The following is a 71,894-nucleotide window of genomic DNA, read 5'->3' on the forward strand; positions in this document are numbered from 1 at the left end:
GGAAAAAAAGGAGTTAATGTGTCACCTACATTCTCAATGAAAATCTCAGATTCCTTTGGAGTCTAATGTTGCAGGTAGGAGACATGGCCCAATAAAGAAAGAAAAGAAAGTACACATCTCATGAGGAGATACATGCAGAAGTACACTTTTCTTGAGTTTGTTTAAATACAAAGGGAAAGGCATGTGTTTTCCCCTTTGTAGAGAAGTGGCTGCATCTCTGCCTGAGATTTCCTTACTTTATGGCTCACACTTCCCATCTTGGGACTCAATGCAACTCTAAGTACTTGCTCTCTCCACTCTGGAGAAGCCCACACTCTCTTGAGTGTATAACTCTCCTTTTGCCTCATTTCCCAAATAAAATTATTTCTATTCACTATTTGTCTCCTTCCTGAAATTTCTGTAAGAGGAAAGTGACATTCCTGGAAAACCTGGGCAGAGTTTAGTACTGCCTTTCCTTCCCTGCAAAGAGTAATTCCTTACTCCATCCTGAGTCATGGCTCCTCCAAGAAATCAAGTGGTGGGGTCCAGTACCCACATAGAGAAGATCAAATGAACTTCAGGTACAACATTACAACTATCTCATGGGGCTGATGGGACACTGGCTCATAGCAGACTCTCATCAATCCTAAACTTTCTCAGGTACTTCCACAGCTCTCTGAATGACCAGGGTTGGCAGAGAAAGCTGACTCCCTTCTAGAGGCCACCACTTCCACCCATTTCACATAAGTCCCTGAAGCAATTTTTGTTTTGTTCTGTTTTTTTTTTTGTTTGTTTGTTTTTGGGTCACACCCGGCGGTGCTCAGGTTACTCCTGGCTCTATGCTCAGAAATCACTCCTAGCAGGCTTGGGGGACCATATGGGATGGTGGGATTCAAACCACCATCCTTCTGCATGCAAGGCAAATCTTCTACTTCCATGCTATCTCTCCGGCCCCAAACATTGATTTTTTTTTTTTTTGATTTTTGGGTCACACCCAGAAATGCTCAGGGGGTATTCCTGCTCTACACTCAGAAATTGCTCCTGGCAGGCTTGGGGGACCATATGGGATGCCGGTATTCGAACCACCAACCTTCTGCATGCACAGCAAACACCTTAACTCCATGCTATCTCTCCGGCCCCCCTGTAGCAATTTTTTTTTTTTTTTTTTTTGGTTTTTGGGCCACACGCGGCAGTGCTCAGGGGTTACTCCTGGCTATCTGTTCAGAAATAGCTCCTGGCAGGCACGGGGGACCATATGGGACACCGGGTTTGAACCAACCACCTTAGGTCGTGGATCGGCTGATTGCAAGGCAAACGCCGCTGTGCTATCTCTCTGGGCCCAGCAATTTTTTTTTTTTTTGGTTTTTTTTGGGCCACACCCGGCGTTGCTCAGGGGTTACACTTACACCTGGCTGTCTGCTCAGAAATAGCTCCTGGCAGGCACGGGGGACCATATGGGACACCGGGATTCGAACCAACCACCTTTGGTCCTGGATCGGCTGCTTGCAAGGCAAACGCCGCTGTGCTATCTCTCCGGGCCCAGCAATTTTTAATGTAACTGTTCACTCAAAAAATGGCAATCTTTAGAGCCAGAGAGATAGCATGGAGGTAAAGCGTTTGCCTTGCATGCAGAAGGTCAGTGGTTCAAATCTCAGCATCCCATATGGTCCCCTGAGCCTGCCAGGAGCAATTTCTGAGCATAGAGCCAGGAGTAACCCCTGAGCATGGCCAGGTGTGACCCCCCCCCAAAAAAAAAATCTGTAAAAAATGGCAATCTTCTATGAGGCTGGAGATAATACAATTCTTAAGGCACTTTGCCTTTCAAGCTGCTGACCCAAGTTTGAGCCCCAGCACCCCATATGGTCCCCCATATCTCACCAGGAGTGATTTTTGAGAGCAAATCCAGAAGTAACCCCTAAGAATCTCCATGTGCCCCTCAAAAAAAAAAAGCCAAAAATCTCAATTTTCTAGAATGTGCTAATTTCCCAACAGCTAACAGAAACACTCCAGTGAAATAGCCAAATAATGTCCCTCCTCTTAGGAAAATTGTATTCTGGTATAAAATTTTCATTTTATTATGGGACATGCTGACAAAATATAATCAAGGAATGTTCACTCGATAAGCACTTTGCCAAGAATTACAATAGGGCAATATATTGGGGAGTGTCTGTGGGACTTTAGATTATGGAGTAAGGGATGACATATCTGAGGAGGAAATACTGCAGCTGAGAAGTGAATATCAAGGACCCAGACGTGCACATTAAAGAACCAAGAAGTACAGAAAGAAACAAGAGCTCTTATGCACAGACCCTCTAATTTCAGCTGGTTTTATCCCTAGAATTTATTTATAGAGCAGCCATCACCTAGCTGGTCATCAATTGAGTTAAAAACCAAGTGTTTGGAGCCAACCGATAATATAATGGGTAGATACTTGCTTTGCACGCAGCTGACCCAAGTTCAATTCTGGGCATCCCAAATGGTTCCTGAGTGCAAAGTCAGGAGTAAGCCCTGAGCATCACTAACTGTGGCCCCAAAACAAATCAACCAACCAACCAACCAACCAATCAACCAAACAAACCGAAAACAAGTATTGGGGCCGGGAAGGTGGCACTAGAAGTAAAGTATCTGCCTTGCAAGCGCTAGCGTAGGATGGACCGTGGTTCGATCCCCTGGTGTCCCATATGGTCTCCCCCCAAGCCAGGGGCAATTTCTGAGCACATAGCCAGGAGTAACTCCTGAGCATCAAATGGGTGTGCCTCCCCCCCAAAAAAAAGAAAACAAAAAACAAGTATTTATGGGCCAGGGAGATGACTAAACAAGTAAAGTAAATGTTATGTATGTGGGAGTCCCAGGTTTGATCCCCAGCACCACATGGTCTCCAAATCATTACCAGGTAAGGCCGAAAATAGAAACAAAAACAAACTCAAAAATGTACCTACTCTATACTAAACCAGTACCTGTCCTGGGCTGTACAGGTGAGAAAAAATAAGAGGGGGGGACTCTAGGCCCTGCTTTCAGAGAGCTTCTAATCTAGCAAGAAAAAAGAGTTTCATACCCAAGTGTGTTCAAGAGGATAGAGCCCGCTTGAGAAATGTCTAAGAATTCCTCCTATTATCAAGGCCATAGGGATTCTGTATCAAAATTATCATATGTTCCTCATATTTCATAGAAAAAGCTTTTGTTTTTCAAGTTCAAGAATAGAAGAGCATTTGGGATTCTCTTTTTTGTCAAAATCAAATTTACAAAAATGACCAGTTGTAGCTGAGGCTATCTGAATCTAGCTTTCATTCTTTAAACAGAGACAGAAGAAAGCTGCTTTGCCCCCATGTCGTATATCGGGAAAACGTGGGGATTACCATCTGAAGTAGCTCCCCACTAATATTGATTCAGGACTTAAATTAGTATCTCAGCTCTCTCACCCCTGCATAGTGACAATTCTTAGCAACATAGGTTGCCAGAGTTTCTAAGGGAAATTAAGCCTCCTCCTCCACCCACTGTGTAAACTGGTTCAACAGCACCCACTTTATTGACTATCTTCTTTGTTTTCTTTCCCATTATTTGAATGAAGTTTCTGGGGACCATTTCCAAAATAATCAGTTTGCATGCAAATCATTGTCTCAAAATCTTCTGAGGGAAACTTAAACAGGATTATACCAATTGCTTAATGCATACCCTTTGCAGGTAGACTTGGATGACCTGACTCAGTTAATATTCCGGCCATCAGCACTAGCCAGATGAAAAGAAATTTTTTGATACTAAAAATAATTTTTGCCACTTGCAAAAAATATCCACTACTATCTAAAAAATCAGGAATGTATTTCTGCACAAATGGAAGGTACTGGGGATCAAATTCCTGCTTGCAAGACAGACTCTTTTTTTTTGTTTGTTTGTTTCAATCTTTGTCTTTTTATTTTTAAACTTTTTTTATAAATTATTTTTATTTAAACACCATGATTACAAATATAATTGTAGTTGTATGATTACAGTCATGTAAAGAACACCCCCCTTCACCAGTGCAGGATTCCCACCACCAATTTCCCAGATCTATCTAATCCCCACCCCACCCACACCTGTACTCGAGACAGGCTTTCTTTTTCCCTCATTCATTCACATTGTTATGATAGTTTTCAGTGTAGTTATTTCTCTAACTGCACTTATCACTCTATGTGGTGAGTTTCATGTCATGAGCCTCACCTACATGGGAAGATGGGGGAAGGGTTGGGACTGAGACAGTAAATTAGAAATGAGATTTGTAGGGCAGTATCAAGGTCTCAATACAAGATGAATGTTATGGATATATAAAATATATGCATACAATACTATCAATAGGAAAACAAGGAGAAAAGAATTCCAGTGACTGTCCCAACATAAACCGGTGCTAGAACGGCCCGCCCTCCTCCCAAAGCACATTCCCAATAGTGTAGGGAGAGGTGGGGGGAAGCCTGAGGACCAATAAGAGTCCACCTGAACCCACTTCTGGCCATCTGAGCTGGCACCCAGGGAAGGCCTGGAGTCAGGGGAAAAAGACAAGGATGGCTGGGGGCCTGCCAAGCCTCCCAGCACTCCCCAGGCTAGGGAGAAAGGTTCTGGTATGGGGCCTCCCCAAACCCCATACCTGGCAAGAGCTGGTCTCCAGAATCAAAGCAAGACAGACTCTTTGCCACTGAACTATGCCAGAGAACTACTCCTTACCCCTGCACACGCACACACCCTATTTCATTTTCTTTTCAAACTTGTAAACAATTACTGTCACATTGTAAACAAAATCAGACCCAAGAGCACTAGAACTTCTTTTTGTTTGTTTTTTTTTGTTTTCTGGTTTTTGGGGGTCACTTCCAGTGACACTCAGAAGTTACTCCTGGATATGCGCTCAGAAATCGCTCCTGGCTTGGGGGACCACATGGGACACTGGGGATCGAACAGAGGTCCGTCCTGGGTCAGCCACGTGCAAGGAAAACACCCTACCACTGTGTTACCACTCCGGTCCCTAGAACTTTTTCTGCTACACCCTGCAGTGCTTAGGAGTTATGCCTGACTCTGCACTTAGGAATTACTCTTGGTAGGCTCAGAATCCATATGGGATGCAGGAGATCTAACCTGGTTAAGCTGCGAGTGATATAAGCATCCTACCCCATTATACTATTGCTCCACATTGAACTAGACACTAGAACTTCTAGATTTCTATATACTGATATACAGTACTGATATGAAACTCAGGAGATTCTTGCTCTGAATAAGATACTCTACTTTTAGGGTTACAACTGGCCACCAATCATTAGCATGTCCCTCATAGCACAGAAACTTCCAGGGGTCTCAAACTCAATTTACCTGGGGGCTGCAGGAGGCAAAGTCGGGTGATCCTTGAGTGCAAAGTCAGTAGTAAGCCTTGAACATTGGGGGGTGTGACCCAAACAATTAAAACAAAACAAAAAAAGATTCCTCTAGGGCAGGGCCACAAAATGTTGTATGGAGGACCGTTTGCGGTTTGAGACCCCTGTAAGGTCATATTGCCTTTTACATATGTAGTTCAGCAGCACAAAGTCTAGAAACTAAGTGATCCTGGTTTTAAAATATAATATAAAACTTCAGGACCTAAAATGCTATGTAGTTTCATATACATTAGGATGATAGATTTTTTGTTTGTTTGTTTTTGGGTTACACCTGGCAGTGCTCAGGGGTTACTCCTGGCTCTAAGCTCAGAAATCGCTCCTGACGGGCTCGGGGGACCCCATGGGATACCGGGATTCATACCACCATCCTTCTGCTTGCAAGGCAAACACCCTACCTTCATGCTATCTCTCCGGCCCATCAAACCGAATAAATTCTAATGCTAAAAATATCATGATTATTTATAACAACACGTAATATACACTTACAATTCTGTTAAGCATATAGAGTTTATGTCTTAGTAAAATAAAATGATAATTCCAAAAGAACACAGACAGTGGTTTCTAGAGAAAGGGGTGAAGGGACATTGAAATTCGTCAATGGGTACATGATTTCAGTTTTAGAAGACGAAAATTCAAGTTTTGTTGATGGAGACAGTGGTGACTGCCCATCAGTATGCATACATTTAATATCGCTGAAGCATACACTTGGTTGATGTAGGGGCCGGTGAAACAGCACAGCGGGTTTGCTTTGCATTAGGCCAACTTGGGTTAGCTATTTGGCATAGCATATGGCCTCCTAACACCGGCCAGGAAAGATCCTAGAGTAAGCTCTGAGCACTACTGTGTGTGGTCCAAAACAAAAAAAGGGGGAAAAGACTAATACAGTAATTTATTTTTTCGTTTTTCCCTATTTTTTGGGACGGGGGGTGTCACAACTCTTGGTAATTAGGGACTCTTCTGTCCCTGCGCTCAAGAATTATTCCTGGCAGGCTCGGGATCGAACCCGGTTGGGGTTGAGTCGCCAAGCAAAGGAAAGGCCCTCCCAGTCTGTCGTGCAGCACTCCGGCTTAAGAATCTCGTCACAAATCCGCTGGCCTGCAGTGGAAGAGATACGTGGACTGATGGAATAAGACAGTTTGGAGACAGACAGAGGAGACCTGTAGAAAACCAAGGGAACTCCATAGATTAAAGGGCCTTTTGGGGTCACCACCCAAGAAGAGGCTCCCAGCAGCTCAGGAGCGAGCGAGCACAGAGCCTCAGAGCGCGCAGGCGCAAGTCCGTCCGGCTGTCGGGATCCCGCGGAGGTGGGCGGGGCCGGTGAGCCGGGTGGGTGGGGCCAGGGAGGCGAGGTGGGCGGAGCCGCGGAGGGGAGGTGGTGGGCGGGGCCAGGGAGGCGAGGCGTTCGTGTCTGGGGAGGCAAGGTGGGCGGGACCAGAAAAGGCAAGGTGGTGGGCGGGGCCAGAGCGGCGAGGTAGTGAAAGTGGGCGGGACTAGAGAGGCAAGGTGGGCGGGGCCAGGGGGAGCGGCTCAGGTGCGCGAGCGACCGGCGCCGGCGTAGCAGCTCCCGGCCACGCCCACGCGCGCGGGTCCCCACCCCTCTCTCCGGGTCCCCGCCTCCCGCCTCGGCCGCGTTCTCGCGATCTTTCGCGCCGCCTCTCGCGGGAGTTGGCGCGGCCCTCGGGAGCGCCGGCCGGACGCCGAGGGGCGAGCAGAGTCGCGGTGGTCCGTTAGCGGCGTCGGCTCCGGCCTCGGCCTCGGGGAGGGGCCGCGGCTTCTCGTCCGCTCTCCTCCGCCTGTCGAGGAGCAGCTCCGGCTGGAGCCCTGGCCAGGTGACGATCTCGCCCGCTGGTGTGGCGCGGCGTGGGGGCGGGGCGGGGCGGGGCGGGGGTCCCCGGGAGGGAGGCGGAGGCGGGGGCGGGGCGGGCCCCTGACCGGCAGGCTCCTCCGCCGCGGCCTCGGCTCGGGCGCGACCTTCCATCCGGGCACCGCCCCTCGCCCCGCCCCCTGACCAGCCCCGCCCCTTCCCTCCCCTGCCGCCCTTCCCGCCGGCCTCACGCTCGCCTCGCCCGCTCTCCCCCGCAGCTCGCCGCCTTCGCCCGGACGCCGGGGCCGCCATGGGGGCGCAGGACCGGCCGCAGTGCCACTTCGACATCGAGATCAACCGCGAGCCGGGTGAGCGAGCGAGCGGGAAGGGAAGCCGGGGGCGCGCGCGCAGCGGGGACCTGGGCCGGCCTGAGGAAGCCGCCCCCGACCCAGAGCCCGCGCCTCGCCCCTCGCCCCACGCCCACCCAGCCCGGACCCTCCCGTGGGCGACTCGGGCTCCGCTCCCGGCGCTCGCCGACTGGCGGACTAAGGGGAAAGTCCGCGACGCCACCCACCACCCACAGCGCGCCGTCGAGTCGCTGTCCACAGCGCTGCCTTCCCGTCGCGGAACCCTGCCAGCCAGCCCTCCGTTGCCGGGCGGCCTTCCGGGCCGGAGCGGTGGCACGGCGGTAGGGCGTCGCCGTGCGTGCGGAAGGAAGGAAGGAAGGAAGGAAGGACGGAAGGACGGTGGTTCGAAGCCCAGATGGCATCCCGTACGGGCCCCAGCCGAGCGCTGCCTGGTGTGACCCCCCCAAAAAAACAAAAAACAAAATTCTGGTGTTTCCTCTCGCTCGTTTCCTCCTCCTCCGAAACGCTTGGGGAGAAGCGACTCGGAGCCGGGCACAGGTGTGTGGGGCCTGTTGAGCCGCCGCACTTTAGCAGTAAACAGATGAGGGCATCGATGTCTCATCTCTCTGCCGTGGAATTGGTGTCTGGCGAGAGGAGACGTCTCGCACGACCACAAGCGAGGGAAAGAAGCTGCAGCTGTGGCGTGCTGGAGGAGAGGGGTGCAATTTCGTGGATCACGGGCAGGATACTTGGACCACAGACAGCGGGGGAATCAACTCCTGCTGTCGGGGTTTTGGACGACACCCAGACTCGAAGCCAGGAGGGCTATGTAGCACCTCAACTCTTTTCCTCTTGGGCTTTACGGGATACTATTTTATTTTTTGGTTTTTGGGTCGCACCCGACGGCGCTCAGGAGTTACTGCTGGCTTTGTGCTCAGAAATCGCTCCTGGCAGGCTCAGGGAACCCTATGGGATGCCAGGGATTGAACCCCCGTCCGTCCTGGGTCACCGTGTGCAAGGCCAACACCCTACCTCTGTGCTATCACTCAGACCCCAAGGGGTGGGGTACTGTTTTCATAGTGGGGTCAAAAGCGGTCACTTTGAGAACCATGTCAAGTCTGTGCTTGAAGGAGAAATGGTGAGAAGTTTAGATGTCTTTGAGAAGAACACTTTGTGATCTATTTTTGTTTTGGTGCCACACTCAGTAGTACTAGCTCAGGGCTCACTCCTGGCTCAGCACTCGGATAAAACTCCTGGCTGGCTCTGGGGACCGGGTATATGGTGCCAGGGATTGATTTTACATACGGTCATATGCGAGGTCTCTTCTGGTAGAAAGGGCTGTTGAGTTAAAGGCTCTGGGAATGGAGCATGACCTGCAGCGCTGGCTGCCTGGCTGCCTGGCTTCCCTTCCTTCCTTCCCTCCCTCTAAGTCAGGAAAAGGCCAGCAGACAATGGTTCATAGGCCTGCTAGAGACTTACGATTCAAGAATATCTTGAAGGATTTTGAGTAAAGTAATGATTTGTTCAAGCCTCAATAGCTTTAGTACCTAATGGATCATAATCATAGTATAGTCTACTGAATCCATCCTTCAGACCAGCCACTTATTATTACTGTCTTTTGTTTGGGCGCCCACACTTGGTAATGCTCAATGGTTATTTCTAGCGCTGTGCTCAGGAATTATTCCTGGTGGGGTTTGGGCATATGGAGCATATGGAGTACCTGGGATTGAACCTTGACTGGCTATGTGCAAGGCAAGTATCCTACTTGCTGTACTATCTCTCCTGCCCTATTATACAAAACATGTAAGGGCCATTGAAGGAAGGTGTGTCCTACTGTAAGATTTAATCTCTAGTCTGGTGAGTTTATAATCGAGAGTATATCATTGAATATATAATCAGGAAATACTCCTAACTTCATAGGTAGTTAATAATTCACTGGATTAAGTTAGAATGGTTATCTGTTATTTAGATGAGCAGGGGCTGACTGTTCTACATTAAGAACAATTAGAAGTATTGGTAAAAATTGAGATGAATAACACGATTGTTTTTCTTTTTGGTTTTTGGGCCCTAACCGACAGTGCTCAGGGATTACTCCTGGCTCTATGCTCAGGAATCACTCCTGGTGTTCTCTGGGGACCATATGGAATGCAGGATTGGCAAAGGCGCAACCCCCCCCCCCCCCCCCCCGCGTGCGCTATGTGCTCTTGTTATGGACCCAAAATTAGTATTTTGTTTATCTTTGGGTCTGGGACACACCAGACAGTGCACAGCACTTACTCCTGGCTCTGAGCTCAGTGGTCATTCCTATTGTGGATCTAGGGACCATGTATGCTGTGGGGATTGCACCTGGATTGTTAGTGTGCAAGGCAAACATCCTATCTGCACTAGCCCCATAGAAGCCTGATTGTTATAGGCACTAGAAAATAAACTTGACTCAATTGGAATATTCATTTTTTTTTGTTTTTTTTTGGGTGAATATTCATTTTTTCTTTTATAGTCAGTGGCCTTGACCTGCCCTATCATGTCTAAGACATACCTGTATATTAGTTTTTCTAGGTTTGGTAGGAAGGTTTCTATTTGAAATAATTCCAGAGTGTTACAAACTTTAGAAGGTTTTTGTTTGTTTGTTTTTTGCCGGGGTCACACCCAGCAGCGCTCAGGGGTTACTCTTGGCTATATGGTCAGAAATTGCTGGCAGGCTCAGAGGACCATATGGGATGCCAAGGTTCAACCACCATCCTTCCGCATGCAAGGCAAAAACACCCTACTTCCATGCTATTTCTCCAGCCCCCAAATTTTAGAAGTTTTTTATTTTTTTTTAATTTTTATTTAATAATTATAGGACTATTCACATCGTCATTTCTTCTTGGGTGAATTTGTGACTTAAAACACTAGGCACATTTTTCTTAATGGATTTTTTTTTAATTTTTTTTTTTTTTTTTTTTTTGGTTTTTGGGCCACACCCGGCAATGCTCAGGGGTTACTCCTGGCTGTCTGCTCAGAAATAGCTCCTGGTAGGCACGGGGGACCATATGGGACACCGGGATTCGAACCAACCACCTTTGGTCCTGGATCAGCTGCTTGCAAGGCAAACACCGCTGTGCTATCTCTCCGGGCCCTAGGCACATTTTTCTAATTGTCAAATTTATGAGCATTTGGTTGTATGTATCGTTTTCGTTCCTTCCCCTTTTTTTTGGTTTCTGGGCCACTCCTGGTGGTACACGAGGCTTACTCCTAATTTTGTGCTAAAGTATCACTCTTGGTGGGCTTAGATAGGTTGTCTGGGATCAAACCCAGGACAACCATGAGCAGTGCAAACTCCCTACCAGTTGTACTATCTTTCCCACCCAGTTTTTTTTTTTTTTTTTTTTTTTTTTTTTTTTTTTTTGGTTTTTGGGTCACACCCAGCAGTGCTCAGGGGTTACTCCTGGCTCCATGCTCAGAAATCAGTTATTTTTCTTAATGAATATTGACCCTTTTATAATGATGTAAGGACACTTTCTGCTCCTAGTAATTTTCTTAACGTGAAGACTACTTTGATAAGAATAAATAGCTCTGCCAGCTTGCTTTTTCCTAGTGTGTTCAGAGTTCTAACTAGTTCCTTTTGATTTTAATATGCTTATATCAGTATATAGATTAGACTTGTAGGTAGTGAATAAATGGGTCTTGCTTTTAATCCCTTCTCTTCATTAGTAAATTTGCATTATTTACATTTAATGTAACTAATACTACTTGGATTTGTACACGTGTTACTTGTTTTTACTTTTTATTCTAATTTCTGTTCCTGCTTTTGAATTTTTTTTTGGTTTTTTTTTTTGGGGGCCACACCTGACTGTACTTTGTTTTGCATGACTATAGTTAGCACCTGATAAATATGGTGTATCTAAATTGTTTTTATTTATTGTACTTTTTGATTTGAGGAGGCTATACCTGAAAAACAGCTTGCCATGAGAGAGCAAAAAAAAAAAAAAGTTTTAGGGGCTGGAGTGATAGCACAGCAGCTAGTGCATTTGCCTTGCATGTGGCCGACCCAGGATGGACGCAGGTTCGATCCCTAGCAACCCATATGGTCCTCTGCCTGCCAGGAGTGATTTCTGAGTGGAGAGCCATTTGTAGTCCCTGAGCGCTGCTGAGTGTTGCACCCCCTCCACACACACAAGTTTTCATTTTAAATCAAAGTAATGAGTTTTATTTATCTTTAAACATTTATTTATTTAGATTTTGGGGTCAGAAATTGCTGTGCTAACATTTTTGCCTGTAGCTTTTTATTTATTTTTTGGACCACCATCTGCTGGTGCTCAGGAATTGTTCTAGGTGTGCATGGGTAAGTACATTAATTCTTGTTCTATCTCTCTGACTCATTTTTTGTTTTTGTTTTTTGGGGCCACACCTGGGCACAACACGCAGTGCTCAGGGGTTACTCCTGGCACAGTGCACAGAAATCTTCCTGGCAGGCTCAGGAGACCATATGGGATGTCAGGAATCGAACCCAGGTCCATCCTACGTCATCTGCATGCAAGGCAAATGCCCTACCACTGTGCTTTCTCTCCGGCCCTATAGTTTCATTTCGTAAAGCCTCAGATTATTATTAATTTTTTTTTTTTTTTTTTTGGTTTTTGGGTCACACCCGGCAGCGCTCAGGGGTTACTCCTGGCTCCACGCTCAGAAATCCCTTCTGGCAGGCTGGGGGACCATATGGGATGCCAGGATTCGAACCAATGACCTTTTGCATGAAAGGCAAACACCTTACCAATGCTATCTCTCCGGCCCAGATTATATTGTTTTTAATTGAAACAATATATATATATAGAGAGAGATATAACTGAGAGGAAGAAAAATTTAGGTATCTGGCTTATACTCACCATTACCCAGACTGTTATGACAATTACAATGAAAGTGACAATAATCAGCAAGTGGTACCAAATTCTGCTTTGACTGAAGGCTTTATACGCAAAGACCATCTATCAAGTAAATTTTAAACTGCCCATGACAACTTTTAGAAAGTCCAATTGGGGGGCCGGGCGGTGGCGCTGGAGGTAAGGTGCCTGCCTTGCCTTCGCTAGCCTAGGACGGACCGCGGTTCGATCCCCCGGCGTCCCATATGGTCCCCCAAGAAGCCAGGAGCAACTTCTGAGCGCATAGCCAGGAGTAACCCCTGAGCGTCACAGGGTGTGGCCCAAAAACCAAAAAAAAAAAAAAAAAAAAAAAGAAAGTCCAATTGAAGTTTCAGTGAAACATTTCAAAATCTTCTCATTGATCATTGAGCATATCTAGCAGGTGAAGGAAAAGATAGGAAAAAGAAGCTAAAGGAGAAACAATAATACTTTAAGGGACATTTTAAAAAACAGCATTTTATAGATGGTTTATCAGTATAAATTTTTTCCACCAACGCTCACAAACCCCTGAAAAATGGAATGATTAGATGGAGGTTTAGTTAACTATTCTTAAAATCCCATAGATGAGAGAAACTATTCTGTATCTCTCTCCTGACTTACTTCACTCAGTATAATAGATTCCATGTTCATCCATGTATAGGACAATTCAAATTTCATGACCTTATCTCTTCTGACAGCTGCATAGTATTCCATTGTGTATATGTACCACAGTTTATTTAGTCATCTGTTGTCAGGCATCTGGGTTGTTGTCCAGATTCTAGCTATTGTAAATATGCTGCAATGAATATAGGTATGCAGAAGGCATTTTTGTGTTGTATTTTTGTGTTCCTAGAGTATATCCTTAGAAGTGGTATTGCAGGATTATATGGGAGCTTGATTTCCAGTTTTTTGAGGAATCTACATATTGTTTCCAGTAAAGGCTGAACAAGATGGCATTCCCACCAGCAGTGAATGGAGTTCCTTTCTCCCAACATCCCCACCAGCACTGATTTTCTTGTTCTTTGTGATGTGTGTCAGTCTCTGTGGCGTGAAAGGGTACCTCATTGTTGTTTTGATTTGCTCCTCCCTGATGAGTAGTGATGTGGAACATTTTTTCATGTGCCTTTTGGCCATTTGGATTTCTTCTTTGAGAAATTGTTCATTTTTTCTCCCTACTTTTTGATGGGGAGATGTTTTGTTTATTCTGTCAGTACCTTGTATATCTTAGATATATTAGCTCCATATTTGATTTGTATTGAATGACTAGTTTCTCACATTCTATGGGTGGCCTTTGTATCCTTGTCACTATTTTCTTTGAGGTGCAGAGCTTCTCAGCTTAATATAGTCCCATTTGTTTATCTCGGCTTCCACTTGTTTAGACTGTACTGTTTCGTCCTTGAAGATGCCCTTAGTCTCAATGTCATGGCGTGTTTTACCTATGTGTTCCTCTATATACCTTATGGTTCCGGGTCTAATCTATTTGGATTTGACCTTTGTGCATGGTGTTAGATGGAGGGTCCCAGTTTGCTTTTTTTTTTTTTTTTTTGGTTTTTGGGTCACACCCAGCAGTGCTCAGGGGTTACTCCTGGCTCTATGCTCAGAAATCGCTCCTGGCAGGCACAGAAGCTTTTTTACATATGTCTGACCAGTTGTCCCAGCACCACTTGCTTGAAGAGGCTTTCCTTGCTCCATTTTGCATTTTTGCCCTTTTATCAAAGATTAATTGGTTATATGTCTGGGGAACATTCTCTGAATACTCAAATCTGTCCATTGATCTGAGGGTTTGTCTTTATTCCAATACGTTGCTGTTTCAATGACTTGCTTTGTAGTACAATTTAAAGTTGGGGGAAGTGATCCCCAGCATCCCAGATGGTTCCCTGGAGCCTACCAGGAGTGATTTCTGAGCACAGAGCCAGCAGGAGAAACCCCTGAGCGCTGATATACATCTGACAGTGGATGGAATGTGTGCTTGTGGTTTTGAAATTTCTGAGTTTTAATTTTGTTTGCTTGTTTGTTTTTTGTTTTTGGGTCATACCCCGAAGTGCTCAGGGGTTACTCCTGGCTCTTACACTCAGAAATCGCTCCTGGCAGGCTCGGAGGACCATATGGGATGCTGGGATTCGAACCACTGTCCTTCTGCATGCAAGGCAAACACCCTATCTCCATGCTATTTCTCCAGCGAAATTTCTGAGTTTTAATTTATAATAAGGCACAGAATAGTAAATACCACTCACTTTTTTTCTGTGCTGTTTACTCCTGGCTCTGTTCAGGAATCACTCTTGTTGGGGCTTGGTACACTATGGAGTGTTGGTGTGTTCATGTTCTAACCCTGGTCTGTTATATGCAAGGCAAAATGCCCTAGCTGCTGTGCTGTTGCTCTCTGGCCCCACGGTTCACATTTTGTTTTGCTTTTGCTCCACACCCAGTGATGCTCAGGGGTTATTTTTGGCTCTGTATATTCAAGAATTATTCATGTTAGAGCTTGGGACCATATGGGATTCTGAGGATCAAACCTGAGTCGTCCACATACAAGGCAAGCACTCTATCCTCTGTACTCTGGGCCCCATCTCACAGTTCATATTTTAAGAACCGTAATTGTTAAAGAGTTTAAAGAGCTCTTCAGGCAGGGCCAGTAAAGATAGCATAGTGGTAGGACGATTGCCTTGCACGTGGTTGACCTGGGACAGACCCAGGCTCAATTCCCGGCATCCAATATGGTCCCCCGAGCCTGGCAAGAGCAATTTCTGAGCACAGAGCCGGGAGTGCCGCCAGGTGTGGTCAAAAAATAAAAGTCTTCAGGCAAAATGTTTGTGGAACCTTCTCTATGGTATAGTTATGTAGAATATCAGGCTTCTTTTTCATTTACTGTTTATTGTAGTGGAGGGTTGTTTGGGGATCATAACCTGGTTCTTTTCTGCTCTCGGGTAACATAATGTGTTTTGATCCTGGATGCCATAAAAGAGTATAATTGTTATTAGTTGTCCAGTTGGTACCTGGTTATGATCTTTTTGATATATTTTGCAAAATTTAAATGACTTATGAAAGTGAATTTTCCAATTGGTTGATTTTTCTGCTTCTTCCATATAAAATGTAGCATACTGAATCAACTTGTTTACCTTTTTGTTTTTCTTGTGCTTTATTTCAGTTGGTCGTATAATGTTTCAGCTCTTCTCAGATATATGCCCAAAAACATGCAAAAACTTCCTTTGCCTATGCTCAGGTAAATGAATAATTATTTCATTGAGAAGTTATATCATGACCTAGTCTTGTTAATTTTACTTATTAATAAAGTAAAGTTGCATTTATTTTCCTTAGAAAGAACTGTTCCTCAGGGGCTGGCAATGTAGCTTAGTGGTAGAACTTACATGTATGAGGCCCTGCATTCTGTTCTTAGCACAGCAGAAACAAAAAAAAAGCATTGACAGACTGTGAAATGAGTTTAGTAAATAAAATATTGTTTTCAGGGAAACATTCCTCCCACAAACACACTTTTTGTGTGAGTGTGAGGCATACCCAGAGTGCTCAGGAATTACTCCTGGTGGGTCCCAGGATCATATGCAGTGTCAGGTATTGAACCTGGGTTTGCTATAGGCTGGGCAAGTACCTTCTTCTCCAATGTGCTATCACTCTATCATTCCCCCCCCCCTTTTTTTTTTTTCGGGTTTTGGGTCACACCCGATGGTACCCAGGGGTTTCTTCTGGCTCTGCCCTCAGAAATCGCTTCTGGCAGACTCGGAGGACCTTATGGGATGCTGGGATTTGTATCACAATCTGTCCTGGATCTGCCACATGCAAGGTAAACGCTCTACCGCTGTGCTATCTCCCGGCCCTGTCCTTCCCCCTTTATAAAATAGGGACCATCCAGGCCGGAGCCATGGTGCAGTGGTAGGGTAGTTTGCCTTGCACGCAGCTGACCCAGGACAGACCACAGTTCAATTCCCCAGTGTCCCATATGGTCCCCCAATCCGGGAGCGATTTCTGGGCTCATGGCCAGGAGTAACACCTAAGCATCACCGGGTGTGGTCCAAAATTAAAAAAAAAAAAAAAAAAATAGGGGCCGGGAAGGTGGCGCTAGAGGTAAGGTGTCTGCCTTGCAAGCGCTAGCCAAGGAAGGACCGCGGTTTGATCCCCCAGCGTCCCATATGGTCCCCCCCAAGCCAGGGGTGATTTCTGAGCACATAGCCAGGAGTAATCCCTGAGCCTCAAGGGGCGATTTCTGAGCGCATAGCCAGGAGTCACCCCTGAGCGTCAAACGGGTGTGGCCCAAAAACCAAAAAAAAAAAAAAAATAGGGACCATCCCCCCAGCAATGCTCAGCCAGTGTGTTTGAGACCTAGAAGTGTTAGAAGTCTCCAGCAGTTCTCAACATTAGTCTCATCCTGTGGAAAGTATTTTCTTAAAATTGAGAAGAAAAAGTAATGTAAATGTGTCCAGTTAAAATAAAAGAAGCACTACTGTATGTGATGAGATCTTTTCTATCAGTGTAGTTTATATTTAATCTCTTGCACCATTTGGTTCCCTTGAGTAGAGCCCCCAAATCAAAACTATCTTTTCTATCAGTGTAGTTTATATTTAATCTCTTGCACCATTTGGTTCCCTTGAGTAGAGCCCCCAAATCAAAACTAAAAGTAGAAATACCAGGCTGGTGATGAGACTCACATGTTATAGCCCGTAAGTGTGAAATCCTGGGTTTTACTCCTAAAATAGCCTGGCTTCCCAAAAGCACCATTGGGTGTAGTTCCATAATGAAAAAGAAAACCTTAAATAATTTTAATTTACTTTATTAAAAGATCATGTATCACATACTTGACATAATTGATTGTTAATACATTTGTTTCCAGGTGAGAGCAAAATTGTTATAGAGGGGGGAAAAGAGGGAAAAAAGAAGTACAATGACAAGCAAATTTGTGAAAATTACAGTATGTTCAATGAAGTCATTGTCAGAAGGTTTAGTAAACTCTTGCTAGCTGACCATTCTGTTACTTCATTGGTTTGAACTTTAAGTGACTTCAGCTCTATATTGGCATCTAAACTGGTCTTAAGTAGAAGAAATTGTTATGTCGCCATATTTGTGGCTGTGAGTCCAAGAATTCAAATCACTATTACTGATACTGTGGCTGAAAACCTGTGTTTAAAAGTTTTAAGTATGTGGAAGGAGGATGGTACCTGGGAACCTTGTTGATGGTAGTGAAGAAGACGTGGTAATGGAATTGGTGCTAGATATAGTATCTCTAAAACTCAACCCTGAGTAACTTTGTAAACCATGGGACTTTAATAAAGTTGTTTTTTTTAATTTTAAGGATAAATAAAGAACAAATCAGAAATTTTAGATTTATTCTTAGATACATATGTACATATATAATCTTTACAACAACTTTAAATACACCTTTTCTGAAATGATATCCATTTCCTAATCTTTTATCTAATAGCATGTACAGTCAATAACACACAATTTGACATTTATATGGCACTTTGTACTTTGGGGGGTATTCTGGGGGGTTGTTAGGATATAAATGTGTAAGGAAATTTGATATGGAATTTTGGATGGTAGTTCTTACAGAAGGAAGTGATTATGGTCAAACTTTTCTTTTCCCCCTAGGAGAGAAAGGCCTTGGGAAAACAACTGGGAAGAAGTTATGTTATAAAGGTTCTACATTCCATCGTGTGGTTAAAAACTTTATGATCCAGGGTGGGGACTTCAGTGAAGGTAGAGAAAAATTTTAATAACTATTAGATCCTGAAGTGTCTCATTTTCTTTCATTGTAAATATATCCCTTATAGTATAATGTGAATATTAGGTAGTAATGAATCATTGCTGGTTAAATGGACTTGTAGAAATGAATTTTATAAAGCATTTTTATTTTGTTTTGGGGGAGGGTCACACCCAGTGGTGCTTAGGGGTTACTCCTGGCTCTGTGCTCAGAATTACTCCTGATGGGGTCCAGGGGACCACATGAATGCTGGGGAATGAACTCAGGCTGGCTACATGTAAGGCAAATGCCCTGTACAATTTACTATTGCTTTGTCCCCTCCCCCCCCTTTTTTAAATTTTATCTCATTTATTTTATTGGGGTGGGGGCACACAGCTGTACCCAGGGCTTACTTGTGTTTCTGTGCTTAGGAATTACTCTTGGCAGAGCACAGGGGAATCATGCAGTGTTGAGGATTGAATTGGGTTCAACTATAGGTGACACAAATGCCTTATCCTTGTATCATTTCTCTGACCTCTGTTTTGTTTTTATATAACTTTTATACTAGTTATGTGGTGAATTTCCATGTAATGAATACCAAAGCACTGATTATTTTTATTCTTACAGAATTTTGTTGGTTGCTTACTATTTGAAATAAATGGGTTACAGGAGATCATTTTGAAGATAGTATTTATTTCTCATGATAAGTTTTGCTAAAATGGAGATTAGGGCTGGAGAAATAGTACAGGGGTAAGTCCTTGCATGCAGGTGACTCCAGTCAGTCCCCTTGGGGTGGCTCCCCAGAACTGCAGGCCTGTGTAGTACCACATCGTCGGGCCCTGTTGACCGAAATTTATCTGGGAAGTACCTCTGAAACTCCTTAGTACTACATTGAAGGACCCCCTCACAAATAAATATAAAATGAGATTAAATTCCTCAAATTTTGGTTCCAGAAATTAAAAAGGTTTTCTTATAATATAAATTATGTTTATAATATAAACCAAACATAATTTGTATTTATTAATATTATTAATTTTATTATAGTTTAACGTAGTACATTGTTTGCAGGGAATGGAAAAGGTGGAGAATCTATTTATGGTGGATATTTTAAAGGTAAGATTTAATCTTTTGTGGTCTCTTCAGTTCTGATAGTAAAGCAAGAATGGTCATACTTTTAATGAGAAGAGGTTACTTATAGTTCACTTTTTGCATGAAACTAATGCTGCATGAAAATACTTTATTTGCATGAACTTGGGGATAAACTATATTGTAATATAACTTAATTTACAAGATTAATTAAGGCTAACTTTATGGTTAAACATGACTTTCAGCATGGAGGTTAGGCAACTATATACATGAAAACTCCTATCTTCCTGCCTAAAACTGTCAACATATTCTTTTGTTTATAGAGAATGTGGTCTTTTGCAAAATGAAAAGGTAAGAGAACAAAGCTCAGTAACACAAACTCCAATTCTGTTCCCTTGCACCCTTTCTAATAAATTTATAGACAGTCTGGGTCAGGTTTGTGGCTGGATTTCTATATTGCTTGAAGACTTGGAAAATTCTATATACTACTTCATGTTTCTGTATCTTTTTCTTTTCTCAATGGGTTATTAGTTCCATGTTAGAGAAAAAGAATCTGTTGTGGTTTTTCCCCCCTAAACCGAGCAATTTCTTTGAATAAAAGTTGGTATTTCCTTTTTTCTCAAAGGTTTGTATGTTTTCTTTTGCATAATAGAACTATATATTGTGTTTTATTTCTATGTTGGTAGTATTTGCATAAACCTAACTATTGCACTTGCCCCAAAAACGCCTTAGAAAAGTCAGTTGCAGAGATTTATAATGGGATCCAATATCACTAGGTTTTACCGCTATGATAGCTTCAGTGTTATAATAGTCTTTTATATTTCTTTTGGGGAAAATGGATTACTACTGTTTTACAGAAGCCTGTTCCCAAGGTAATCATTTAAAAATTTTGTTGTATGTTTCTGTTTGTTCTGCAGAAAGATTTGTTTGTATCAGTGTTAAAAGAAAACAAATTGTTTTTTTTGAAGATATATCTACTGGAATGTAAATCATCTCTGAGTGAGATTTATGGCAGTTTTTGCTTTGAAGTAGTAAGAAGCAGCTTTTTAGCTGTTAATAATTTGAAAGTATGGGCACTGGAGAGATAGCACAGCATTAGGGTGTTTGCCTTGCACATGGTCAACCCTGGTCAGATCCAGGTTCGATATGGTCCCAAGCCTACCAGGAGTGATTTCTAGTGCAGGTTATCCCTGAGCACTGCCAGGGGTGGCCTGAAAAGCCAAAAAAAAAAAAAAATTGTAAGTAGTAGTGTAGCACACTTTAATGTGGTTGTTTCCTGTGGCAGATACTTGTTTCCTGTGGCATACTTATGTTACTTAAAATTGATTTTGTCATTGGAATTTTTGTTTTTACAGGATACTTTAGATAAATAATTTTATTATAATATTAAGTCTACTTCATTTAATATTTTTATAGTTTATCTTTAATTGAGTAATTTGCCACATAAAATTAAGCATACAGGGGATTATTAAACTTTTTCATATATTCTCTTAGGCAAGATAATTGGAGAAATTTAGAGAAAATGAGTTTTGCTATAGGGTTTTTCTAAAACTTGTTTTTCCTGAAAGTTTACTAGTTAGCCAAGTATGTTGCTTCTAAAAGTGACTGTTCTAAGGCTGTTTGTATAAAGTATTAAAATATATGCTCTTTTCCTCAAGGCTTTAAGTAGTATTTTGGTCTTTTTTTTTTTTTAATACTTTCGTTAATTTGATTAGTTTAAAATATTCTAAACATTCAGTCAAGTATCTGTACTGACCAGAAGAGGAATTTCATCATTTACTTTCTGTTTATTACTGTAAACATTACACTTTAAAATTAACTTATATTGGAGACTGACGAATTTGTGTTTTCTTCAAACAGATGAGAACTTTATTCTCAAACATGACAGAGCGTTCCTTTTGTCAATGGCAAATCGAGGGAAACATACCAATGGTTCCCAGTTTTTCATGTGAGTAGGCATAATTCAGAGACGTGCTTTTCTTAAACAGAGAAGCGCTGTTCATGAAAAAGATGGTGTAGTTAAACTTGGTTTAATACTAGAATTTCATCGGCCTAAATTTTATTATCGATTTCTTATATTACAATAAGTAATAAGCTCTGATACTACCTCAGTGTTCAGCAGATATCTTAGATTTAAAGAATGGTACTTATTATTTTAACCTGAAGGTGTCTGTTATTTTCAATCTCTATTGTTATATTAAGAAATTAGCTTTCACGTACCAAATTTAGGGATTTTGTTTACCAAAGCTAGATTGGGACATGAACTCTTGGTTAACATTTTAAAATTGTTTATAAGCTAGAAAGAGAGATGTATCTTTAGCATGAACAACAATTGATCTTAGTAAAATCTTTGGTTGCTTTTTCTCTCATTGTAACTCCTTTGAGACAGTTTGAGAGATTACAGTATTTTTCTGATGCTGTATAAAGATAGGTGATATGCTACAGGGGAAGTATTTTTGAAAACCTGTAAGCTCTATGCATAATTGAATTGACCCATTGTTGCTGTTATTTCATTACAATTTATAATGAGATTATTATTCAAGGAAACTTGAGAATGCTTAATTTGGTGGGGGGAGAGTTTGGTTTTTTTTTGGGGGGTGGATGGAGGGACCACACCTGATGACACTCAGGAGTTACTCCTGGCTATATGCTCAGAAATCGTTCCTGGTTTGGGGGACCATATGGGATGCTGGGGATTGAACCAAGGTCCGTCTTGTCCTAGGCTAGTGCGGGCAAAGCAGACACCTTACCGCTTGTGTGCCACCACTTCGGCCTCCTTAATTTGTTTTTGTTTTTTTTTAAAAGCACCTTTACATGTACATTCATGCACAACAAAAACTTTAAATTCCAAAAGCTTACCAAATTTTTTATTTCAATTTTATTTTAAGCTTCTCCAAAATCTTTATAATTCCATGATTATAAAATGAAAGATAAATTGTCTACTTAAACTTTAGCACTTTTTAATTGGGATTAAGCCTCAATAGTTGGGCTGTGTTTGGTGAAGGACTATTTTATACATGGTTTAGAAAAAGGTTTTTGGTCATCTTTCTGAATAGATGAAGTATGAATGGCGCTTCCCTGACTTTAAAAGGTTAAACTGTTAATACAAAATCTTATGTTTTAAATCTGACTGAAAATGATTTCCTAAGTAATCTGATAAAAGTTCAGATAAGGGGCATCCTCTTTCTCAGAATGTCCTAAAAATGGAAAGTAGATAGATGATTATAATGCTTGAAGTTGTATGGGATAAGAGAAAGATTTAAAACAATTGTTTTATATTATGTTTTGATCCCATAGTATATCAGTAACTAAGCTTACTTATTAGAGTATTTTTCTATTGTTAATCAAAAGGCTGAAAGAATAACAAATATTTTGAAATTGTTTTAAGAGTAAATTGTAGAAACTTTATTTTTTGATTGTTTTTCCACTTCCATTTTTAAGCTTATCTGAACTGTGAATATAAATACTGATTCCATTGGTCAAGAAGCTACCATCTGAGGGCTCTAAAATTTCTTTTAGACTTTTTTGTATCAGTACATTTAAATTATTTTATTGTTTAGCAGCAGTTTCTTCTCATTATTACATAATTGTTAGCTTATTTATAGAGTTAAAACTGATATACCTGCATATCTTTAATTTAATTGAGATCTTCTCTATTTTGTATTTTGTTTCTGTGTTAATATTTGATTAACTCATTTTTGGGACTTAATACAAATTAGATCACAGTCACTTTATGCATAGCCTAATTTTATATTTGGACTGCTACTTTTGACAAGAATGCCAAATAAAAAGTTAAAATTTTTAAAAACAATACTCAGTCTTAGTCGGCCCTGTGCTCAGATATCATTTTGATGGGACTGTACACGGTATCAGGGATTTAACCCTAGTTGGTCATGTATAAGGCCATACCTGCTTTATTAAATTAGTCTTAATGTTTATTTAGCACAAACAAATTAGGATTTAAAAAAATTCTTTAAAATGTTCATAATTACCTAACTCTAGAGATGGCACAGCAATCTTGAAAGTTACTGTATATACAGAAAACCCAAATTTTTGGGGGGAGGAGCTTTGAGTCACACTGGGCAGCACTCGAGTTACTCCTGGCTCTGCGCTCAGAAATTGCTCCTGGAAGGCTCGGGGAACCATATAAGATGTTGGGATTCGAACCACCATCCTCCATGCAAGGCAAATGTCTTACCTCCATGCTATTTCTCCAGCACCAGATTTTTTTTTTTAAAGAAGGTTTTGTGTGGAGCTGGAGAGATAGTACGTCAGGTTAGGTGGTTGCTTTGCACATGACTGTCTCGTATTCAATTGCCAGGCATCTGATATAGTCCTCCAAACCACTAGGAGTGATTCCTAAATATAGAGCCAGGAGTTAAACCCTTACCATTGCTGGGTATGACACAAAAACAAAAAGAAGCTTTTGTGCATATGCTTTTAATGCTGGCTCAAAGTACCATTTTTCCCATTGATTACAGGATAGAATCAGCCTTTATTCATTTTTACAAACCAACATTTCCTTGCTTTATTAGGAAGGATTGGTAAAATTGAGTTGAAATCCATAAAAGAAAAATATTTGAAAATCCTTATAGAATTGGGTTATCTATTTATCTAAAGCAGGGGTCTCAAACTCAATTTACCTGGGACCGCAGGAGGCAAAGTCAGGGTGATCCTTGAGTGCAGAGTCAGTAGTAAGCTTTGAACATTGGGGGGTGTGACCCAAACAACTAAAACAAAACAAAAAAAGATTCCTTTAGAGCAGGGCCACAAAATGTTGTACGGAACGGCCCTTGGGCCGCGAGTTTGAGACCCCTGATCTAAAGCATAATGTATTATCTTCATGTTACATAAATGACAACAGAAAATAGTGCTTAAAGTTGGGGTTTTAGGGGCCGGAGAGAGAGTATGGAGGTAAGGCGTTTGCCTTGCATGCAGACGGATGGTGATTCGAATTCCGGCATCTCATATGGTCCCCCAAACTTGCCAAGAGTGTGTATAGCCAGGAGTAACCCCTGAACGCTGCCGGGTGTGACCCCCCTCCTCCTCAAAAAGTTGGGGTTATGCAGGTGGATGACTCTTCCTTTTACCTTATTAACACCTTATAATAAGCCACACCTTGAGTAACAGTCTGGAATGTGAAAAAGAGTAGTAGAAGAATGGGAAAGCATCAAGAACTAGATCCTGTTTATAGGCTTCACAAGGACTTATACTGTCCCTGCAGTTTGTATTTGTCTTGTTTTTTTGTTTTGTTTTGTTTTTGGGCCACACCCGGCGATGCTCAGGGGTTACTCCTGGCTGTCTGCTCAGAAATAGCTCCTGGCAGGCATGGGGACCATATGGGACACCGGGATGCGAACCAACCACCTTTGGTCCTGGATGGGCTGCTTTCAAGGCAAACACCGCTGTGCTCTCTCTACGGGCTCTGCAGTTTGTATTTGTAATTTGTGTTGTAAATGTGTTAACTCTGCAGTTCCTTAGAAGTAAACTTATGCTCATAGTCCATTTAGTGTAAATTTAGTGCTATTAAGGTACTTGCAAAGTGTTCCTCCAGGATTCTTTTGCTTTACATTAATTATTGTCTTCATTATGTTCACATTTTAAACCTCCCCTTTCCTAAGGCATACTATATTATTATATAACTAATTATATATAATTATTATATTATATATTATATTATATCTATTATATAACTAATATATAACTAATTTTTTTTATATTATGCTATTTTATGGGGTGAAAAAATTAGGATACCAATCAGATTTTCTTCTATAAGGTTATTTGTAATTTTTCCAGTAGCTTTTTTGTCTACAATTATTTTAGTCATATGATATTGCTTTTGGGCACTTAAATAGAAGAAAACATTTCTTTTTTGGAATAAAACTGCTCAAGAAAAGTCAAAGAACAGATACTGCTCTATTCCCATGAATCACTGGGAAAAAAATGGTTTGTTCTTATTAAGGAATTCAGAGACCTGGGCCCTAAGTGCTACTAAGCTAATTAGTTGTCATTTTGTTCTTTTTTTCTTTTTTTTTTTTTTTTTTTTTTTTTGGTTTTTGGGCCACACCCGTTTGACGCTCAGGGGTGACTCCTGGCTATGTGCTCAGGAATCGTCCCTGGCTTGGGGGTACCATATGGGACGCTGGGGGATCGAACCACGGTCCTTCCTTGGCTAGCGCTTGCAAGGCAGACACCTTTCCTCTAGCGCCACCTTCCCGGCCCCTTGTTCTTTATAATTTTTTTTAAAACCAAAGACAAGGAAGAAATGATGATAAAACCTATATAGATAGTAAATTTTAAGGTAGAAAGGATATAGAGATCATATAGTCTAGGCATTCTGATAATGCTGGTAAGGAATAAAAATAAAATATTAGAATGTACAGTTTATGCTTTTTCTTTATAATTAGGAATGAATTAATAGTATTTAATCTTATTGACTAACTGTTCTGTTCCAAATTTATTTTCATTTTAGAAGCCAGTAGCATTGATAGAAAATAACTATTTTGGGGGGTTTTCCTTTGACTATTAGTAATATGTAGCCTGTTATTCTGGCTTTGGTATTCATTGTCATTATACATACTCATCAAAAAGATAAAGAAGATATTGCATCAAATAATTTTAAAAGATTCAGTAGGTGGTTTAGTTTCTTATTAAATAGCTTATTTTGTGTTAAATCACTAATATAACTACCACGAAGCCTTCCTTCCAGTTTTATTTGCTATTTACTCTGTTTTGTTTTTCTTTTTTTTTTTTTTTTTGGTTTTTGGGCCACACCCGGTAATGCTCGGGTTACTCCTGGCTATGCGCTCAGAAGTTGCTCCTGGCTTGGGGGACCATATGGGACACCAGGGGATCGAACCGCGGTCCGTCCAAGGCTAGCGCAGACAAGGCAGGCGCACCTTACCTTTAGCGCCACCGCCCGGCCCCCTCTGTTTTGTTTTTCATAAAGTTATTTATCCCATTTCAAAAAATAAATTTTGGTGTGAAAATGCGATCATAAACAGAAGATAATGTTTTGTCAGTTGATCCCATTTCATGTAATTATGATTTCTATGCAAACACTGCTATATGTTAAAGGAAATAGTTATAATTGTCCAGTGTGAAAAGTAATGTAAAGCACTTTTTATTTCCACCCACCCACCCCCACTTTTGAGTTTCTCTTGCTTGAGTCAAAAGCAGTGATCTGGTCATCAGCTGTTGTTAGAATGTTGCTGTTAGTTAGAATGTTGGTTACAGTGGTCATGCTTTTTGCTTAGTCTGTGCAGGGCTTCATAGCACAGCTACAGAGGAGAAAAGTCTGCCTCCAGACTCTTAAAGTACAGTGTCTTGTCATTGGCCACTGTCAGAAAACACAATTTTTTAACATATACATACATACATACATACATACATACATACATACATACATACATACATACATATACATTTGTTTGGGGGTCACACCCATTGACGCTCAGGGGTTACTCCTGACTCTGAGCTCAGAAATTGCTCCTGGCAGGCATGGGGGCTTGGGGGGGTGTGGGGGACCATATGGGATGCTAGGAATCAAACTGAGGTCTGTCTGTGTTGGCCGCGTGCAAAGCAAACCCCCACTGCTGTGCTATCTCTCTGGCTTCTTTAATTTTTTAAAAAATAATGTATAAACATTACAATTTACAGTTTGATCAAAGTATTATGTTTTAAGTTATAAGTAGAACAATGTGGGCCCAGAGAGATAGCACAGCGGTGTTTGCCTTGCAAGCAGCCGATCCAGGACCAAAGGTGGTTGGTTCGCATCCCGGTGTCCCATATGGTCCCCCGTGCCTGCCAGGAGCTATTTCTGAGCAGACAGCCAGGAGTAACCCCTGAGCACCGCCGGGTGTGGCCCCCCCCCAAAAAAAAAAACAAAAAAAAAAAAATAGAACAATGTGAAGAATACATAAGATGTTCTAGATCAGGGGTCTCAAACGGCCCTCTGTACAACATTTTGTGGCCCTGCCCTAGAGGAATCTTTTTTTGTTTTGTTTTGTTTTGTTTTAGTTGTTTGGGTCACACCTCCCAATGTTCAAGGCTTACTACTGACTTTGCACTCAAGGATCACCCCGACTTTGCCTCCTGCGGCCCCCAGGTAAATTGAGTTTGAGACCTGTCTAGATTATAAGAATCAGAGTGGCTAGTGGCTTCTGAACCTGAGTGGTGGAATGTAATTTCAGACTAGTGAAACAAGGAAATTGGTGGGAAGTTTCTTTTCAAAAGGGCTTATAAAAAACTTTGTAGATGTTTTGGTAATAATATCTTTTTGGTATTTTGGTGGATTTTGGTAGAAATGATTATTTTTCTCCATATATTTATTCATGAATCTGTGTAAGAAGAATTGTTAGCATTAGTAACCTGAGAATCTCTATTTTTTTCTTCCTTTTAGATATGACTTCACAGATTAATGTATATTTTTTTAGAAAGATGTGCATGAAACTTAATCATAGCCAAGTAATCTTAGTATCAAGTTATTCTTTTTTCTTTTTTTTTTTTTTTGGTTTTTGGGCCACACCCGGCATTGCTCAGGGGTTACTCCTGGCTGTCTGCTCAGAAATAGCTCCTAGCAGGCACGGGGGACCATATGGGACACCGGGATTTGAACCAACCATCTTTGGTCCTGGATCGGCTGCTTGCAAGGCAAACACTGCTGTGCTATCTCTCCGGGCCCAGTATCAAGTTATTCTTAACCACCAGTCTTAATATTCGTTTTTTTCTTTTTTTATTAATTTTTTATTTTTAATTATGAAAACAAAGATGATAGTCTTAATATTAGTTAATGAGTATATGCCATGTAGTATTACTAGCAAGAAATTTTGTGTCTAGTAGTGTTTCATCTATATTAACAGTGCTGGATTTTCAAACCTTCTATTTTTGGTAGCTTTTTGGATAGTATAGCACTATAATATGGCTTTTTGTATAGTATTCATTGCTTTTTTTTTTTTTTTATAGACTTTGTTGCTCTCCAATTTGGTGCCTCTTCCATGATGGTTTAAGGGGTTAAATTAAAAAGAGAGGCTATATTAAACTGAAATATTTATTTCTTTATTGCTTACTATTTTATGCTTTTAAAAGTCACTATTTTTCACAGCAGTCATTGAAACTCCATATTATTTGAAAAATTGTTTTTTGTTTGTTTGGTTTTGATTTTGGCACTACACTCAGCTGTGTTCAGGACTTGGTCCTGGCTCTGCACTCAGGAATTGAATTTGGGTTGGCCTTGTTCAAAGCAAATGAATCTGCTATGATCATGCTATACAATCACTCTGGCCTTCATAATTGCAATTTTTTTTTATTTTTGATTGTTTTTGGTTTTTGAGTCACACCCGGCGATACTCAGGTTTCTCCTGGCTCTACACTCAGAAATCGCTCCTGGCAGGCATGTGGTGGATGGGGGGGTGGGGTGGAGAGGAGCATATGGGATGTCGAGATTCGAACCACTGTCTGTTTTGGATGTTTTGCATGCAAGGCAAACACCATGCCGCTGTGCTATCTCTCCGGCACCAAAATTGTATTGTTTAACTATAATTTATGTATCAATACCTTGACAAGAAATTAGAGTTTATTTTAAGTATTTAAAGATTAAATATGTTTGAAATTTCTCCATAAAGAATTTTGTACATTGTACCTAATGTAGTGTCTGGTCTAAGTAGTAATAGAAATGTGTAAACTTTAATAGAATAAAATTGGTCCATGTATATTCTTTGAAAAAAATTTTGATGGGAAAGCAAGCAGACTTAGGAAAAAAAACCCATTATGACCAAGGTTTAACAGTATACATTGATACTTCATCTCTCACCTTTTAAGTTCTTAACATTTTGCTGTATTTGCTCTACTTATGTCTCCCTCTCTGTCGCTTGCTCTTTAAAGAGACTTCTCAACATTTTGTACTATTTGTTTCAGATCTCTCACTCTTTATATTTCTTTGTTTTTGGGTATATATGGTTCTGCATATTAAACCCAATGTCCCATACTTGAAAAAGCATGCACTCTACCATTGTGCAAACCTAGCCTTTTTATAACTTTTATGAAGATCCCTAAGATCCTAGTTATATTGCTTATCATTATTTTCTGTGACTTAAAAATGATAAAATGTGTGTAATACTTACAAACTAACTATAGTTATTTATCATCTGTTGTGATGTGATATATGGTCTTCACTTCCATCCCCAAATTTTTTTTTTGCAAATGTAGAGGCATGAAATGTTCTTTATTTGAAAGTAAATTAGTAAAATAAAAATATATTTTCAAATTTTGTTTTGAATTCTCTTAATTCCATTGAAAATTTTGCTTTCTGGGTAGCTCCTGGACATTTTATGCATGTATTCAGGATTCATTATTCTTTTCTTGAGAAAGTTGATTTAACTAGTATCTGGGATTTATGAAAGGAGATGCAATGTTTTGCTGATAATCGTTATTCACACTCTGGTGTTAATATTACCTTTAATATTAAAGATCTGAGAATATTCCCACATTAACCACAAGGCTTTTTCTTAAACATAATTCATCTCTACATACATACTCTGTGAAAGAAAATTTAGAGCCCTCCATTTTCAAAAGCTTTCTTGCTTTGCATAAACTTGAGAATATTTAATTTCAAAGTTATATTGATATTAAAACATTCAGTCTTGTCTTAAAAGTGTATTACAATTTATTTCTTGCCATTTTTGTGTAAAATTTACAGAAAGAGTGTTACACCGTGCGCTCCAAAGGTAATGTCTCATTACTCTAAGGCTCTCTTTTCTTTCTTTGCCTTTATCTCTTTTATCCTGTTGTTATTTGCATTGAAACTTTTTAAGAAAAAAAACCTTTCTGCTTGGTCTGTATGGCAGTAATACATGTAAAACAAATGTGTTTTCTTGTTCATGATTAATCCTGGGGAAGACAATTTCAGTGGCTTGTTTCCACCAATTTTCTATATATGGGGGTGGAGGATCTGTATTGAATATATAATGGTTTTAGAGATTATTTCAGTAAAGAACTATTAATTTTTGTGAGGGTAACTTAGTAATGGCATAAAATGTAGATTATATGAGTAATGATTACACTTTTCATTTCTAGTATTTATACAGCTTTAATGAAACCTGGTTCATATATTGTTACACTAGGTTGAGAAATGGAGAAAATAGGAAAATCAATATCTTTGTGATAAGAGTAGTGAAATATTGATTGAATGTTTTACCATTTGAAATGTGGTTTTTCTTTTAGATATGTCAATTCACAGATTTATGATAGTTTCTCACTTTAAGTTAATAACTTTTTACTCTTGGTATGGTAGTACAGCATGTCACCTGCATGGGTTTTTTTAATGACCATTTAGTTGATTTTAAAAGATAATTTAAAAGTTAGAATTGCTGAGACATCTTTTGTGTCTCTATTATGTAGAATTGAATAACTTGACCTGAGTAGTATGTTATTCTACCCCCGCCCCTTTTGTATCTCTTATTTGGCAGTGTCTCTCATTATGTCTAATGTTTGCCCACAGCCAGTGAACCCCTTTTGTACTGGGAATCTACTCCTGGGTAGAATATTAGGCAAGGCATCCTGCATGCAAATCATATGCTACATTTGTTGAGCAGTCTCTCCAGCCCCTTCCCATATTCTTGCTATGTAGCTTAACCCAATTAAAATATGAATATATATTTCTGCCTTCTGAATTGCAGATACTGAACTTAATTATTTTCACTCCAGTTTAGGCATAATGGGGACAGCTAAATGTTGAAAGAATTTCTGTCTAAATTAGTTTTCTTCACTATTGCAGTAAAGAACATCTTTGATCTTTAACTTCCATTAAAAATAAAACTTGAAGGTAGTAACATTAGCTGTATTTCCTCTTCAGTTGAGTCTCAAATACCATGTTGCTGCATCATTCCAGTTAGAATTTGTTTGTTTTGGGGCCATATCCAGCAATGCTCAGAGCTTATTCCTGGCTCTGCACTCAGGAATCACTCCTGGCAGTCTTAGGGGATCATATAGGATGCCTGGTGAGGATTGAATCCAGATATGCTGTGTGCAAGACAAACATCCTACCCACTGTGCTAATCATTGTAGCCCCTAAAATGTTTTAGCTATCAATTGCCTCAAAGGTGATGTAGCCAAGGTAGCAAATTGAATAGGTTTCCGCAATTGTGAAGTAAAATCTTAGACTTTTCTCTAATAGCTGAAGATTTCAGAGTTGTGAGAATAAGAGATCAAGAAAGAAAGGAATGTATCTAATTAGTAAAATTTTTTCACTTTTACATAAATATTTGAGATCTCAACATGGTAGAATATGTTTATTATTAAATTTTAAGCTTTTTATATCTTTCATACAGTGAAATTACTGTCGAGCAAATATACTAGTTTATCTGCTTTGGCAAAGTTTTATGAGTATGGAAAGCACATTTCTAAAAGTTGCTGTCCAAGAATAATGTCTAGTTTCTAGTTTGATAAACTAGTTTGTTTGTCCCACTTGTTTGGTAGTGTTTTCTCACTCCTACTTTTCTCCTCTCCTTTACCTTTTCTTTTTTATACCTCACCCACCTCTCCTCTCCTCCTCTTTCTTGTCTCTTTTTTTGTCCATTAGTACTGTATTTGGATGTGAATGACCACTTCTCAGTCTTTTAAGGAAAATTTGAGACGTGTTTCTATTTATTTTTAGTGGTACCAAGAATTAGTTGCAGGCTTCATACATGCAAGGAAAGAACTTTGCTGCTTGGCCATATCTCTGACTCTAAAAACTAGTGGCTTTTAAAGCTCCAAATTCCTCTTAAAATTCTAAAACATTTGAAATTGATGTTTTAAGTATTTAAAATTAATTAAAAAAAAATTTTTTTTTTTACCATAACCAGAAGTGCTTAGGGCTTATTCCTGGCTCTGTACTAAGGGATTATTCCTGGCAGGGCTGGAAGGACTATATATAGTGCCATGCATAAGACAAGTGCTTCCCTGCTATACTATCTATCTGGCCCCTAAAATTAAATCTTACAGGACTGAATATTGTAAATACTGCAATTCTTATAGAATAAGGATTTTTAGTGTTGTTATAAAGATTAAAATTTGTGACTTACTGACTTACGTGTTTTAAACTTACCATTTAAAATTGATATTGGAGCTTCGAATGCAAATTGCTTTAATTTGAATACCCAGTGACCTTTCTCTTAAATATATGTTTATCATTCTTAAAAACTAAGATGTTTGTACTACTTTTGAGTCTATGTAGATACTTTTGATTTATTTTTCCACACAATTCACAGTGTCAAAATCTGTGAAAATGCATGGGAAAACCATCTTGGGTTATCTTAGCAAATGTGCCCTTAGCTACCCAAGATTGACTATCTGCCTATTTATGATGTTCAAGAAACCTTGTAGGTATTTTCTGGGCCATGAAAATTTAAAATATCTATAATGTTATCTATTGTTACATTGCCATAAATAAGTGTTGCCAGTTTAAGGTTTGCTCCCTATTGCATTTTTCAGAATTGTACAGTGCTTTTACCTTATGTATAGAAAGAACAGCAGGAAGTTTTGAAAAGAGAACTCATGAGGCCTATTTCCATCTACCTGCGTAAAAGATGAAAACTGACTCAGTAGGAGAAAATATCTAGTAAAAGATATTAGTCAAGCGTATGGGACAGGTGTTTGTCACCATTTACTTTCTGTAGGGCCAGTGATGGTTCATTTTTTTTAAATGTACCTATGATGCATTTTAAAATTCTATTATATATAGTTGAATATTGGAAAGTTGTGATTTTGTATTCTTGAAGTTACTGAATATATATATATATATGTAAAACATACCATTACTCTTAAGGTTTTTTCGTTTAAATATATATCATGTTTAACTTTTCCCCCTATCTTTTTATCTTTACCTCTTTGTTTTCTACATGCTGTGCTTTTAAAAACCCTTCTGCTCTGACATCTGATTTTTGCCATCTTCTTTGTGTTGGTGTTTATTGCACAGTACCACGAAACCTGCTCCGCACCTAGATGGGTAAGAATTGCTTTCTTACTACCTTTTTGGGAGGGTGTTTGGGTGGCCACTTCATGAGAGTGCATCATGCTGAGCCCTCAAGGTGGCGCTATTGATCCGAGTTAATCTCACTGCCTGGTTCTTCCTAAATGATCAGAATACAGTCCTTTGTTTTGTTTTGGAGACACACCCTGCAGTGTTCACAACTTACTCTTGACTCATGGATCACTCATGGCAGGGCTGGAGGGGGCATATGTTGTGCCAGGGATGGAACCCAGGTTAGACATGGAAAGAAAATGCCTTTCCCGCTCTAGGCCTGAATGCAGTACTTTTATTTCTTTTTTATCTTTTTCTCCCTCCCCTCCCCTACCCATGCAGTACTTTATTTTTGTGTTTTTGGGCCACACCTGGCTATGATCCGGGGTTACTCGAGAAGTCACTACTGGCAGTGGGCAGGAGGGGCTTACATGCAGTATTGGGATTGACAGTTTGGCTACATGCAAGACAAATGCTTTTATTCCCCTCCCTCCATACTATCTCTCATCCTGAATATAATAATTTTGGCACCCCATGCCTTTCATTTCACTAAAGGGGTATAAGCTGCAAAACTAAGGCCCAGTTTGAGGAGTTGTCTTTTTGGGACACAACTGGCTATGATCTGGGGTTACTCCTGACTCCCCACTCAGGAGTTAATAAAGCAGATTTCAAGTTTTAATTCCTCTCTAGTTTCACACATCAAACTGCTTTTTGTAAATGTCTCTTGATGTCATGTATAACCTTCGTTTTTATTACAATTCACCAACTGCAAGCCAATGTTTTCTTGAATTTGTATTGTCACAGGGTGCATGTTGTCTTTGGACTAGTTATTTCTGGCTTTGAAGTAATTGAACAAATTGAAAATCTGAAAACTGATGCTGCGAGTAGACCATATGCAGATGTGAGAGTTATTGATTGTGGGGTGCTTGCCACAAAATCAACAAAAGATGGTAAGCCTTTGTTGGAGGTAAAGGAAATGAGAGGACTGGTATGGGATGCCAGGGATTGAACCCAGGTTGGGCACTTGCAAGGATAGTGCCTTATCCCCGATATACTGTCTTCTGGCCCAACTGAAAGAACTTTTGGCAGTCTGCCAGGAAACTTCTGTGGACTGCCACAGGTGTGCAGTTCAGTGGTTAATTATACTTTTATCAATACGTTACATCCATTCTGTCAGAAAATCTTACCAAATTGTAAGATTTTTTCTTTCTAATTCACCTGATCCAAACTATAGTAGCTCTCATCTGTATCATAATCATAGTCTTATAACTATTTGTTTTGCCCCTGTCCTCTATAACTAGCATCAATTACCTCAAATTGATTTCTTTGTTTACACCTTGACCATTAACCTTGACCTTAACTGGAACCAGAGTGATCTTCAAAGACTGCTTCTTTTTTTTAATTACTGAGGATGATGTTTGGGCCATATCCTTTGGTGCTGGGATCATTACTGACTCTGGTACTCAAAAGTACCATATATGGTGCTGGATTGAACCAAAGTTACGACATTCAAGACAAGAACCTTACCTTCTGTATTCTGCTCTCACACTCCCTTACTCCTGCCAGGCTCTGAGAACTATATGGGGGTGCTTGGAATCTAACTCAGGATACCTGCATCCAAAACATGTATTCTAGACCTTTGAATTATCACCTAAGGGTTATCTTCTCAGTGAAAATTGTAATATTTTTAGTATTCTGAGGTTATCTGGCTTTTGCTTTTTCTGACCTCATCACTCCTTGTTACATAAATAAAGTCATGTAACCTTGCCTCAGATATGTCAAAAACACAAGTACTTTGTCCTGGCAGTTCCTTCTGTCTAGAATGTTCTTCATTCAGATACCTGAATGACACATTTCCTTCAGATTCAATTCAGCTTATACTATTTCCAGCTCTTCCTTCTTCCCCTTATACTACCATATTTTTCTTTTTGTTTTAGTATCTGTCATTATCATTTTATACATGTACTCCATATTTTCTTATCTGATCCAGCTGTAATATAGACTGTGGAAAACGGTATTGTTACTAGTATTGCCAGAAAACTTATCAACTTAAAAAAAAAATATATATATATATATATTGTGGTTTTGGGGTCACACCCGGCAGTGCTCAGGGGTTATTCCTGGCTCCAGACTCAGAAATTGCTCCTGGCAAGCACGGGGGACCATATGGTACGCCAGGATTCGAACCGATGACCTCCTGCATGAAAGGCAAAACGGCTTACCTCCATGCTATCTCTCCAGCCCGATATATATATATATATATATATATTTTAAACTTTATTCATTTATTGGTTTTGGGGCAATACCCAGGAGCGCTCAGGGGCTACTCCTGGCTTTGTGCTCAGAAATCATTCCTGGCAGGCTCAGGGGACCACATCACTGTGCTAGCTCTCCCATAAAAAGATATATTTTAGATTGTTTTGAATTTAATATGTTTTACAATAATACCCAAACATTTTACTTGGAAAGAGAGCAATGAAATTTAGTACCAATAATTTTGCTAATATTCCTTAAAAGCTTTTGAGAAGAAAAGGAAGAAAACAACTCATTCAGAAGACTTGGATTCCTCTTCCAGTTCCTCATCCTCTTCAGAGTCATCTTCAGAAAGTGAAATTGAACATGAGAGAAATAGAAAAAGAAAACATAAAAGGAGACCAAAAGTTAAACATGCTAAAAAGAGACGAAAGGAAGCAAGCAGTTCGGAAGAGCCAAGAAATAAACATATATTGAGCCCAAAAGGGTAAATATGAAACTCCAACATAATCTTTCTTAAAAGAAAAACACTGGGTGCTAGAGAGATAGCACAGAGGCTAAGATGCTTACCTTATTTGTACTACACCCAGTTTGATCTCAATCACCACCTGGAGTGAGCCTGAGCAGAGAGCCAGGAATAGCCATTGAGCACTGTCAATGTGACCTGAAAGTCAAACACCAAAGAAAGAGCCCAGAGGGCTGAGCACATACTTGTAAGAAGTCTGAACTTTGATTTTCATCCCTAGTACCAGGACCCCTGGCTACAATAATGAATAATCACTCAGCACCTCCTCATCACTGCCCAATATAGTCACTGAAATTAACATAGGGAAAAGAGGATAGTGTTTGTAAATTCAGTTTTATAACCGATTGTTGAAATGGAAAGTAGTTTTTGGAATTTAATCTGCCACTTTTTAGGGATAACACAGACATATCAAAGATATATGTATTTTCAGGTAAAGATAATACATGGAATTTGTTTTATTTTTTGAGGGAGTCATACCTGGCAGCACTCAGGGATTACTCCTGGCTCTATACTCAGAAGTTACTCCTGGCAGACTTGGGAGACCATATGGGATGTTAAGGATTGAACCCAGATCGGCTATGTGCAAGGCAAACACCCTTCCCGTTGGTTGCGTAATTGCTCTGCCCTCTATGTGAAATTGTGAAATGCTTTATATTTTGCTTTTTGGGCCACTCTCAGACACTCAGGGGGGTTACTCCTGGCTTGGGGGACCATATGGGACACTGGGGATTGAACTAGGTCCATCCTGGATCAGCTGCTTGCAAAGCAAATGCCTTACTGCTGTGCTATATTGCTCCAGCCCCCTATATAAAATTCTTTTTTTGGGGGGGGTGTGTTTTGGGTCACACCCAGCATCGCTCAGAAGTTATTCCTGGCTCTACACTCAGAAATCACTTGTGGCAGGCTTGGGGGACCATATGGGATGCCAGGATTGAACCACCGTCCTTCTGCATGCAAGACAAATGTCCTACCTCCACGCTATCTCTCCGGCCCTCTATGCGAAATTCTTAAAAGATAAAAAATTTAAATCATTTGACTATTTTGTTGTTGGGCCATACCGGCATTGCTTAGAAGTTACTCCTGGCTCTGAGCTAAAAAATCATTCCTGGTAGACTTGGGATGCCAGGGGTCAAACCCAAATTAGCAGCATGCAAGGCATAATGCCCTGTCTGCTCTGCTATTGCTCCAGTCCCATTGGATTACTTTTATACTGGAATTTTAGTTTATGGTTTTGTTTTCTTTCTAGCTGGATCAATGTTTTTTACTTTATCTTTGAGAAAATTATATGAACTTTGAATAATATTTGTGAGTTATTGGTATTTTTTTTGAGGGGGCCATACCTGGTAGTGTCGGGTTATTCTTGGCTCTGTGCTCAAGGATCATTTCTGAGGTGCTTTGGGGGACCATATAGTACTAGGAATTGAACCAGGTCAGCCACGTGCAAGGCTATCACTCCTATCCACTATATACTATTGCTCCAACCCCAGTAATTTCTTTTTAAGGAGTATCAGGGAGGGCCAGAGCAATAGCACAGTGGGTAGGGCATACTTGCCTTGCACACAGCTGACCAGGAATCAATCTCTGGCATTCCATATGGTCCCCCAAGCCTACCAGGAGTAGTTTCTGAGCGTAAAGCCAGGATTAATCTAGTGCTGCCAGATATGGCCCCCAAAACCAATAAAACCCAAACCAGGGATTAAACCCATAGCCTTCCATCTGCAAGGCTGTATCCTGAGCCACGTCCCTAGCCCCTAATTTTGTTATTTTTATGTTTAGTTTTTGTCCTTTCACATTATGAATGTAAGCATTGTACCTTTAAAATTAATAACTTGGTTTATTCTCTTAAATCATTCTGAAAGGAGTGATGCCAATGAAAAAAAGTCAGTTGATTCAAATGCTAAAAGGGAGAAGCCTGTAGTTCGCCCAGAAGAGATTCCTCCAGTGCCTGAGAACCGATTTTTACTGAGAAGAGACATGCCTCCTGTCACAGTGGAACCTGAACCGTAAGATGATTATCAACATGTTTTTATTTTTCTGAATGTTAATTCTATCTGCTCGCTGGAATTCTACGCACTTTTTCTAAAAGTGGGCTTCAGGATACTTTGAAAGAAACTTTTGGAAATATATTAATAAATTACATATAGCCTACCCCACCTTAAGAATTTTCATTCTACAAGTAGGAAAAGAAACTTAGGCAAGCTGGTCAGAGTAAACATTTTTTTATGGTCATTCGGATATAATTTATTTCCTTGGCCTTTGAAGGAAATTTACGGTGAGAGTCAGGTTGTTCAAACATTCAGAAGACTTGGACACTATTCCTCATTTTCATAATCTTCTCCAGAAAGTGAAATTGAACAGAAGAGAAATAAAAAAAAAAGGAAGCATAAAAGGAGACCTATAGGGGCCGGAGAGATAGCATGGAGGTAAGGTGTTTGCCTTTCATGCAGAAGGTCATTGGTTCAAATCTTGGCATCCCATATGGTCCCCCCCAGCCTGCCAGGAGCAATTTCTGAGCATGGAGCCAGTAGTAACCCCTGAGCACTGCTGCCTGTGATCCAAAAACCAAAAAAAAAAAAAAAAAAAGGAGACCCATAAAGTGAAAAAAACATGTTTCAATTTGATTAATGCAAAGTTACTTGCTTTTTAAAGAATTTAATTTGTTACTATAAATATGTTGCTTTGGGGTTGGAGAGGTAGTAAGTACAGCAGGTAGGGTGCTTGCCTTGTATGCTCTAACCTGAGTTTGTTCCCTAGCATCCATATGGTCTCCTAACCATCTCCACAAGTAATTCCTGAATGCAGGGTTAGGAGTAACCTCTGAGGTATGGCCCAGAAACAAATAATAAAAAAGAAGTAAACTTTGATAATTTAATTAGTAATATCCTCTCTGCATTGGAAAACTAATATGATTTTTAGGTTTGGTATCAATAAACAGTACTTAATGTTTGATGTATGTTGGGTCAAGTTGTAAAATTGTTAAAAGGATTTTTATTAAAAAAATTTTTTGGGGGGGTCACACTTGGCAACACTCAGGGGTTACTCCTGGCTCTATGCTCAGAAATCGCCCCGGCAGGCACAAGGGACCAAATGGGATGCCAGGATTCGAACCACTGTCCTTCTGCATGAAAGGCAAATGCCTTACCTCCATGCTATCTCTGGCCCCTTAAAAAGATTTTTATGTGAAAATAAATATCATCCCTGGTCTAATCTCTGTCGCAACATATGGTCTTCTGCTCACTACCAGGAGTGATCCCTAACCTCAGAGCCAAGATTAAGCCCTGTACACAGTGAGGTATGCCCCCCCCCCCAAATCAAACAATAAATAACCTCTTATTTCTTATCTATTAGATAAAAAAAATTATCTTTTTTGTTTTCTAAACAGGGGCCACTCTAGCAATGTGAAGGGATTATTTCCTGCTAAAACCCTGTACATCACATGTAAAGGATGTACTCTTCGACTTGAGCCTTATCTCTGGTTCTGAAATTTTTGGAGGATGCTGGGAATTGGGTCATACCCAGTTGTGCTCCGGGTTTATTTCTGACTCTGCTGAAGTATCACTTCTGGCTCAGGGAACCAGATGTGGTGCCAGGGATCAAACCAGGGTTGTCTGTGTACAAGGCAAGAGCCTTAATTCCTGTACTGTTTCTCTGGCACCTGACCATGAATCTTATTTTTGACACCAAGAACCCAACCCACTGCAATAAGGAGACATTACAAAAATTGAGCCAAGGACTCAATTCTCTGAGGAACAAAACAAATGACTAATAAGTACATGGAAATATGCTTAAGATCATTAGTCATTAGGGAAATGCAAATGAAACCCATAGTCATACTACTTCTCCCTTATAGTAAATAAGTAAAAATAAATACACTAATGTGGATGAGAGTATGGAAAAAATTGAATCCTTAGACATTGCTGATGTGAAACTTTAGCTGTTATGAAAACAGTTCGATAATTCCTCAAAAAGTTGAAATAGTTTTAATATGTAACTCAGCAATTCCTCTCCAAACTCGAATAGGTATTTGTACATCAATATTCATTGCAGCAAAAGGGTATGAAAACAATTTTAGTGTTAAATACATGAATGATGTTATATAATAGAATGAAAGGTGGTTTAAAATTAGTTTTCCAAAGGCTAAAGGAATGAAAGAAGATGGAGAATTAACTGTTTAATAAAGTTCTGGTTTGGAATAATAAAAAAATTTTGGCCAGATAGTAATGATGGTTGCACACCATAATAAATATGCTATTAAATTACGTAATTGAAATAAGATCATTCTGAATGTAAGAGTTTAAGGGACTTGAAGTTTGTATGCAGAATGGCATAGATTTGATCCCTGGCACCACGTGAGCACTGTCAGGTATCTTGAGGGAAAGGGGAACCAAACAAAAAAACATTTGTTCTTGTTTTTTGACCACACCCGGCAGCACTCGGGTTATTCCTGGCTCTGCACTCAGAAATCGTTCCTGGCAGGCTTGGGGACCATATGGGATGCTGGAAATCGAACCACTGTCTGTCCTGTGTCGGCCATGTGCAAGGCAAACACCCTACTACTGTGCTATCTCTCCACCTCCCCACCTAAAATTTTTTTTGAAAAATGGTATTAAGTATGTTTGTTAATGGAATGTCTAGCAGAATAAGTACTCAATAACCAACAATTACTCAAAGGCTTTTGTGTTAATAATTTATACAAATTAAACCCAGGCTAGAAAACTTTCTATAAGATTCTATGACAAAAACATACTCTTTTTTTTTTTTTTTTTTGGTTTTTGGGCCACACCCGGTAACGCTCAGGGGTTACTCCTGGCTATGCGCTCAGAAGTTGCTCCTGGCCTGGGGGACCATATGGCACACCGGGGGATCGAACCGCTTTCCGTCCAAGGCTAGCGCAGGCAAGGCAGGCACCTTACCTTTAGCGCCACCACCCGGCCCAAAAACATACTCTTTAACCATAAGATAAAAGCAGTTTGAGAGCACCAAAGGGACGTCTTCTTATAATATAATGGGGGGAGACAAAGTGTTTTAAATTAAATTTGGGGAATACTATGTCAAGATTTCTCATGTGCCAGCATGTGCTCTTCCTCTTTGAACTATAATACCTTAGCTTCCAAAGTAAACATTTTTATAAAATCACAATTTGGCATTAGATTCAGGAATATGTCGATTTCTTTAGAATACCACTATAGACAAGAGCAAACAAAAAACTAACTAGATACTTGATACTGAAATAATAGTGTTATTTCTACCGTATTGGGTTATGCTTTTCCTCCCAAGTTTTGGCATTTAAAGGATTTACTGGGTTATATGGATTGTCTCATGTTATAAAAGTGGGGGATCTAGATAAAGTGGTTTTGTATTATAGGAACAAATTCTGCATTTATACATCGAGAAAACTGCCTAGCATTTACTTACTTTTAGTTGTTGTTCTTCCCCCCACCAGGAAGATTCCTGATGTTACACCCACTGTAAGTGATCAGAAACCATCTGTATCAAAGTCTGGACGGAAGATCAAAGGAAGGGGTACAATAGTATGTAAGACTTTACATTTGGTGGGGGACTCTCCCAAGCATTGCTCAGGAGGCTCAGAGGCTCCACTGGTTTTTCTGAGCCATCTGGTTGGCAGTTCAATTCAGTGGTCCGAGGATGGAATGTTGCTCAGGCATGTATTTATAAGGGATATGTGGGCAGCCCAGCAGTGCTGGGGGCCTCCAGGGCTGTACCTGATGCTTCTAGGGATACATGTAGTGCTAGGAATTGAACCTGCATGATAGATAAATACCCAAACCACTATACTACCTCCCAGCACAAGATTTTTCTAACTTAAATTGCATATTTAAAGTAAAATATTTTTTACCTGTGAGCAACATTCTTTTTAAACTATAAGCAAAATCCTAATTTTAATTTTCAGTAGAATCCAAACTCTGTCCAAGTAAAACCCAACTCTCTCTAATTGTATTTTCCATAGTTACGGGAAGGAAGGTACAAGTTTGTTGCTACATTTGAAGAAAATTTAGGAAGACATGGAATTGAGTATATTGAAAAATCTTTTAGGAGGACAGGGGGTTGTAAGCTACACCTAGTGGTGCTCAGAGGCTTTGCCGAGCTTTGTTGAGCTCACTCCTGGTGGTTTTTGGGAATCATATACAGAGCTGGGATCAAACTAGGATTAGGCCACATACAAGGCAAGTGCTTCAGTAACACCTAAACTGTTATGCTGTTGAGAAATGCTAATATGGTGAATAGTTTAGATTAATGATTAAAGCCATTAGGACTCAAAGAGGAAACTCCTGTTTAATTATGGATGAATCTCAGCCTTTAATTAAACCTTTAATCTTGTATATTTAAAATAAATTCATACCTTCCTTTTGTACCTTATTATTTTTTTTTTGGTTTTTGGGCCACACCCAGTAACGCTCAGGGGTTACTCCTGGCTATGTGCTCAGAAGTTGCTCCTGGCTTGGGGGACCATATGGGACACCGGGGGATCGAACCGCGGTCCGTCCAAGGCTAGCGCAGGCAAGGCAGGCACCTTACCTTTAGCGCCACCGCCCGCCCGGCCCCTGTACCTTATTATTGACTTTGAATAAAACCTAAGGTTGAGTTTTATACTGAACTCTGTCAAAAAGGCAGCCATAATTGAGAAGTATTTTAAAAGTTATTTTTTATCTTTGTTTTTAAAGCGTTATCACACACCTCCAAGATCAAGATCTTGTTCTGAATCAGATGATGATGATAGCAGTGAGACTCCTCCTCACTGGAAAGAGGAAATGCAGAGATTAAGAGCATACAGACCACCTAGTGGAGAAAAGTGGAGTAAAGGAGATAAGTAAGAAAGATATTAAGAATAAAAGTAACCTCTTTTTCATTTTTTAAACCAGTTAGGGGAAAAAGATACTGGGAATCAAACTCAAGGTCTCATGTATGTGAACACTTATATTCTACCAGAGCTGTATCCCTTGCCCTCTCTGTTTATTAACACCTGAATTCAGGTACTGTTGCTTCTTCAGAAGTCTCATATCTCTTTCCCTGGGAGTACTTCACAGAATATCTTTTTTTTTTTTTTTGGGGGGGGGGGTTCTACACCTGGCAGTGCTCAAGGGTTACTCCTGGCTCTATGCTCAGAAATCGCTCCTGGCAGGCTTGGGGGCCATATGGGTTGCCGGGATTCTAGCCACCATCCTTCTACATGCAAGGCAAACGCCTGACCTCCATGCTATCTCTCCGGCCCCTTCACAGAGTATCTTTTAGAAATGTGGCTGGCTCCAGAAAAGCTAGGGCAAAAATATACCAATGGAATATTATATGATTATTTTGGGAGGCGGTTGGGCCACACTGGTGACGCTCAGGGGTTATTCCTAGCTTGGGGGACCAAATGGGATGCTGTGGGATCTTAGGTTAGCGCATGCACCGCTCTGGCCCCATATGATTATTCTTGATAGAGTTCTTTTTTTCTCTCTGAGTGTCTAGCAATAAGATTTGAAATTGGAAGAGATTGGGGCCTGAGCGATAGTATAGTAGGTAGGGAGTTTACCTCATACACAGCTTACCTAGGTTTAATTCCCAGCATTCCATATGTTTTCCCCAAGCCTGCCATGAATGATTCCTGAGCACAGAGCCACGAGTAATCCCTAAACACTGTCGGGTAAGGCCCCAAAACAAAAAAGAAATGAAATTTGAAAAAATAATAAGGGCACATTTGTTATGTTGAAGTGGTTTATTCATAATAATAGAAAGTTTTGGGTTTTTGTTTTTTTGGTGTTTTTGTTTTTTTGGGCCACACTTGGTGATGCTCAGGGGTTACTCCTGGCTATGTGCTCAGAAATCACTCTTGGCTTGAGGGATCGAACCGCAGTCCATCATAGGTTAGCTTGTGCAAGGCAAATACCCTACCACTTGAGCCACTGCTTCGGCCCTGATAATTCTCAGTTTTGAGTCCTGAGATATAAAGCCTGCATGTACTTTTCCCTCAATTTATGTAGTAAGTAATTTTACCAAAATTTTAGCAATAAGTCATTATGAGAATGAGATTAAAATGGTAATCATGCTTAATAACTTTTTTTTATAAAAAGGCTTCTTTTAAAGTTGAAGTAATGGGCCAGAGAGAGAGCATGGAGATAAGGTGTTTGCCTTGCATGCAGAAGGTTGGTGGTTCGAATCCCGGCATCCCATATGTTCCCCTGAGCCTGCCAGGAGCGATTTCTGAGCATAGAGCCAGGAGTAACCCCTGAGCCTGCCAGGTGTGACCCAAAAACAAAAAACAAAACATGAAGTGATTAGCCTATATCTGCAGGAAATTAACAAGTTTGTTTGTGAATTTGATATGACTGTCAAAAATTGTTCTTGGAATTAGGGATGATATAAACATCATAATTCAATATCTATAGTGTTCTTGTATTTAGCTGGTTTGATTTTCAGAACCATTTTTCTTTTATTTGGGATTATTTGCTTAGCTTTTGTGAGTGAATCTGTTTGGAACTATCAGTGTATCTTTTCTTAAAAAACAAAGGTCAAGACCTTTCTTTTATTTATCCTTATTACTTGTGCTTTTATATATTTTTGGGGGGGGGTTGGGCCACACCTGGTGATGCTCAGGGGTTACTCCTGGCTATGCACTCAGAAATCACTCCTGGCTGGCTTAGGGGACTATATGGGACACTAGGGGATCGAACCATGGTCTATCCTAGGTCAGCTGCATGCAAGGCAAACGCTTTACCGCTCTGCCACTGCTCCAGCCCCTAAATGTGCTTATCTTGCTGATATACTTTGTTTTTAATTAGTTTTTGTCAGAGCATGTATTAATAACAAATATATTGTACTTATAAGATATTGAAACATGTATATAAATAACTACAAAGACTACTCTTCTGTCTAGGTTAAGTGACCCCCGTTCAAGTCGATGGGATGAAAGAAGTTTGTCACAGAGATCCAGATCATGGTCCTATAATGGATATTATTCTGATCTTAGTACAGCAAGACATTCTGATGGTCACCATAAAAAACGCAGAAAAGATAAAAAGGTTAAGCATAAAAAGAAAGCTAAAAAGCAGAAACATTGCAGAAGACACAAACAGATTAAAAAGAGAAGGATTATTATGCCATCTGACATAGAGTCCTCAAAATCTTCCACTCGAGGAATGAAATCCTCTTGTGATAGGGAAAGGAGATCTTCTTCTTCATTATCATCTCATCATTCATCTAAGAGGAACTGGTCTAAATCTGATAAGGATGACCGGAGCTCTTCAACTCATTCCAGCAGAGAATCCTATAGGTCAAAATCTCATTCACAGTCTTATTCTAGAGGAAGTTCAAGGTCAAGGACTCTCTCAAAATCTTCATCACATTCTCGAAGTAGATCAAAGTCCAGATCTAGTTCCAAGTCAGGGCACCAAAGGACAGTATCAAAATCACCAAGAAGAACAACCTCTCAATTAAGTGAAAATAAACCAGTTAAAACAGAACCTTTAAGAGCAACAGTGCCACAAAATGAAAATGCTGTAGCACAACCAGTGGTGGCAGAAAATATCCCTGTAATACCACTGAGTGATAGTCCCCCTCCTTCAAGGTGGAAACCAGGTCAGAAGCCCTGGAAACCCTCTTATGAGCGAATTCAGGAAATGAAAGCTAAAACAACCCATTTGTTGCCCATTCAAAGCAACTATAGTTTAGCAAATACTAAAGAAACTAGTAGTTCAGCATTATATCATAAAAGGGGGAAAAATTCAGAAAGTGATCAGAGTATTTATTCAAAATACAGTGATAGAAGTTCAGAAAGTTCAGGAAGGTCAAGAAGCAGATCTTCTAGGAGTAGATCTTACTCTAGATCTTACACAAGGTCTCAAAGTCTGGCTAGTTCACATTCTAGATCTAGGTCACCTTCGTCTAGATCTCATTCACGAAATAAATACAGTGATCATTCACAGTCTAGTGGGTCATCATCATATTCTTATAGCAGTGATGATGGAAGACACATCAAAAGAAAGTTCAGATCTAGTGGGGGGAAAAATAGTACTTCAAATAAAAAGCACAGAAGTGGCTCTGAGAAGACACTTGGCAGTAAATACAAATCTTCAGGTCAAAGAAAGTATAATGAAAGTAGATCATCTTTAGATTATTCGACAGACAGTGGACAGGTTACACAATCAGCTCACAGGAAAGAGAGGCACAACCAAATGGAAATGAAAAACAAACAAGAGAAAAAGAGGGATGAAGAGAAGTCCAAATCTGAAAGGGAAGGTCCTCATTCAAAAAAGAGAAGTATAAAAGAGACTCTTTCTGATAATTTTAGAAATGGCAGTAAATCCAAAAAGAAGAATTATGCTGGAAGTAAGTGGGACTCTGAATCAAATTCAGAACGAGACTTAACTAAAAACATTAAAATTAACTCCCGACCATCTTCTGACAAAGAAGAAGGTGAAGCCACAGATTCTGAATCAGAGTTTCTTGAAATGCGCATCAAAACTAAGCCCACAAAGTCTTCAGCAAATGCTTCATTGCCTGATGATAATTATACTTGGAAGTCAAGTAAACAGCAATCTTCTACTTCTGATTCTGAGGGCTCCTATTCTAGTTCAGAAAACAGGAGAGGAGAACTACGGAGGCACAAGCATGGGTCAAAGGAAAACTCTAAAAGGGAACACAACAGAAAAATGAAAGAGAAATTAAAAGGGAAAAAAGACAAAAAACATAAAGCTCCAAAAAGAAAACAAGCATTTCATTGGCAGCCTCCACTAGAATTTGGTGAAGAAGAAGAGGAGGAAATAAATGAAAAGCCAGTTACTCAGGAATCAAAAGAGAAAAACGACATTTCTGAAAACAGTGAAACCATAAAAGAAAATATTCCCAAAATTGAGGCTCCATGTGAAGGCAGCAACGTTTTGAATAAATATAATACAAGAGCTATTTCATTACATACTGATCAGCCTTTGAAAGATGATTGTAAACTCAGCATTTCTCCCAAAGCTATAAACACTGAGGAAAATGTAACCATTTGTTCTCCAAACATTCATCACATTGAAGAAGGCATCCCAGGTGGAGTAGAGGATGTGCTTCAAAGAGATGACAACATGGAAATTTGCACTCCTGACAGAAGTTCCCCGGCAAAGGTTGAGGGGGCTTCCCCTCTTGGAAATTCAAAGCCTGACACCACAGAGGTAAGCATTGTTCTGAAGCAGGATTTGCAAATGGAACATTCTGATGCAGTGCAGATAAGACTGGAGAGCAGCATGACTGAAAGCAAAACGACAGTTGAAGTGGGGAAACAGGAAAACAGTTCTGTTGGTTTGTCCAGTGCTGTAGAGAGCACTGTGAACAAGGAGGGACCTGAGAAGAGTCAGGTCAGCCTCGTGGATAACAAATGGAAGCCCCTGCAGGGTGTGGGGAACCTGGTGACTTCAACTGCCACAACACTCAACACTGTAGAAGTTAAAACATTGACTACTGCGTCTGAAATGAAACCACAAGGCTTGAGAATAGAAATTAAAAGCAAAAATAAAGTTCGACCTGGCTCTCTTTTTGATGAAGTAAGAAAGACAGCACGTTTAAACCGGAGACCAAGAAATCAGGAGAGTTCAAGTGATGAGAAGACACCTAGTCGGGATGGCGATAGCCAGTCCCGGAGTCCAAGCAGATCTCGAAGTAAATCGGAAACCAAATCAAGACACAGAACAAGATCTGCCTCCTACAGTCACTCAAGGAGTCGTTCTCGAAGTTCCACATCATCTTACCGGTGAGCAATAATTTTGTCTTTCCTTTTTCCTCCCAAGAAGAGTCTGTTATTGTTTATCCTGGAATAACATCAGAGTTATGGGTCAGATCACTATTTCCAAACAACTGCAAAGGAATAAGAAGTCTTGTGCTTTCTGACTCAGAGAGCCAATTGAGGACATGGGGAGTGTCACTTTCTGGGGAAGAAATTGGGCTTATTGTAAAACTTGCTATCGATTCTAGCCGTAGAAATCAGTTGCTGGGCCCGGAGAGATAGCACAGCTGCGGCGTTTGCCTTGCAAGCAGCCGATCCAGGACCAAAGGTGGTTGGTTCGAATCCCGGTGTCCCATATGGTCCCCCGTGCCTGCCAGGAGCTATTTCTGAGCAGACAGCCAGGAGTAACCCCTGAGCAACGCTGGGTGTGGCCCAAAAACCAAAAAAAAAAAAAAAAAAAATCAGTTGCTATAGGAGTCAAGTTATCTTTGAAGGTCTGAGGCTGCTCTCTTGCCTTAGAGCAGTGGTCTCAAACTTGCGGCCCTTCGTATGACATTTTGTGACCCGAGGCCGGCCTTCAAATATCGCAGTATTCGCGATTATAATCGCAATAAAAATTGCATTAGTAAGAAAAAATTACATTAAACATTCGCATACCCCGAGCAGTTCCGTTGGGGGTATGCAAATGTTTAATGCGATATTTTGCAATTTTTTTCTTACTAATGCGATTTTTTTATTGCGAATATTCAGTAAGCAAAATTTCTTATGCGGCCCTGCCTCACCCCGACTTTGCCTCCTGCGGCCCCCAGGTAAATTGAGTTTGAGACCCCTGCCTTAGAGGATTCCTTATAAGAGAATTTCTGAATTTCCAGAATATATAGGATTTTGAGATCATATGTTAACCTTCCTTCCTGGAAGGTGAAGATAAGAAAAGTCCAAGACATATGTCTAATTGATCTTCAGTCAAGGTGTAAAAATGATGGAAAATAAGCCAGAGAAATAGCACATCAAGTGCAGAAGCACTTGTCTTGCACACAGTCAATCTAGGTTTGATCCTCAACATCCAATATCACCCCCATGGATCAATACTGAGCACCATGAGTGGCACTCCTAGTCCTCACAAAATGGTAAATAATGATCATGTTTAAAAGTTTTGTTTTCAGGGCCCGGAGAAATAGCACAGCGGCGTTTGCCTTGCAAGCAGCCGATCCAGGACCAAAGGTGGTTGGCTCGAATCCCGGTGTCCCATATGGTCCCCCGTGCCTGCCAGGAGCTATTTCTGAGCAGACAGCCAGAAGTAACCGCTGAGCAAGGCCGGGTGTGGCCCAAAAAAAAACAAAACAAAACAAGAAGTTTTGTTTTCAGATTGCATCTAACTTTTATCATCAGCATAGACTATATTAGTGCAGAGAAGGGGAATATTAAAGTAATATATGTTGACAAGAAGTGGGACTAGAGAATAAGTATAGTGTTTGCCTTGCATGTGGCCAAGCCAGGTTTAATCCTCCCCACTCCCACAAATGGTCCCCAGAACCCCACCAGAATTACTGAGCATAGAGCCAGGTCTGGTACCCTCACCTCCCCAAAAGAAAGTAATTGGTATACTTTTTCTTTCCTTATAAATATTTTACAGTTAAACTGCATTGTCTCCTCTTTATAATCTTTATTACATTATGTTTGACTTTATTATTTAAAATTAAAATACATTTTTGTTTTGGGACCACATTGACAATGCTCAGAGTATACTCATGACTTGGCACTCAGGAGTCACTTTTAGTGGTATTTGGGGGACCATATGGGGTGCCAGGGATTGGCCCCAGATCAGTTGCATGCAAGGCAAGCACCCTACCCAGTGTACTATTGGCTTTGGCCCCCAAAATACACTAAGATATTTCAGCATTTTTTTCCCATTGCTAGTTTTTACTGTTGTTTTCTCCAAACTTTTTACTGTGTATTCTTCAAACTTCTTTAAACTAAGAACCAACACTTGCCATGGATGCTGACTGTCTCCACTCATCTCTGTCTCTTGATTGCATTTTATCTCTGTGTTTTGTCTCCTTCTCACTAAAATTGATGGTTTTCAGGTGTTTTCACATGACTAGTGCCATGGCATGTTTTCAGCCTTCAGTTTCTGGAATTCTCTCCTACTTTTATTACTCCTTAAATACCATACTATACTGCTGTGGTGCCTCCTCCTCTTCTTTCTTCTTCCCAGATTTCTGAGCAACTCCGGAAAGCTATTAAATGCTGCCTGCTTACCATCTTTCTTTCTTTCTTTCTTTTTTTTAAAGAGATTTATTTTTTGTTTGTTTTGTTTTGTTTGGGGCCACACCTGGCTGTGCTCAGAGGTTACTCCTAGCTCTGCTCAGAAGTTACTCCTAATGGTTCTAAGGAACATATGGAATGCTAGAATGCAAATTGCCCTATATACTGTGCTGTTGCTCTAGCTCCTTGCCATCTTTCTTAGCATAGTCCCTCAGACAACTTTTGTTGATGTTTTATGTTCATTTTCATTCATTTCTGCCTTTTATATATGAAGAGTGTGCATTATAGGTAAGGAATTGACTTTAAGTTAAGATGTGCAACTGGTAGTAGACTGAGGTGATTGATTACCTCTGCCTCCCTATTGTGGTTACGTGCCTTCGCCTTAACTTTCCAATTAGACAAACTATAACCTGAAGTCAAGAGTGTGTTATTCATTTGTAGTTACCTCATAATATCTACAGTTATTTTTTCAGTAAATGACTGCAGTCCTACTTGAAGAGAATGTATTTACTCTCATAAATTGAAAGTAGATAATGTCTTCTAAACTGTTGATGCTATACTGAATAAAACTTATAAAAGTATTTCATAGTAGATTGATTTTTAAAGAATTCTTTATACAGGGGCCAGAGCACAGTGGTTAGGGCATTTATTTGCCTTGCACGTGGCCCACCCAGGTTTGATTTCATGGTATACCATATGGTCCCCCAAGCCTGCCAGGAGTAATTTCTGAGCACAGTCAAGAGTTAACCTTGAGTGCCACTGGGTGTGACACAAAAAAAGCAAAAGAATTATTTATACAGCTATAAAGTAGGGGGAGAAGGGTGAAAGTCAAGTGAATGTAAAGGGTCAGATTTATGTTTTATTAAGTATTAGTAGAAAAATAAAACATTATTATTAAGTACAAAGTTGTTCAAAGATAGCACAAGTTCCAGGGCCCATGCTTTCCATCAATTCTTCAGTGTATAACTCTGGAGGCTTCTGACTACCTCCAGATCTGTATCACTAGTCATCCTAGTGCTGCTCTGAACCACAGGGTTACCTAAGCAGCACTATCATCTTCATGCCCTAGCATGGAGCTGACCAGCCACGTTGACCACGTTTTGCTGAAAGTAGCCCTGTGCCTCCCTTAAGAGAGCATTGCTTGGGAGACCCCGCCCCTTTCCACTCCCAAAACAGATAACTTGTGTAGCTTTCATCTTATTTGAAAAACAGACTACATTATCAGGCATATATGGATGACGGACCACTGGTCATCATAACATTTAAAGTGAAAGGAAGGGAGGGATAAAAATGTTGCACTGCTGAAGGAGGGGGTGCTCTTTTTATGACTGAAACCCAACTACAATCATGTTTGTAATCACAATGTTTAAATAAAGATAAAAAGGAAAAGAAAACATGCAATAACACTTTCTCCAGAGAACCACAATGAGAATGTCATTGAAAAAAAAAAGATAAGTTAGTATGGGGTTGGAGTGATAGAATAGCAGTATGGCACTTGTTTTACATGCAACCAGCCTGGATTAATTCTTGGCAACCCATATTATCCCCTGAGCACTGCCAAGAATGATCCCTGAACACCACCTTTATGGCCACAAAAGCAAAATAAATAGTAAAGTTAGTATCATCAAATAAATACAAAACAGATCTTTGTTGTGTCTGATAACGTGCCCAGTATACCCTGCTTTATCTTTTACAGACTTAAACATGGTTCTTCACTCTATATATTGTTTTTTAATAGTTGCACCACAAATGTTCATATGCATTTGTTTTCACAACTGTCACAATCTTTTATAAAGTCACATATTTGTAAATTCCTATCTATAAGCATGTATGTATGAATTTATATATCTTTTATGTATAGCCTAGATCTGATATTTATTTATCTACAAGGGTTTACATTTTATATTCCAGAGAGATACTTCTGTAATTTATTTATTTTCCTACTTTAGAATATTTTTAGGGTGCAAGGCAGACTAAGGACACACCTATCAGTGCTCAGGGTTTATTATTGGTGGTGCTCAGAGGTCCATATGCAGTGCTAAGGATTAACAATGCATGCAGTGGAAGTGCCTTAACCGTTGTAATTTTTCTCTGTCCCCTTTCCTACTTTAGAATATTTTTGTACACATCTATTCTTTTATGTTTCCCACTTTTTTCTTCCCTTGGTTATCATTATCACTTGCATTTGGTTGCAATCCTCATATACTTCTACTTGTTCTCATCGATGCTGCACATTTCAGTTATTCTCACCAGGACTCAATTGCAGTGCTCTCACATTTGTTTGTGGTGCACCAGAAATCATACACTCTTTTGTGATTGGAGTTAGGAATTGAACTTGCTGTCTCATGCCTGAAAGGCAAATGAGCTCTACTAGTGTATAATTTATAGGCTCCTGCTTTGATATTTTAAAATCCATTCTGTCATGAATGGAAATCATAATTTCCCTTATATTAGGATTCTTTACCACTATACATATCCCAGCCATTTCTGGTTCTTTATTTCATTCTGTTCAGTTTAAACCCTCATTAACTGTCACTGTCACGCACTGTGAATATTTTACAACACCTTTGTAAGACCTTTCTTGTGTTTCCAGTGTCCTCCCTACTGGCAGTTAGTTTTAACAGCATGGTAAATGAATGTAATTATATATATTTACTCTATTAATCATAGATCCAGGAGCTACTCTAGGAGTTGGAGCAGAGGGTGGTACAGTAGAGGCCGCACAAGAAGCCGTAGCAGCTCTTACCGCAGTTACAAAAGTCACAGGTGAGTTTGTGATTCTATTCTGTCCTGCTTTTCATGGCTTCTACCTATAGAGCAGGGTAGCTGTTGAGAAGAATCCTGTTATTGCTGAAAATCATCAGATTGACCTGTTTTTTCATCTCTTTCAAAGTGCTGTTAAATTTTGTTCGTTTTTGTTTTTTCTTTGGTGAGTGACATGCTTGATGGTGCTCAGGGCTTACTCCTGGCTCTGCACTCAGGGATCATTCCTCATAGGGCTCATGGATTGAACCCAGATTGACTGTGTACAAGGTATGCTCCCTCCCTACTTTACCCACAGTACACCCATCCTACCACTCTGGCCCACATGACTTCATATTGGTTCTTTTCCAAATGAACCCTCATCACAATAAAAGGAAATACTTACAGCTGTGACTACTTCCTCTCTCTCTTCCAGTAAATCCCTTCTGCAGACACATCTTATCTTGGATTAGAAATAAGAGTAGTGAGGAACCAGAGCAGTGGTGAAGCGTAGCCAGGAGTAACCACTGAGTGTCACCAGTTGTGTCCCATAAACAAAACAAAAAAATAAATAGGGGGCTGGGTGCGATGGTGTTAGAGGTAAGGTGTCTGCCTTGCCAGCGCTAGCCTAGGACGGACAGCGGTTCGATCCCCCGACGTTCCATATGGTCCCCCAAGCCAGGAGTAACCCCTGAGCATTACTGGGTGTGCCCCCCCCCAAAAAAAAGAAATAGGAGTAGTGATGAAAAGGGTTTAAAGAAGAAGTAAAAAGTGAAAAAGTAAAAGAAGGTATGCTTCTTTTCTTCTTTGACTTGTCAAAAATTGTCCATCTTTTGCAAAAGATTCATTTTATTTACAAGTATCAGCTATGGGGCATTCCCTCTCTCCATTTAGTGAGTTTCCGATTACCTTCGTTTTGTTGTATGTTATAGAAAAATTGTAGAAATGTAGGCTTTCTTGTGAAAACCATCATTCATTTTGAAAAATTAGGAGACTAGAGAGATAATATAGTCAATAAGCCATTTGCATTGTGCACAATTGACTTTAGTTTGTTTCCTAGCACTCTAAGCCCCACCAGAAGTGATCCCTGAGCACAGAGCCAGCAGTAAATCCTGAGCACAGTTAGGTGTGGCCCCACCCCCCACTGCACACTCCCCCAAAAATAAAACCCTAAAAAAGTGGTATGATTTTGGTTAGAAAATAACAAGAGGGGCCAGAGAGATAGTGCAGTGGTAAGGCATTTGCCTTGCATGCAGAAGGACGGTGGTTCAAATCCCAGCATCCCATATATGGTCCCCCGAACCCTGCCGGGGGCAATTTCTGAGCGTAGAGCCAGGAGTAATCCCTGAATGCTGCGGGTGTGACCCCCCCCCCCCCAAATAACATGAATAAAATTCCTAGGTTTCATTGTGTTTTCTCCTTAATGGGCAAATAATCTGGGTTTTGATATAACCTTTTTTTGTCCTGATCTACATGATGTTCTGTTATTAATATTAGGACATCCAGCAGGAGCAGATCAAGGAGCAGCTCTTATGATGCCCACAGTCGATCCAGGTATGAACACCCTTGGAGACAGAATTGAAAGACCTTGTTATAAAAGAGCCTTAGTTCCCTTTAAAGAGATGTCCTTTTGTGGCTGGAGCGATAGCTCAACGGCAAGGTGTTTGCCTTGCACATGGCCAATACAGGACGGTCCCTGGTTTGAATCCCGGCATCACTTATGGTCAGCAGAGTCTGCCAGGGTGACTTTTGAGTGCAGAGCCAGGAGTAACCCGCCCCCCCCCCAAAAAAAAAGATGTTCTTTATTGATTAATTTAAATGCATGTATTTATCTGAGTATTTACACTTATCAAATGAGGTCTTTTTGACAGATTTATCTGTTCCATTGCACATTAGTGTCAAAAGTGACCAGTGACATCAAACTAATAAGTGCTTATTGAATATAACTACCTATTAAAAAAAACATAAGATTTAGAGGCCAAGGTAATGGGTAGGTGCTTGCCTTGCACATGGCCAGCCCAGATTCAATAAAAAAATAACTCAGTGTTAAATTTTGTGATGATTTTCAATGCAAAAAATAAAGCTTTTGCTGTATCATTTGGGATAGTTGTTAAATGTTTCTAACACATGCTTTTTGCAAGTATGTTCTCACACTGTCATATTCATTATCATTGCCAATGCCTATGTTCTAAACCAGGATATTCAAGATCCTAGAAAGAAAGGAAATATATTTATAGGAAATTTTAGTATGTGTTGGGGCTGGAGAGAGAATCCAGCGGGTAGGGCACTTGTCTTGCATGTGACCAACCTGGGTTTAATCCCAGCACTCAATATGGTCTTTTGAGCCAGAACTAGGAGTAAATAAACCCTAAGCATAGCTGGATGTTAAAAATAGAAAAGAGGGGCCAGAGTGATAGCACAATGGTAAGGCGTATGCCTTGCATACAACCAACCAGTGACGGGCTCAGGTTCGATCCCCAGAATCCCATATGGTCTCCTGAGCCTGCCTGGAACGATTTCTGAGTGCAGAGCCAGGAGTAATTCCTAAGCGTCATGATATGGCCCAAAATCCAAAAAAAGAAAATACTATTTTTTTTTTGTTTGTCTGCTTATTTGTATTTTGAGCATATGTGGCAGTGCTCAGGTGTTATTCCTGGCTCCACTCTAAGGTCATTCCTGGCGGTGCTCAGGGGACCATATGGGATGCCAGGGATCAAACCCAGGTTTGCCATATGCAGGGCAAATGCCTACCCACTGTGCTATTACTCTAGACCAAGAAGAAAATTTAGTATGTGTTCTTGTTAAAGCAGGTCCTACACTTATGACAGCTACTATAGCCGAAGCCGGAGTCGAAGTAGAAGTCAGAGGAGTGACAGTTATCACCGAGGCAGAAGTTACAATAGGCGGTCCAGGTAGGTCTTTCTGTTTTGCAGCACCATAGGTTTCTTTGGATACTTGGAAAGTCATTTGACTGTTAAGGGAGATGAAAGTATAATCTGAGGACAAATATTTATGTTTCATTTAATTTTATCATCTAATATGTAGCTATTCACAGCGACTCTTATATTAAGACTTGCCAAGGAATGTTGATTGGTTATTAATGTTTGTTTCTAATATGGAAACTTTTGCTTTTTGGACCATACCCACAGGGCTGGAGGGAGTGAAAGCTACTCCAGCTCTGCTTGAGGTTGACTCCTGGCAGTGCTCAGGGACCAGGAGGTGCCAGAGAGTACACCTCAGCTTTCCATCTGCAGAGTATACTTTGTGTTCACTCAGATCATTGCGGTATCACTCCAGTTCTAAAATTGATTTTTATATATTCAAATAACCTTAAACAAGCATTTCTTTGGAAGGGAGTGAGACTACCTAAACCATGTAAATGTCTTTAAATGGGGCTAGCTGGTAGGACTAGAAATTCTAATTTGTCGAACTTTTAATTTAATAATAGGTAATATTTTATTATGACATAAAATTCATAATTATTTCAACACCAAGATTGAGGTTTTTAAAAACATCTCAGTTTAATAAGAATGCTTTTACTATAGACATCATATTTTGTTTTATTTTGGGGGGAGGGGGGTTTGGGCCACATCCAGCGGCTCTCAGGGGTTACTCTTGACTCTGCGCTGAAAATCACTCCTGGCAGGTTTGGGGGACCATATGGGATACCGGGGATTGAACCCGGGTCAATCCCAGATCGGCCACTTGCAAGGCAAATGTCTTACTGCTATGTTATTGTTCTGGCCCCTAGACAACATATTTTATAAAACAAATTTTGATAGAACATCAGGATGTTTTGTTTAATTTTTTCCCTTTTTTATCCCCCTCTGTTTGTTGGTACTGGGGAACCAACTTAGGGCTTCTCATGTGAGGGATGTATCCAATTGTTAAACCACAGTTGGGGCCTACCTAGAACTGCAAAAAGCTTTTTTATAACTTTGTATTGTATTATTCCTTTTCTGGTTAATGCTTTTTACGCTACATTTTTCCCATCTACTCTAATTACAACAATTCTAGAAATTATCAGCATGATCTGGTTATTTCCTTGTTTGAAACTTCCCACTGGAGCTAAAGAGAACAGTGGGCACACTTGCTTTGCACATGGCCTATCCAGATTTTATCCCCAGCAGCCTATATGGTTCCCTGAGCACTACCAAAAGTAATCCCTGAGCACAGAACCAGTAATAAACTCTGGGCATTAGCCAGGTGTGGCTCAAAAATAAAAGTGACTCCCCACTACCCTCAGAGGTAGGTCCCAGCATCCCAGCATACGTGTACCCTCTCCACCAACCAGTATCAGCAAGCACTTTCTGCTGCCTTCCTTAAATATGCTAGAATACCTTTATCTCAACTCTCTGGCCTCTTGAAATGACAATTTTCACTTAATATCATATCTCCTCAGATTTTCCTCTGTATGTCCTTACTGACTACTGACCTAAGGTATGCATAGATCCATCTCTGTGCATCTCTATGGCAGCCTTCGTTGACCTGAGTCTTGTATTACCCCAAACTTGTTTAATTTTCCCACTATTCTATACAATTCTGGAACCCAAAGCACTGTATTGAGTCTTCTAACTTTCTGTTTTGTCACAAAGTGGCTCAGCAATAAAACAATTTCCATATATGTTTGAGACTCTGGGTTTAATCCTTGGCACTACAAAAAAAAAAAAAATCAGATCAAAAAATCTGAATTTATTTTATTGATGATAATAACCAGGTTCCCATTACCTTGTTATCCCCAATGTTACTGCCCATGCCTTAGCCCACGCCTATTTTTATTTTTATATATGTAATGAAACTTTTTTTAAACAAAACTTTGGGCCAGAGAGATTGTACAGGAGATAAGGTGCTTGTTTATAGCATTGCATGTCACCATACCTGGTTTATTCCTTGTACACATGGTTTCCCAGAGGACTGACAGATTGACCCCTGAGCAAAACTGGAGAAATTGGTCTTGAGAACACCAGATGTGGCCACAAAACAAAAAAAAAAAGATTCTACACCTTTTCTCCTTTCTTCCTTCAGTGATTGATGTCAGTTTTAGGTGACTGAGGGATTTCATTCTGTTCATTTGCTTGAGTAAATTTAAAGTAATATGCCAAGGGGCCGATGAGATAGCAAAGTAGTAGGGCATTTGCCTTGCACGCTGCCAACCTGGGACAGACCTGGGTTCAAACCCCAGCATCGCATATAGTCTCCCAATCTTGCCAAGAGTAAACTGTGAGCACCACCAGGCGAAGCCCAAAAACAAACAAAAAAGTAATATCCCAGGGCCGGAGAGATAGCATGAAGGTAAGGCGTTTGCCTTTCATGCAGAGAGGTCATCGGTTCGAATCCCAGCATCTCATATGGTTCCCCCGTGCCTGCCAGGAGCAATTTCTTTTTTTTTTTTTTGGTTTTTGGGCCACACCCTGTGACGCTCAGGGGTTACTCCTGGCTATGCGCTCAGAAGTTGCTCCTGGCTTCTTAGGGGACCATTTGGGACACCGGGGGATCGAACCGCGGTCCGTCCTAGGCTAGCGAAGGCAAGGCAGGCACCTTACCTCCAGCGCCACCGCCCGGCCCCAACCAGGAGCAATTTCTGAGCATGGAGCAAGGAGTATCCCCTGAGCACTGCTGGGTATGACCCAAAAACTACAAAAAAAAGGGGGGGGGGAGACAAAAAAAAGTTATATCCCAAGGTGTGGTATTTCTTTATTCTATCTTAATCTTTATATTAGTACCATATTCCACGTAAGACCTATCTTTGTGAAGTCCACAGTATTGCCTGTCAGCACCCCATTCATTCACCAAGTAAACTGTGCAAAGTCAGTGCTGCTTTCAAGGTGCTTAAATTAAAAAAAAAAATGGTGTGAGGAATTGAAAAGATTCAATGTTAAAATGGTTCTTTGTGTATTTGTTTTGTTTCAGCTTTAAGTCTGAATACTATACAACTTCTAAGGACCTAATATATTATGTGCTTTTTAATATACAGGAGTTGTAGGTCTTATGGCTCTGACAGTGAAAGTGACCGAAGTTACTCTCATCACCGGAGTCCCAGTGAAAGCAGCAGATATAGTTGAAAATGTCCCTTTTTGATACAAATTATACTTATTTGTAAATATCTGGTAACTTAAAAGTTTTAAGAAATTTAATGGCAATCTGTTGTTCTGTTTTAGTATTAGATGAATTTCAGAGATTGTTAATTGTTGTTCATTTATATAAGTGTAGAATTTAAAATACAGGTGTCTCCTAGTAAGTATTTTTATGCCACATTCTTCAGTAGCCAACTATGGAAATTAATTTCATTTTCTTGAATCAAGAAATCATGAAATTTTAAGTGTATTTTGCAATAGTGTTTTAGATAGACTATTTCTCTCCATTCTGCATATCCCTTAGAATAGAGTCTTTCTGATTATTTTTATTTCTTTCATATTTTAGCATATATGCTGTCAATTATATAACAAGGAGAATCATTAATGGTGGCCAAATGTTTACATGCCAATTATAAGGAGTCTTATACATACAGTGCTCTTAAAAACGAATCACCCCAAATTAGGACTGATGGTAGTCCAGAGTTTTTTTTTTTTTTTTTTTTTTTTTTGGTTTTTGGGCCACACCCGGTAACGCTCAGGGGTTACTCCTGGCTATGCGCTCAGAAGTCGCTCCTGGCTTGGGGGACCATATGGGACGCCGGGGGATCGAACCGCGGTCCGTCTCCTAGGCTAGCGCAGGTAAGGCAGGCACCTTACCTCCAGCGCCACCGCCCGGCCCCGGTAGTCCAGAGTTTAAGACTCTGGGGTTCTTCATTCATTGTGCCAGAGGATCAGGAAAGTGATATACATATAGTCCCCTGATATTTGCCCTAGTGGGCAAGTTAAGAATATATCAGCCTTAACTATACCCTGAACTATCTAAGGACATAACGTTTTATGGTACTTTTTAATAAATAACTCTCAAAAGTTTCAGTTGTAGAAAACAATTCTATTCTAGTTCATGCTTTGGTGCTGGGCACTTGTTTGTGCCTCTTTAAGCATTGTTCTTATGTGCTATATATTTGAATCTCATAGGAGAGAAAAAGAATTTTTTTTAACTTGTTGGCATTGAATATGGTTTCTTCTGAGTCGTATTTACTTTAATTATTCAGAGGGCTTTTCTCGCACACAGGTGTGCACTGGGTCCCTGAAACAGGCATGACTGACCTGGGGGGAGTTGTGTGGTTACTAGATCTGTTACACATAACCAATGAGCGTGTGCATCTAGAAAACTGGATTAAATTATAGACTTCAAAAATAACACCAAAATCTAACTGTCACCATTCTACAGACATTTTAGAGGGCTTTCCTTTTTATAAATTTAAGTGAGAGCTACCACAGCAATTGATCTATGCTAAGCACCAGCAGCTTGTTTTTTTTATTTGCTGACTCAAAGCTATGCCAAGAACTGATCCAGGAAAACAGGCTGAAAGGCACTGCATAAATCACACATTTCCCCCATAGTTGTGGGGGATTCCTCCAAAACTAGTTTGATCTATAAAAACTTGTGTTGTTTTTTTAAAAAAATTTGTTTCACCCCCCCCCAAGTGTACTTAATCACCTTAGTGCCAGTCTAACTTAGTTATGCAGAAGAAATTCTTATTGAATATTTGATATCAAACTCTGTGCCATGCTTTTCCAGTCCTAACCTGGAAGTGGGAAAGAAACTTCAGCTGGAGGGACCTGACACTTGATAAATGGAGGGGTGACTTTCAGTGTATCATGATCATCTACCCATAAAGGGATTATAAACAGTTAAAATGGATAATTGTTTGCCTGATTGATAGGCAACAGTACTTAGAAAACAGGACTTGAATCAAACAGGATAATGAATGCAAGACAAAGTGCAATTCATATGAATAGATTTTTAAACATTGTTGCAAAGTAGACTATTGCTTTAATAATATTGGTAAGGAAAACCCCAATCAGAACCCAAACTGGGGGGCTGGAGCAATAGTATAGTAGTGGATAGAGCATTTTTTTCTTGCATGTAGTCTCCACCCCGATTCAATCTCCAGGACCCCATCTGGTCCCCAAAGCATTGTTTGCCCTAAATATCACCAGGAATGGTCCCTGAGCTCAGCCAGGAGTAATCCTCAAACTGAAACTGCCAAATACAATGATAAGTAAAGTTACCTTTGGTTGATATAGTTTTTTTATATTGCTGTCTAACAAATTACCCCAAATTTAGCATCAGATGCCCAAAGGTAGATAGTAAAGCAGGTAGGATACTTCCTTTGCACCTGGGTTGATCCACAGCACCATAGATAGATACCTGAACGTCAACTGGAGTGATCTCAGATGCAGAACCAGGGGTAAACCCTGAATATTGTTGGGTGTGGCCCAAAAAACAACATCCATTTTAGTAGCGCTCAGTTCTGTAGCTTTTGAGCCTAGTTAGGTGAGGCTGGACTCACTCAGGGGCCTCACAAGGAGAAACAGGTCAGCAAGGTAGCAACCCTTCAGGGGAAAAATCTGCTTCTGAGTTCATTCAGATTGTTGGCAGAATTTAGTTCCTTGCTGTCAGGTGCCTCTCAGCTCCTGGCTGCTCACATTTCCTGTATTTCCCTCTATTTTCAAACCCCATGGGTTCTTCATAATTCAAATCCAGGATGTGATTAGATCAAGTCCACCAAGAAAATCTGTTTGGATGGCCCGTGCAGAAGACATTATCAGTACAGAAGTAATTTATTCTCAGGCTCCTGAAATTGAGACATGGAATGGGAAGAGGAACATTTAGACCACAAGCTGTAATGTTACCCATCTTGGCTGTGAAATTTTTTCATCAACGGGTGGGCCTTAGAAGTTTCCTTTATTTTCTCCATGGAAAAAAACAGCCCTCAAGTGCAGCATTCAACCTATGTGTTTACTGAATCAACTACAGAAATAGCTTTTCTTACTAAAGGGGATTGTTCTGTATTTTAAGTTATTTTTAATAAAATTGAATTATGTATTGTGCTTAATAGAAAATGCATCATTGGACTGTTTTTGTAATGTCCCATTTACTGCAAATGAAACATATAACTAGTGTTGTTCAGAAATTGTAGAAAACTATTTGTACATATTGTCAATGTCTAGTTTGTATATACTTCATTTTAATTTCCCTAAACTTGAAAAGGGACCTTGTAGAAATTAAAGTGTATACTTAGTCTAAGACTGAGCCTGCATGTTTTTCTTTCTTCACTCATCCAGACTTCAAATAATATTTTTGTTGTTGTTTTGGTTTTTGTTTTGGGGCCACTCCTGGCTCTGCACTCAATTATTACTGGGAGGCTCAGGGGATCATAGGGGATGCCAAGGATTGAACCTGGGTTGGCGGCATGCAAGACAAAAGCTCTACTTGCTGTGCTATCACTCTAGCCCTTCAAATAGCATTTCTGAAACGAAAATATTAAATCTCTTCGTTGACCCATACAGTAGAATGACTTCATTTCTTTGCAGATCCGTTTCATCTTCTAGCTGAGTTTTAGATGTGGACACTGGCTGTTAAGTGAATTTTAGAGGGGGAGCTATAGAAAATTTCAGGCAGGGGCCGGCGAGGTGGCGCTAGAGGTAAGGTGTCTGCCTTGCAAGCGCTAGCCAAGGAAGGACCACGGTTCGATCCCCCGGTGTCCCATGTGGTCCCCCCAAGCCAGGGGCAGTTTCTGAGCCCTTAGCAAGGAGTAACCCCTGAGCATCTAATGGGTGTGGCCCGAAAAAACCAAAAAAGAAAAAAGAAAATTTCAGGCAGAGGTGCTCACCTGCCCAATGTTGACTGTGATTGGTCTTTGTCCTGCCAAAGACAGGTGACTACTAAGGAAGGAAGAGGTCCTGTCCCGAGGACCAGCACATTTCCCTGTTAAGTCACAGCTGCCAATGGCTCTTTGCTTACCAGGCACAAGCATTCACTCCTGGAGAGACTATTTTTAGCATCCACATGTAGATTTTTGCAGGATAAGCACAATTAACTTTCCTTCTCAGAACTCAAATGAGTTTGTATTTTCTGGGTGAATGCAGCATAACTTCTTTAAGATTTGCAGTCAATTTTCAAAATTGGGACTTAGGTAGTACTTAAAAATCAGATCTTGAGTATTTGTTGTAGGGAAACCCCAGGTTCCTTCAAGGTCTTGCTTTTTGAGTGAGCTTCTGTATCTCTCTTCAGGCTAATAATCTTGATGGTCAGCTAGGAAAGAACAGCAGGGAGTATATGGGTCTTGGTCTTGACTAGTCTCAATAAGCTGCATATGAAATGGAAAGCACAACCAAGCACAAACTGGGCCTTGCAGGAAGGGAATGGGCCTTGCAGGAAGGGAATGGAACTTGCACTCAGTAGGAAATTTGTATACACACTGGTTGTACAAAGTGACTGGGAGCCATGTGGCTACTAAATAAGGGCATTCTGAAGGGAGTCTGCTTCAGGATGAGAAGTGACATCAAGAGTGCCCTATAGGGTCCAGAGAGATAGCACAGCGACAGGGCAAGGGCATTTGCCTTACGACACTGTTTTGATTCCTGGTTTCCCATATGGTACCCTGTGCCTGCCAGGAATGATTTCTGAGTGCAGAACCAGCAGTAATCCCTGAGTAATGCTGGGTGTGACCCAAAAACCAAAAAAAAAAAAAAAAAGAATGCCCTATGGGGCCACTACTGAAATGAACTGGAAGAGTGCTGAAGCCACCACTTCCAGGTGGTTATCTGTAGATAAACTAGTGGGCCTTTAGGATTCATCTGGAAAATGGATCCTAGAGACTCCTGGAACGGGTTGGGCTTAAGTCCCTAACTGGGTCGCATATATCAGTGGTTTGGGGTGTTGGCTCCTGGGCTTGCTCCAGAAGGAGGGAAGATGTCCCACAGGCTCCCTTGAACAAACCGGGTGGCAGAGGATCCTGGAGGCTGCCAGGAAGGCTTTGAATGCCAAGGCCATGACGCTGATACTAAGGGAACAGGGCAATCTGCTGGTTTGCATTAGTACCGTCCCCCTCCCTCCCAACATCTGTAATCTGTTAGTGCATAGTTCTTTAGAGGCAGAAGCTCCCCCTACCACACAGTTATTGATCTGTTCCTCCAACCTACAGGAACCTGAGTTGGTGCCTCACCACCCTACCAATCTTGGGTTTTGTTTTCAGCACAGCCATTTCTGCCCACTTCCCTCTCAGCCACAGCAGCATTACCCAGGCAGACACCACAGGGAGGCCAGCCTGCAGTGCGTGCAGGACCCACACCCACGCCCTGGGAAGCCAAGCTATGCACCACAGGCAGCCACACCCAGGCCTGGACTCAGCTTTCCAGGCTGAGAAAGGGGGAGTCTAGTTTAAAACCATGCACACACTGACCGAAGGCCTGGGCTGTGATTTCCAAGTTTCTCCAAGATAGGTGAGTGTTCCCCCCACCCCATGGAATAATCTGGGAGCATGCTGTTGAGGGATATGACCTCTCCCTTGAGGCAGAGACAGGGTCTCCACTGACCTTGCTGGTCTCCAGCCCCAAGTGTCAAATCACCAAACTTTGCCTGAGGCACACATTTCAGGCTTGGAATCCTTCCCAGTAATGCAGCCCTCCCCTAACCCTCCAAGAAGCCCTCCAAGAGCCTGAAGAGCCCCTTTCATGGCAATGTTTTCAGTAAGGCCAAAATAGCAACGTGCTCATCTCTATCTCATCACTCCACCCTGACTGGCCAGCCCACCTGATGAGACTTGCACTGCACCCTAAGCTCGCTCCTGCCTGCTGGGCTTTGCCTAGAGTCCCTTTCATTCCTTTGTTTTAGATGTTGCATGGTTTCTACTCTTCATCCCTCTTTGAGCCCATCAAACTGAACTCTTCAAATAGCTCAGTCCAGCTGGGTGTGATCTAGTATGATCCAGTCCCAATCGTGGAGAGCTCAGGCTCTGCCCCAACAGTCGGAGAAGTGAATGGAAAGCACTAAAAAAAATCCAGGGACACTCAACTCCCCAACCTGGTCTCATCCGAACTTTGCTGGACTTCCCCTGTCCCATTCCTGGTACTATTGGCCACACCCCCTACCAAACCTTGGCTGGGGTTCTAAGCAGCCCTCTCTACAGGCTCCTCCAGCCTCCTTTCCTTGGCTCCTGAGGGTCCAACCTAGCTCTGGTATTTGCCTTGCTGTAAGGCTCAGGTCCTTATGGACCAGCGGGTATGCAAGTCCTGCCTGCCACCTCCCAGGCCGCTACAGGATCCACAGTAAGATGAGGAAGTGGGTTGGGACAGGAGAAGAGGAAGAGGCGGAAGGGAAGGCGGTGCCATGCTGAGGTGACCGGTTTGACAGGCATACAGGTCACTTGGGCCAGGGCTCAGCCTGCGGCCCCTAGGAGCTATGCCAGCACCCACCACAGCCATAGTGTGTCCCGCTCTGGGGCACGTCTTTATCCATGCCCCTTCAGCTCTGTTCCCCTTCTCCCCTCTACTGGCCCTGTGCATGCCATTCTCCGCCTCTGAGATGGTCAGGTCTTGAGGGTCTCCCTATCCTTCCTTACCTGACAGACCATCAGACTCCACAATGGGGCCTGCCTGGGGTCTTGGCCTCCACTTCCTCCCAGGGTTCGCCTGGAATCCTGCCCATTCAAGCCGACCCAACATATTCCAGGGGTATGCCCCACTACACTGGGCATGAGCTAGAGTAGAATCCACCCACATGTGGGGGGGATGGGGGTGTCCGTGTGATCCTGCCAGGATGGGAAAGTGACTAATGGGGGGACAGAAAGACCCCAGGGGGGGTCTCCATCCCCTGAGCCCTACCGTGCCCAGCACCCCGCGGTCCCCATCCTACAGCCTGATCAGCCTGGCAGCGCCTTCGCAGCCTCCTGCCAGCCCCCTGCCCCCACAGGCGTCCATGCCAGAGCAGCATTCCGCAGGCCTGGCTGCATCTCCCCAGCGGAGGCCGAGCTGAGCTGGAGGCTCCTCGGGTCACCAGGCTGGGGGCGCGGCGGGCTGAGCCGAGCTCGGGCCCCACGGCTCCAGGGCCTCTACTGAGCCGGGCCGTCTGAAACGCAGAGTCGGGGTCTGGCGCCTCCTGCCCCGCAGCAGCCCGGGCGCGGCTGGAGGAGGCCCCAGGTAGGCAGGGGCCCCCGGGAGCCAAGTCCGGAGGGGCCCCCGGTAGTGGTGCCCTCGATCCAGCCCGAGGGGTCCGGGGTGCTGTCCCAGAGGCGGGGTCGCTCCGGGAAGCAGCAGGTGCGGGGAATTCCGCCCAGGCGCCCGGCTGCCCCGGCCGGGCCGGGGTCCGGCTCGTCCACGTCCTGGCTCGACTCCCGGACCGACCTCCCAGCCGCGCCCCGAGGGCAGGAGTTTGGAACCCCGAGCGCGCGTGTCTGTCCGTCCGTCTGTTCGTCTGTCCGTCCGTCCGTCCGTCCGTCCGTCCGCCCGCGCCCCCGGGCACGCGGCGGCCTGGCCCTTTAAGCGTCCGGACGGCGGCCCCAGCTGACGCGCGGGCTCCAATCGGCGCCCCGCGCCCCCCGCACGCCCGCCCGCCCGCCGCCCGCCCGCCGCGCCCGAGGCTCCGGGGCCGCAGCTGCTCGGCCGCCGCTCTCCGCCGCCGCCCCCCGCCCGGCCGCGCCCCCGGGGCCATGGTCGCGGGGCCCTGCGCGGGGGCGGCCCCCAGCGCGGCGCTTCATGGAGCGGCCCCGGCCCGGCCGCCGGGGGCAGCGCGATCCCGCGGGGCCCTGTGAGCCCCCAGCGCCACGGCACCATGGTACGCCAGGCCTGCGTGGGGGCCCCGCGCGTCGCGGCGCGGGCGGGGCGGCAGGGGTTAAATTCCCGGGTGGGGGCGCGAGCGGTCCTGCAGGACCCGGTCAGGACGGGCTGCCGGTGCTGCCCTGCCCGGCCCGGCCCTGCCCGGCCCGGGCGGCGGGTTTGGGTCGGGGCTGGTGCAGGACGCGCGAGGGATCCAGCCGGGCCTGGGCTAGGGGCCACGTGGGCGCCGGAGCCGCCCCGCCTCGGGCTTCGGGGTTCCGAACTCCTGCATGACCTTGGCTTGGTCCCCCGGCCTCTCCTCTCTGGGCCTGTTTTCTCGGGCAGGCCCTGCTCCGTGTGGCAGGAGCACGGGGAAGGCTGGCACAGACCCCCAAGCCCCCCCGCAAGGAAGCGCCAGCCCTCCCCTCTCCCTTCCTAAGCCCCCCCCCACAAAGCTGGGAACCTTGCTGAGGGGCTGAACAGTCCAGGTGGGCGCTCAGCCCGAAAGCAAGGAGACCCCAGAGCCCTCAAGCAAAAGCTTCAAACAGGGGCAACCTTGGCAGGTGCCTTGGCCCTCGACCTCCCCTCACTGTGGCTTGGGGGGAGTGTTTGATACCAGGAACCCCCTGACCACTCGCTGCCTTAGGCCCACAGCTTAGTTTGGCCGCCTGGCCTGCCCTGGACGGAATGGGGGTTGTCTGCAATGTGGGGACCTGGCACAGCTGATGGGGCCCTAGCCTGAAGGTGTCCCTGGGACACCTGGGTGTCCCCCACCCCACCTCACCCCACCCCTGTTCTGGGAAGTGCATTTATGCTTTGAAGTTCTCAGATCCCAGAGGGCTTCACTGGGAGGGGGGTCCCTCCACATTCATATAGAGCCTCACTCCAGGCCTCACCCTTTCCCCTGCCAGGGGAGCCTAGAAGATATTGCCTGGTTACCTGCCTGGGCCTCTGGGTGGGCTCCTCCTACAGGCCTTTGACAAACCTTTATCCCAGCCAGAAATTTTCCCCTGCCTCCCTCTAGTAGTCCCTGCAAGCACTGAGGAACCCCATGGGCACTGCACCACCTCACCTTGCCATGGAGGTGGGCAGTTGGGATTGGAGGGCACAGGATGTATGTCAGCACAGCATGTCCTGGGTTGGGGCTCTCAAAATGCTTCTTTCTGCTTCTAAAAGTCAAGACAGACCAAGATAACCGATTTAGGGCTGCTGAGTGCTGTCCACTCTAGAGCAGGGAGTCCGGGGCTTTGTGATCACCTGCTGTGGAATCCTCCTGCTCTGAGCTTCACTTTTCCCATTTGAGCAATAATGTTTGGTCCCAAGGATGGATCAGAATGAGGGGTGGGGTGGGACTTGGCTCCATGTCCCTCATTAGATGGACCAGCAGCACTAACAGGGGGACAGTTGGCAGGTATCTTGGCTGGAGGAATGAGAAGTGGTGGTGGCAAAATAGGACAAAGATGTTAAGCCCATGGGAAAGGGAGTCCCGGCCTGTGTGGTGCTGAGTGGGAATGGGTGAGGCTTGGAAGCACTTGGCAGTGAGGCCACTTTAAGGCTCACCTTTGAGGCCTGAGATACTCTCATTCACCTGCCTGGGAAATTGAGCACAAAGACCCCCAGTTCCCTGCCCAGTCTGGACCCACCCTCTACTGCCCCCACAGTGGACAGACTGGGAGTTGGGCTGTGGCTGCACGAAATCAGCCCCTCAGGATAACAGGAGAGGAGCTGATAGTTTGTGGCAGTGGATGAGGTACTCCTTAGATGGGGACCTACAAGAGGACAAGAACCTAGAACCTTTGGGGCTTGGCAACTCCTGTGTAGGCGGCTGCTGAATGGATCAGAAATTATCATACTGACCCCATGTCTTCACTCTGATCATTGATGATATCCTTTTTACATATCAAAGACCTAGGCATGAAGAGTTTCTAGACTGCCCACAGGGGTCTTAATTTCCCAATTAATACTGCCCTCTTGGCCAGCCTCTTCCTTTTGCTCCACCAAGTGAAAAGGTCCCTGGACACGTGTTTCACCTTCATCAGCCTGGTTTAGATTATTTCTTGCAGTGGCCCCTGCTCCAGGCCCACTTCCCCCAGGGTGGGATTATGGCATGTGGCACCTTTGCACCCAGGTGCTGAATGGCACCTAAAGACCTCCCTGAAGCCTCAGTGAGCTTTGTGATATGGCTTCCAACATGACACTATCTTGCTACCTCTGCACCTAGACATTCCCGTCATGTGGAAAAGGGGTCTGGGGGCTTCCTGCCTCTAAGCATGAAGTGACACAGCTCTGCCTTGCCATCTCTTCAGAGGCCCCAGGAGGTAGTTGCTGAGGTGACAGGGGCACGTGCCTGGTTATGTGGCTTGGCCTCTGCTCTAACTGAATAATGAGCTGTTCCCCACAGCCTCCTCCAGCGAGGAGACCAGAGTGAGAGGCGCCAAAGCCCAAGCCTGGGATTCTTCTCAGCAGCCTGCTCCTTGAGGGTCACTGCCTGTGGGTGAGAGGGTGTTTCAAGTGTTGTCCCTACAGGGTGTCACTGCCAAAGACCAAGCAGGGAGCAAGTGAGCTTGGCTCCTATCTTTCATCTTTTGGGTGTCTGGGCCCAGCAGGCTTGTTTCTTTTGTGAGCAAATCAGGGGACAGGGACAGGTGGGGGAGTCTGGGGTTCCTTTCTTGGTGACATGGGATTAGGCAACTTCCTGCTCATTGAGTGAGCTTCCAAAGAGACCTGACAAGCCAGGTCATACCCTGATTCCTCTCTGGTAGTGGCAGCAGTTGGCGATCAGGGCAGATGATCCCTGCCCAGGAATACCTTCATCTGTGCACTTAAAGTTCCAAAGCTGCACACCTAATCATTTGGTTCCCTCATCCCTTGCTTAACCCCCCTTTCCTTTCTAGGGACTTCTCCTGTTTCACAGGGAAGCCTGGCCACATAACTCCCTTAACCAGGGAGCCCTCCCCTTGGCTTCAGAAGGTCACTGTTGGAATTTGTACTCAGGGCTCCAGTCCCCCTCCTGCCACATCCTTGTCTGACCACTAGCTATGAGGGGTGGTCCCAGGATGGTGCCCAGGTCCTATCCTTGACCTCTCTGCCTCGGTGCCTCTGCCCTGCAGTTGCTAGTTGAGAAGACAACCGACTCACCGGTGGCCGAGTTCTCGCTGGTGGAGGACGTGGCACTGCACTTCGCCTGCTTGATGGGCCGCCTGAATGAGCAGCGCCTCTTCCAGCCTGATCTCTGCGACGTGGACCTGGTGCTGGTGCCCCAGCGCAGCGTGTTCCCGGCCCATAAGGGCGTGCTGGCCGCCTACAGCCAGTTCTTCCACTCCCTCTTCACCCAGAACAAGCAGTTGCAGCGTGTGGAGCTGTCCCTGGAGGCTCTGGCCCCCGGTGGCCTGCAACAGATCCTTAACTTCATCTACACGTCCAAGCTGCTGGTCAACGCCGCCAACGTGCATGAGGTGCTGAGCGCCGCCTCCCTGCTGCAGATGGCTGACATTGCCGCCTCCTGCCAGGAGCTGCTGGACGCCCGCTCCCTGGGCCCCCCGGGCCCCGGCACTGTGGCCCTGGCCCAACCAGCCACCAGCTGTACCCCCACAACACAGCCCTACTACTGTGACATCAAGCAGGAGACGGACACCCCGGGGCTGCCAAAGATCTATGCTCGCGAGGGTCCCGACCCCTACTCAGTACGTGTAGAGGATGGAGCCGGGGCCACAGGAGCCACTGGGCCTGCCACCATCGGACCCCCTCAGCCCTTCTTTAAGGAGGAAAAGGAGGGGGGTGCAGATGAGGCCAGTGGGCCCCCTGCCAGTTTGTGCAAGCTGGAAACAGGGGAGGAGCTGGAAGAAGAGCTCGGCGACTCGGGCACCTACAGCCGCCGGGAACAGTCCCAAATTATTGTCGAGGTAAACCTCAACAACCAGACGCTGCACGTGTCCACCGGGCCAGAGGGGAAGCAGAGCCCTGCCACGACCCCTGCCACGATGGTACTGGGCCAGGAGGAGGGGTTGCAGAGACACTCGGAGGAGGAAGAGGAGGAAAATGAGGAAGAGGAGGAGGAGGAGGAAGAAGAGGAGGAGGAAGGAGGTGACAGTGGAGGGGAGGAGGAGGAAGAGGAGGAAGAGGGTGGCAGTCAGGGAGGGGAGGAGCAGGGGGAGGAAGGGCACAGTGAGCAGGAGGAAGAAGAGGAGGAGGAAGAAGAAGAAGGGCACAGTGAACAGGATCAAGAGAGCTCAGAGGAGGGGGAAGAAGAGGAGGAGGGGGAGGCAGGGGCCAGGCAGGGACCTGGGGGACATCAGGGTGGCCGAGCAGACCCCCCGCCCCACAGTCGCATGGCCACCCGGTCTCGTGAGAATGCCCGTAGCCGAGAGGGCCCTGAACCCGAGGAGGCAGGACGGAGGGGTGGGAAGCGATCCAAGCCATCCCCAGGAGGAGCCCCTGCACCTGCCTGTGGAACACCAGCCGCTGACGGACTTGGGGCCAAGGTGAAACTGGAGGAGAAGCAGCACCACCCCTGCCAGAAGTGCCCCCGAGTGTTCAACAACCGCTGGTACCTGGAGAAGCACATGAACGTGACCCACAGCCGCATGCAGATCTGCGACCAGTGCGGCAAGCGCTTCCTGCTGGAGAGCGAGCTCCTGCTACACCGACAGACGGACTGCGAACGAAACATCCAGGTGGGTCGCATGGGAGGGACAGGCTCTGCCCGTGCAGTCAGGGGAGGGCCAGGAGGGCCAGGGCCAGGTTCTCAGGGCTGTGAGAACTCACGGGGTCCTATCAAGGAGAGCTTCCCAGAGGAGGGGGTAATCTGTACCTGTACCCGTGGGGCTGCAGTTGTGCACAGAATTGGAACAAACAGTACCCGCTGTCAGAGGGGCCTAGGAGGACTAGAGAAGAGCTGTCAGCCTCAGAGGCTGGCTCGAGAGAAAGAGAGAGAGAGATGAGTCAGTGTTTCAGCAGATCTGTGAAGCTGGGTTGCTTCATTGCATGCACAAAGGCCCAGAAGCAGGGAAGGTGAGGTTTGCCCAGCTGGGGGGTGCCAGTTTCCCACTGGCAATCAAGACTGAACAAAGCTGAGACTCACTAGCCAGAGCAGAAGGAAGGAGGAAGCAAGCTGTCTGGAAATTCCAATAGGCCTGGCCTGGGAGTGGGCAACCGGAAGTGAAATTTGGGAAGAGCTAGAGCTGCTGGGGCCAAGCTGAGGACTTGGGAGGCCTTCCAGGCCTTGCACCAGCCAGGCTGTAGCTGCCCAGAGCTGGGGGTGAGGTAGTACAGGGCTTCCAAATTTTCTCTTTTTGGCCTGGAGCAGGTGGGGGCTGGGTAGGTAGGTGGATGCTAATTACCTGAATTAAGTGCTAATTGTGGGTAGAGAAAGTGTGGCCCGAAGGGTTCCTTGACCCCGCCCCCGCCTTACCCCTGTGCACTGGTTTTCACTTGCCTTCCTGCCACACCTGCGCCCCTTTCCATAGGATCCCCTGACCCCCCCCACTTGTGTGTGAGCAAAAGCAAGGATGGGCCCCCAAAGAGGGGGTGCTGTGAGCTCCCAGCCTTCCACCACTCCCTCCCT

At 42.8% G+C, this 71,894-nt stretch overlaps 2 protein-coding genes across 2 annotated transcripts in view; both read left to right on the forward strand.

Moving 5' to 3' along the window:
• The first annotated feature begins 7,472 nt into the window (after window positions 1–7,472).
• NKTR (natural killer cell triggering receptor) lies at window positions 7,473–58,789 on the forward strand. Its single transcript, XM_049781794.1, has 16 exons — window positions 7,473–7,541; window positions 15,540–15,614; window positions 17,993–18,100; window positions 19,152–19,196; window positions 21,030–21,117; window positions 33,124–33,153; window positions 33,973–34,118; window positions 35,686–35,908; window positions 37,807–37,950; window positions 41,391–41,478; window positions 42,631–42,776; window positions 44,823–47,675; window positions 52,584–52,679; window positions 54,153–54,209; window positions 55,466–55,567; window positions 58,630–58,789. Exons 1-16 carry the CDS (start codon window positions 7,484–7,486, stop codon window positions 58,715–58,717), a joined length of 4,347 nt encoding a protein of 1,448 aa, XP_049637751.1. The 5' UTR covers window positions 7,473–7,483; the 3' UTR covers window positions 58,718–58,789.
• Window positions 58,790–66,261: 7,472 nt separating this feature from the next.
• Window positions 66,262–71,894, forward strand: part of ZBTB47 (zinc finger and BTB domain containing 47) — an 11,509-nt gene continuing 5,876 nt past the window's right edge. The window contains exons 1-2 of the mRNA XM_049781749.1: window positions 66,262–66,350; window positions 69,442–71,004. Coding sequence (XP_049637706.1) covers window positions 66,348–66,350; window positions 69,442–71,004 — 1,566 coding nt within the window. The 5' untranslated portion in view covers window positions 66,262–66,347. The remainder of the gene's footprint in view (window positions 66,351–69,441; window positions 71,005–71,894) is intronic.

This window comes from Suncus etruscus, chromosome 10 (genome assembly GCF_024139225.1).
Source record: "Suncus etruscus isolate mSunEtr1 chromosome 10, mSunEtr1.pri.cur, whole genome shotgun sequence".
In the NCBI taxonomy this organism is placed as follows: domain Eukaryota; kingdom Metazoa; phylum Chordata; class Mammalia; order Eulipotyphla; family Soricidae; genus Suncus; species Suncus etruscus.

What these genes read in the sequence shown, in the direction of transcription:
- NKTR (XM_049781794.1), top strand. Translation starts at nt 7,484, where the DNA reads ATGGGGGCGCAGGACCGGCCGCAGTGCCACTTCGACATCGAGATCAAC. An exon ending in AATGGTTCCCAGTTTTTCAT is followed by an intron (nt 21,118 to 33,123) that starts GTGAGTAGGCAT and finishes TTTATTGCACAG; the next exon opens with TACCACGAAACCTGCTCCGC. An exon ending in GATGCCCACAGTCGATCCAG is followed by an intron (nt 54,210 to 55,465) that starts GTATGAACACCC and finishes TTGTTAAAGCAG; the next exon opens with GTCCTACACTTATGACAGCT.